The 72,089-nt window shown below is 41.5% G+C and overlaps 3 protein-coding genes across 3 annotated transcripts in view; 1 reads left to right on the top strand and 2 right to left on the bottom strand.

Moving 5' to 3' along the window:
- GNG5 (G protein subunit gamma 5) overlaps positions 1-2,238 on the bottom strand; it is a 3,389-nt gene extending 1,151 nt beyond the window's left edge. The window contains exon 1 of the mRNA XM_056845132.1: positions 2,129-2,238. Within this exon, the coding sequence (XP_056701110.1) occupies positions 2,129-2,209 (81 nt within the window). The 5' untranslated portion in view covers positions 2,210-2,238. The remainder of the gene's footprint in view (positions 1-2,128) is intronic.
- Positions 2,239-6,423: 4,185 nt separating this feature from the next.
- On the top strand, positions 6,424-31,447 carry SPATA1 (spermatogenesis associated 1; the record flags this gene model as incomplete). Its single annotated transcript, XM_056844750.1, has 13 exons — positions 6,424-6,434; positions 6,997-7,012; positions 9,103-9,209; positions 14,347-14,464; positions 16,069-16,122; positions 16,210-16,423; positions 19,344-19,455; positions 19,796-19,856; positions 21,422-21,545; positions 23,773-23,898; positions 25,463-25,626; positions 29,949-30,047; positions 31,343-31,447. Coding segments are annotated over 13 exons (1,311 nt in total), but the record flags the coding sequence as incomplete, so codon positions are not given.
- A 5,961-nt stretch (positions 31,448-37,408) lies between these two features.
- Positions 37,409-52,353, bottom strand: CTBS (chitobiase). Its single transcript, XM_056845179.1, has 7 exons — positions 52,216-52,353; positions 48,463-48,601; positions 47,382-47,590; positions 44,125-44,296; positions 43,491-43,588; positions 40,600-40,761; positions 37,409-37,635 (listed from the first exon to the last, which is right to left on the bottom strand). Exons 1-7 carry the CDS (start codon positions 52,351-52,353, stop codon positions 37,447-37,449), a joined length of 1,107 nt encoding a protein of 368 aa, XP_056701157.1. The 3' UTR covers positions 37,409-37,446.
- Between the last annotated feature and the right edge of the window lie 19,736 nt (positions 52,354-72,089).

The raw sequence follows: 72,089 nt of genomic DNA, 5'->3' as shown, positions 1-72,089 counted from the left end.
TTGATTGGACAGTAAAAGAGACCCAGTTGTGCCAAGGAAGCTTTCTGGGTGCCCTGAGGTTAGGTTGAAAAAGTGTGAGTGGCCCATCTCACAAGATTCTTGTGAGGATAACGTGGAGGTGAGGAGAATGATACAAGCTGCCTTGGGTCCCCCTTGGGGAGAATGGTGGAGTTCAATTATAAACAGAAACGGGAACCCCCCATGCGCTGAGAAACTACAACAATTTTATTTTTCAGAGGAACTATGTTCCTGTGAGAGAAACTTACAGTAAAATGCAACTTTGCTGTTCATCACATCATAAATGTACAGTTGAAGCTTCTTGAGTCACAACACCAATCTATGTAGGCTGAATGAGGCTGAATCTATGCAGTCTTGAATGAATCCCTGGACAACAGATTGTTGAACATTTTCGGAATACCTATTACAATCTGTAATACGGTTGCCACACTGGCAGACAGGAGGCACTTTTTGCCTTTGGCTACAACAGTAGCTTTACAGGTATTCCGCTTCTGCCACTTAGGGAAGGAAACCTTACATCAGGGGTCCCCAATGCGGTGCCCAATTTTGTTAGTTTTTAAGGTGTTACTGAACTCTTGCTCTTTCCTATTAGATTAAAATAAAGTTTTAGTTGTAGCTGCCACCACAGTACTGGTTTTATTCTGTCACTCTCCCAACATTTTTAAAATTACCCCTCTTCTCTGCGTTTGGGCTTCCTGTGGTAGCAATTTCATAGCTGTGCCCACCACTCTGTGAGAATTCCAAAGTTGCCAGCATGCTCAAAGAGCTTGAGGACCCCTGCCTTACATCCTTATCAGTGGCCATCAAGAGGTGGTATTGGGGACTGGGTCAGCACTGCACAGACGTCCTGCAGTAAAGGCATACATAATTTTAAAAGGTGTCTGGAATGCCGGTCCTAATTGGGGGGGGGGGGGAACCTACATCCACATATTTATGGGAGAGGGGTATGACTTACTTTTTCCAAAGTGCACATGGAAACAGCCCCATGCAGTGCCTGTAATTAATACAGTTGCCACACAAAAAAACCCCAACGTTTAAAAAGCACTTGCCCTTGGACCATACTTTTTCTGTAGTGTTACCTTTTGGGTTAAAGTGCTCTTTTAGCTGCCTAGGAATCCTCTCATTGAAGCTATAAAAAAAAAAAAAACGAAGGGCAAAAACACATGAGAGGTTTTGCCTTGGATTTGCCGCTCTCTAGATGCACATTGTCCCCATCTGAATTCTCAAAACTCTGCATGGGGGCTTACTGTTTTGATAATCTGGCTGGGGGAAACGTGCATTTAGAAAGTCGCAATTCCAAGTTGCAAAACTCCCCACGCGTTTTCGCCTTAAGTCACGCAAGGGGGTGGGGTACTGGTTTATCTGCTACGCGTGCTATCTGGCCCGAAGCTCTGCCAAACTACGCGGCTCGAGGCAGCCAGTTCTACCGCCCGTCTCTCTCTCTCGTGCAAGGATCACCAAAACGGGGACGTTTCAGAGCAAACGCTGCCTGCCACCGCGCTGTAACATCTGCAAGTCTTCCGCTTCAAAGCGGAGCACAAAGGCCCATGGAAGTCAGAGCCGCCTTTGTCGACCCTGCTGTCTTCCTTCCTCGAGACCGACACACTTCCCTATTTTGCGGCCGACCCGTATCCTCAACCCTTTCTTAAAGTAGTAGAAAAGGGCCAGAGTCCAGGAGCACCGTCAAGACTAACAAAAATATTTTCTGGCAGGGTAGGAGCTTGCGTGGGGTAGGAGCTTGCGTGAGCCACAGCGTGAGCTCACACAAGCTCCTACCCTGCCAGAAAATATTTTTGTTAGTCTTGACGGTGCTCCTGGACTCTGGCCCTTTTCTACTACTGCAGACAGACGAACACGGCGACCCACTGGGAAGGACCTTTCTTAAAGGAAAGCCTTTGGGTGGTCGCCCAACCGTTCCTCCCCTCCCCCCCCCCCGGGGCAACGGTTAACGGCCGCAGCGACTGAAAGGTACCGCGACGGTTGGAAATCCGCTGGGGCAAAGCAACGTCGGCCGGGGGAGGGGGGAGGGGAGGGAGCCGACTCCAGCGTTCCCCCGAGGCGGCGTCATGGCGGCCGAGCCTCCCGGGGGCCCCTTCCCGCTCCCTCTCACCTTGACGCGGCTGACGCCGGCCTCCAGGCGCAGCTGCTGCACCGCTTTCTTCATGGCCGCGACGCTGGAAGAGCCCGACATGGTCTTTGGGTAGGGAAAGGGCCGCTGCCGAGAGGAGGACGGCGACGGGAAAGCTCCCCCGTAAACTTTTCGCTAAGTTTCCGGCGCTTTGTCAAGTCTCCTGTCCGCGCCTGCGCAACGAGCCCCGCTCCCCCTCCCCCCCCGCCCGCCCGCCGTTAGAGCGAGGGGGAAATGGGAGCTCGGCTGGGTTCAGGGAGGAGAGCGACAACGCGTGGGAGGTTTGGCCGCTCTCTGAATGCACATTTTCCCCCAGCCAGATTCTCAGGACTCATATCAATGCAGTTATATATATTGGGGGCAAAAAATATACCGTATACACTGACTACATAAATAACAAACAGTACAACAAAAGACAAAAAATCACTTAGTAACGTCTAGTACTTACCTTTACTAAGTGAATTTTTGTCTTTTGATGTACTGTTTGTTATTTATGTAGTCACTGTATATATATTTTTGCACCCAATATATATAACTGCATTGATATATGTGCTGTTGCTGTTTCTTTCCCATATTATACAGCACAGAGCCTTTTTTCTTCCAAATTCTCAGGACTTAGCAATAAGCCCCCGTGCCGAGTTTTGAGGATTTGCATGGGGGAAAGGTGCATCTAAGAGCGGCAGACCCAAGGCAAAACCTCCCGTGCATAAGTGGCCTTCGAAGTCAAGGCAGCATTTTGACCTCTGTGCATTCCTTCAAACCCCCAAACCCCTTTTCTTCTTGAGTTCGTTTCTCTCTGGCCATTTCTGCACGGGAGGTTTTGCCTTGGGTTTGCCGCTCTCGAGGTGCACATTTCCCCCATCCGAATTCTCAAAACTCCAAAATAAGCCCCCAGGCAGAGTTTTGAGAATTCAGATGGGGGAAACGTGCATCTAAGAGAGCGGCAAATCCAAGGCAAAACCTCCCGTGCATTTTCGCCCTATGTGTTTTTGTTCTGTGTGTGTGGTGGGGGGGAGACGCTGTTAGCCTTTAGGGGAAAAAGTAGGGGTCCCATCTGTAGGGGGACGACTTTCCCCTCCCGTAAATCCCATATAAAGTTTGTGGCGGAGGGACCATTTAAAGAATACTATTTGATTTCATTCCATATCTACACTTTTTATTAATTTTGTATTAGGTATTGTTCTAATAATGTTACATAGGATAAGAACATATTAATTAAAATATACTTTGTATTGATCTTATATTAGGTATTGATTTAATAATGTTAGATAGGATAAGAACAGGTTAATTAAAATAATATTGGGATTAGTTCCGTTAGCAAAAGTTTATACAATTTATTTTTAGATGGAAGAGGAAGAGGGGGAAGTTATTTTATTGTTAAATTAGTGATATTACTCGGTTTTTTATTATTACTATTATTTTTAGTATTGGATATTGTTTATATGTTAAATGAAGAAAATAAACAATATATGTTTTTTAAAAAAATAAAAGTTTGTGGCAGAGAGGTGGTTGCTGTGGAAATGCTTCCCTTCTCCACCGCTTCTGAAAGATCCTCTCCCTTGGGTTTTTGGGTTTTTTTAGAGAGAGAGAACTAGATATGCAAATTTGTCCAGTTTGATTATTCAGGCTTCTGTGTCCCACCCCCCCCCCGCCCCCATGTTGGCCCACGAAGAAATGACCTGCTCTTTCATTTTGGGTCTCCTTTCTTTGTTGTACCAAATGTTCCAGCACCAGCGCTGGTTTTGAGGGGACAGGGTAAAAGCCGGAGTGGCCCCACTCAGCCTGGAACGGGCATTAAACAAATAATAGTACTGCAAAACAACAACAACAACCAGTGGCATGGCTTAAAGACACTCCAGAACAACATTTTACAAATCAAAACGTGGAATTGCGTGCATTTATTAACTCTTTCTAGGCCAAAATACCTCCGGAACACCATGGGACGACCCAGACCCAGTACCACAAAGCCTGTTCCAGGCCGTTCCATGGTGTTCCAGAGGCATTTTGGCCTGGAAAGGGTTAATAAATGCACCCTCTTTCCACGTTTTGATTTGTAAAATATTGTTCTGGAGTATCTTTAAGGCATGCCACTGTTTTTTATGGTACTATTATTTGTTTAATGCCCGTTCCATGGTGTTTCAGAGGCATTGTGGCCCAGAAAGGGTTAAGAAATGCACGCTCTTTTCGCATTTTGATTTGTAAAATGTTGTTCTGGAGTGTCTTTAAGCCATGCCAGTGTTTTGGGTTTTTTTGGTACTATTATTTGTTTAATGTCCGTTTAGGTCCATTCCGGCTTTTACCTGTCCCGGTTCTGTGGCTTAATTGAAAGTGGTAGCAAATAGTGTATGATAAGTGTAAAATGACATCTGTGCCTATACTGTTGTCACTACTGGTTTTATTTTGGTTTACTGCCATTTAGCTTAATCCTATGCATGTTTACCTGGAACTAAGTTCAACTTAGTTCAGTGAGACTTATTTTAAAGTAGCCACCACAATGTGTTAATCTTGCATTTTAAATACATATGAGCTTAGTCATCTTTGGCAGGTATTGCCTTCCTTATTTATTCTGTTCATATGCCTTGAATAGGAGCATGGTGTGTAGAATGTAGAGAAGTATTATCTGTTGAGTTCTGTGTGCTGCCCTGCTGTTTAAGGCACAGGAATACAAAAATACAATACAGTAATACAAAATAATGACAGTTCTATTTCTTGTAATTATTTATTTTATTTTTCTAATTTATAGCCCGCCCTCGTTCCCAGCGAGCCAGGCTCAGGGCGGGTAACAACGATTAAAAACATAAATATATCCAATCTATAAAATCATCAACATCATTAAAACCATAATCTTAATAAATCGTTTATACTCAGATGGCCATAAATATATCTAGGTGCCACAGCGTAATAAATATCAGCAGATCAGCCCCCCACAGATTTCAAGAGTGGGGGCGGGATGGGGCGGCCAGTAAAGATGGATCTTCTTGCGACTGTCCTCAGTTATAGGCCTGGCAGAATAGCTCCGTTTTACAGGCCTGCGGAACTCCTCCACAGGGCCCTGATGTCACCAGGAAGACTATTCCACCAGGCCAGGGCCAGGGCTGAAAAAGCCCTGGCCCTTGTTGAGGACAGCCGTTGTTGATATAGCTATAAATTGATATTGCTTTTATGCAATATAGCTATAAATCTGTCATGGTGAATCAACAAAATTGTACCAAATGATGCAGTGTACTGAGGGTGCAGCACATGAAACAGGATAGTAATGTAGCCAGCTTCAGAAATTAGTGAATGGTACAAATGCAATTGTGCAAGTTCTCCATTTTTATGTATTTATTTAAGGGGAAAAACTCTCCAATACTGAAGGGGCAGAGGCCAGGCAACAGCCTTGAGGGGCAGCATGATATGACTATGTGGATCAATTTATTTAAGATTTACAATGTATTTTTCAAACAGTATTTAATGTGGAAGGAAGAGATATAAAGTATTGCATGGAATAGAATAAAACAACAAAACTTCAAAAGGTAATAAAGCCTTTAGGGCTTGATGCCCATATTAATTGGTCCCCCTCAATAATGTTCTTTGTGAAGTGGGAACCTGTATTTGTCATGGGCACCATGAATGACATCTCGTGCTATGCCAGTGATATATGCCTTGGAGACCCTAAACTGGGAGGAAATGTAGTATAAAAATGTTTTTAATACATACAAAAAATAAAACAGAACACCCGATGCACATATTTTCCTTTCCTAAAAGCTATGAAAGCATTTCACACATTAGAAATATTTTGTGTTCACTTGCACATGAAACCACCTGGTTCACCCTGTTTTGTATATGAGGTATTATTGAATTGTAATGTGCAGTTTGTGCAGTGTGAATTGTGTTGGGGGGCTGAGGCTGGCTTCAATCCCCACCATGGCAAAAGAAGGTCTCAGGATGTTAAAACATTGACAATATGGTTCTTGTAGGTTATCCGGGCTATGTAACCGTGGTCTTGGTATTTTCTTTCCTGAAGTTTCGCCAGCAGCTGTGGCAGGCATCTTCAGAGGAGTAACACTGTCTTTCCTTCAGTGTTACTCCTCTGAAGATGCCTGCCACAGCTGCTGGAGAAATGTCAGGAAAGAAAATACCAAGACCACGGTTACACAGCCCGGATAACCTACAAGAACCAGTGAACTCTGACCGTGGAAGCCATTGACAATATGATCTGAAAACCATCTAAGTTAGTGTAAGTTACATCTGTGGGAATTATATGCTAGTCCTGTATCCATTTCCTTTAAAATTTAAATCCATCCCAGTAAAGTATCAGGATGCCCCCTCACAGAGGATTCCGGCAGAGGATTGTCTGCAGTAGGAGTAAAAATATTTGCAAGGAATCCTGGTCTATGTTGTCTCAGTTCAAATTGCGCTTCTCAGGTGACAGTTTTTATCCTACACAAAGATCTTTGCCCTGTAGAAAAAGTGGCATGTATAAAACAGTTCTTTGATTACTAAAGCAATTCTCAGTTACATTGCCGAGATTACACAATTCACTCGGTTACTTAGGTGATATTTACTTGAATAGAGGGAGTGTTCACATCAAAAGGTGGATCAACCAACATTTGGAGTCTTTCAGACTAGCTAGAAACAAAGTCTTGGGCTGTCCTAAAATTCTCTCTCTTTTTTTAAAAACACAAACAGCAAACCAGCATTTGAAGAACACAGAAGTATTACGAGATGGACAAAATACAGCTTCTGAATCAGGATGTATCCTTCATATGTTAAAAATGCTTGGCTATAAAAAAATACAGTAAAAAAAAAACCATCCAGAGTCCACCGCGAGTCAAAACTTCAAGGAATATGCCATCCCGTCAGACCAGACCTTCCACATCAGAGGTGAGAAATAATTGTAAGAAAAAATATGTCATTTTAAAATTGAATATACGCTATCATGTAATATTTTCTGCTGTTGACTGGTGAGTAATAGTACTTACATAAAGAAGAATCTTTAATTTTCTCCACATACCCATATATTTTATTGTATGCAGTAGGAGTCAAAATATTTGCAGGTTTCACTGTATGTTGGATAGACATAGATATGTTGCCAACTAGTCCCTCTCCACCAAAAACAGCAACAATAGAAGCTGTTCTTTGTCTTTTACAATTTTAACCATAGGCAGAGGGTTACAGCTCCCTACTCCGAGTCTGTTGAGTAGATATGTTTGCAAGAGCTGCTAGCTAGGCACATAAGTGCTTCCATTATTTGTATTACTAGTAGAATTACAATGCTGTTAGCAACAGAAGGGTTTTTTTTAATTTCATGAGAAAAGAAGGAATGGTTCAGGTTATATACAGACTGTAGTTTCTTTGGAGCAGTGGGAACAGCTTCTTTTTTTCTTGCCATGGCATTGATCCAGCATTGGGAATTTAACTGTATAAATATAATGTGAGGGGCTTTGATATGGAGGATAAAACTTATTTGCTCTTTTCCTAATTACACCTAGTTCCCTTGCAAGTGAAATGGATAAGACTAAAAGTTGTAGACAGTCTAGTCTAGAGGGAAGTGGGTATAGTTAGGAAACAGAACAAATAAGCTTTATCCTCCATAACAAAATTGCCCCTCCTGCCTCTTCCATCAGTGTTGAGGGAAGAGGAAAGAGTGGACGATTCCACACCCTTTCCTTTCCTCAGGGCAGCCTCCACCCACCCATGTGGCTGTTAGCCTACATAGGTCCCACAACCCTGGGAAAGGACTGTTGGGAGGAAAGGAACCAAAAAAGGATCTACAATTGTCTATGCCTTCTGCTGATGAATTACTGTATCCAACCAAATTTAAAACTTATCAGTAATTCAACATACGCAGTAGCAGAAATAAAACAATTCATTATCTCTAAAAAAAATTGAGAATCAAATGCTTGCCTAAACAGAAAGGTATTATCTGGCTGCCTGAATGGGCCAAGCTGCCAGAGCTGGCATATCTGATGGCAGGCAGTTCCAGAAATGGGACATTTGTTCATAGTCAATGTAAATCATATTTCCACTGAGGAGATGTGAGGAGGAACTCACAACAAGATTTTACCACTGAACCTCATTGAACATGAATTGGAAGAAGTCTTTGTCTCAGATAGTCCTGACCTACAAAGCCTAGGATTTTTAAGGAAAGAACCAACTACCTCAAATTTAGTCTGGAAATATACTGGCAACTAGTCAAGTTCTTTCAGAATTTGTGTTATATGCTCCTGTCAGCTGTTACCAGCAAGTAGTCTTGTTGCCATGCTCTGTACCAACCAAAGCTTCTGAATTATTTTCAAGGGTAAATCCTATGTACAAACACATTAAAGGAGTCTAAACAACATTAATGTCCATACTAAGGCATAACCAACAGCAATTTCTCCCAACATGGGTACAGCTAGTATCTCGGCGCAATTTGGTAAAACACAACAAAGAACAAAGGACAGGATGTCAGCTAAGTCCCTGTTTCGATGTATGAATCTTCATAAGTCATGAACAACTTTGCACTGGTTAATTTGGAAGCCTGTTATAAGCAGTTGTAGATAAGTAATAAAATACAACCCAAATAAAACAAGCCATTACATTTGAACACATTATATAGAATAAGAAACATATTTATATACCAGAAAATCAAGAGCAAATTCATAATATGCAGTGCAATGTAACTTCAAAAGACAGTCCTATAAGAAAAATTATAAACATAACATCAGTCCAATTAAATGAAAATGAAATGAAGCAGCCCTGTGGTGTGGGTGCTATTTGGCCTGTTGGGGAAACCCATGTATAATTGTTGCTCTAACCATGTTAGAACATCTGTCGCTGCAGAACAGAAAACACAGTGATTAAAATTCAGTAGTTTACGTTCTTGTTGCAAAAGGAAAGTTTTATTTATTTTAAACTTCAAAATATATTTTGGTGGACAATGTCAGCTGCTTGTAAGAGTTTTTTTACTAGTTTTCTTTCTACACGTTTAGCTTTTAGAACTACATGTTTTTTATGTTCCGGAAGAAGTGTGGAACTTCAAGCTGAATACAATCCCAGTGGATATTACTAGCAAATTCTATTCTGCTGGATTTATAAGGTGAGTTGTACTGAAGTTATAAACAGTAGGTTTTTAAACCTAGAATTTAGGTTCAAAATGACAGAGGAACAGTTTCTTAAATTTTACTCTTCCACTCACAAACATGTTGACTCAATTCAGATTATACTATATTTTCTGTGGGTAGCCGTGTTGTTCTGCAGTTATAGAGCAAGATTCGAGTTCAGTAGCACCATAAAGACTAACAAGATCTCCAGCGTATAAACTTTTGATACCTGGCATCAGATACCTGATACTTTCAGATGCCTGGCAAAGGGAGCTTTGACTCTTGAAAGCTTATACGCTGAAAATCATGATGGTCTTTAAGGTGCTATTGGACTCAAATCTTACTGTCCTATATTTTAGATATACACACTAGGTCAGCTGTAAGTTGGTAGCTGTGACTGTGTGTGTGCCCTCAAAAGTCACAGCTGACTTACGGCGATCCCATAGGGTTTTCAAGGCAAAAGAAGTTCAGAGGTGGTTTGCCACTGCCTGCCTTTGTGTGGGTGAGAGTTCTGAAAGAACTGTGAAGTGATGTCACTATCACTGTAGGTTTTGCAGTTCTCTATGGTTTTTACCATGCAGATTGGCAAAATCCTAGCACATCAGTTATGTCACTTCCTGGTTTTAGCTGAAAGTGGCATTCATACTGTCCTTTTTCATATGCCTTGCCCCCAAAGTCTCCCAGGAGTTCCAGGCATGCACCTGCAATCCTATGTAAGAGGCAGAAAAAAGCTATTTTGCATAGGATTGCCAACAGGCCTTGGAAAAATGCCCTGCCCCCATAATAGAGACTTAATATGTGGAAATGGGCAGATGAAGCTTTTTCTCGGCATGGAGGTAAATAATATAACGTGGTAAATGGCATCCCAGTAAACCTTAATTAAAGGGACAAGACATTTTTTTTGTTCAGGCAGTTGACAACCCAAACCCATCTCCCTCCACACTGCAGCCTCTGATTCACATGACTGCTACACTATGCAGGTCCTGCAACCTTGGGAATAAACTTCCCTAAGGTTGGAAAAGGTTGCTGCAGGGAGGGGACAGCTCAGAAGACTGTGCGATCCAACCCATGGGTTCCCCTAAAACTGGAGTCCCCGACCTTTTCAGGTTTTTGGGCACCCTTTATATTCTGATACAAGGTGGTGGTAGGGATGCCAGCCTCCAGGTGGAGCCTGGGGATCTCCCAGAATTACAGCTCATCTCCAGACTACAGAGATCAGTTCCCCTGGAGAAAATGGATGCTTTCGAGGGTGGACTCTATGGTATTGTACCCCACTGAGGTCACTGTCCTTCCTAGGCTCCATCTCCAAATCTCCAAGAGTTTCCCAACCTGGATCTGGAAACCCTATACCCCCATTCCCCGTTGGAGGCCACAAATTACCGGTAACTACTGCAGGAGGTGAAGCCAACCAAAAAATGGCTGTTTTTACCTCAGAAGAAATGAGACGCGAGAGACTTATTTCAAGTTAACAAACAAGGAACAGAGATTTATTAAACACTGTACAAGGGAAGGTTTTTGAGGGAAAGGTTTTTGAGGGAAAACTGTAGTTAGGAAGAGCATAGAACCTGAGCTAATTTTATGTTTCACTTCAGAGAGGGCATAGATCTTAGATGGCTTTGTTGGTACACAATTACAGTTCTTAACTTACGTTCACAGTTTCAGTTCAGTTCCCAGAACTTCTTATAGATGTTTCTATTCAGACTCTGCTGCCCAGCTATCAGAAGTTGGAGATTATACAATCTCTCTTCCCCAGAGAAACACAGAAGTATGGAGATTTCTCCTCAAATCTCTCTTCCAGTTCGCACTATGGATCTACCCCACTTCAGTGGCAATAATCCTTGAACAACGCCCTGTATTTGGAATATCTCCTTCCCAGAGCCTATTCCCCTTTTGTGTGTGTGTGTTAAGTGCCGTCAAGTCGCTTCCGACTCATGGCGACCCTATGAATGAAAGTCCTCCAAAATGTCCTATCTTTGACAGCCCTGCTCAGATCTTGCAAACTGAAGGCTGTGGCTTCCTTTATCGAGTCAATCCATCTCTTGTTGGGTCTTCCTCTTTTCCTGCTGCCCTCAACTTTTCCTAGCATGACTGTCTTTTCCAGTGACTCTTGTCGTCTCATGACGTGACCAAAATACGATAGCCTCAGTTTAGTCATTTTAGCTTCTAGGGTCAGTTCAGGCTTGACTTGATCTATAACCCACTGATTTGTTTTTTTTTTTTTGGCAGTCCACGGAATCCGTAACACTCTCGTAACATTCCGTAACACTCCCCTTTTAGTAACATTCCGCTTTTAGTGACCCCAGAAAGGGCCCTTTTCCTCCCAGTCGCTGTCTGTCACTCCACAGGATTTGTTTTACACCAGTTTAGGCAAATCTGAACCCTCCGGTTCGCAGAGTCAAACACAGCTACTAAACACGCAGGTTACCAATAACAGAATCAATTCCTTTCTTCAGGACAGAGAGAGCTCCTTAGCTCTGCCCACTCCCTTTCTCTGAGCTTCTATCAAAGATTAACTCTTTGTTTGTCACAGCTGTGAAGAAGAGGAGTAATTTTAAAAAACTGGGGAAGAGGAATGAAGGAGAAAAGATAAATTAGATTAACACTAAAGACTAACCCTGGTGGCAGCTGCCGCTAAAACAGCGTTATTGTACTCTGTACTGACAATTAGATCTCCAGTGGACCATCAGAAGCCTTTCTGGGCAAGAGCCCCACCTGACCCCACCCACTTTCTAAAAACACTTGGTGGGCACCAAGAAAGGTGTAAGCAGTCACCATGGTACCTGCCCTAAAGAATCCAGGGAATTAAAGTCTAATGAGGTGCTGAAATTCTGGGACCATGGAATGACTATTAAACTAGTTTGGATCTACTGCATAGATATGCTAACTGTTGTTGGATATAGAATGCACTCCTCCTGTAGAATGTTTTGATGAAACCACCTTTTACCTTGTAGAGAAGATTTATTATCACCTTCTAATGCAAATTATTTTCAGTTCTGTTTTCAATAGCCGTGCGTAGCATTTCCACGTAGAATGTACGTAGAATGCATTGAAAATAGTTAGCTCTACAGGTTTCAGTTAAACACATTACTATGTTAAGAAACTTACACTCATCTAGTTACTGCTTCAAGATCAAAGATAATTTTAGGAGTCAGTTATCTATAGATCACAGAAACCATTAATGCCATATTAGTATAATTCATAGCTGGTATGATTAATTATGATAAAAATATCTAACTTAAAATGAAAAAAATCCCTGTCTTAATTATCTTAGAAACTGCTCAGAACATCAGAAGTATTAGCAGTGTTCTTTCTTAAACATGAAATTATGGTAGTTGTTTCTGTTGAAGTGTTAATAGTACCTGAACAGGATGAGTCATATGAACTGGCATTATACACGTTTGTTCGATTTGTTAACATAAAATAAATGTGTAGCTGAATATGGGTTCTAAAAGTTAATATGCAGAGATTCTTATTTGGTTTTTTGAGAACATGATAGATTGTTGTTACAAGGGAAACATTAAATTCTAATTTGGAGTCGCTTAAAGGTAGTTTGTAAATATGGAGAGAGTAAATGAGAAGAAATTAAGTTTTGGCTTTGGTCATAGCAATTCATTGTGTGTATAACATTCAATTTATATCATGTCAACTTTACGAATTTTTGCTGTGAAAATTAATTCGTAGAGTGTGGTTGGCAGTTATTGGAAATGGGTGTTAACAGAGAATGTGCAACCAAAAGGGGGGATGTCTTTCCTCATGATACATTTTTTTCTTCATTGTATCTTATCACTGCATCAGTGAGAAATTGAAATGCCTGTATTGTTGTATCAATACCCAATGACAATAAAACAGCAGGAGGTTGAAGATTCAAAGCAGTTTGTTTATTGGCCAATACACAAACGGGTGAAAATTGCCCAAAGCGCCGGACAATTCACACACACATCAAAGGATTGCAAGCACGAATATAGTCTTTGGTAATGGGTGGTACAGAGACGTAATACATAACGTAAGGACCCAAATACCCAATACTAGGGACCCCCAGATTAGCATACCCTATTAGAGAATCGGAGGCGTTGCATAGAAAGTGGTAATCTAATGCTCACTAATGAGCAGAGAAGACCCACCATTGTCAGGTGCTTTTCTGTTTGATCTGAAGTTACTGCCATCCTTATCTTGGACCTGGGTTCCTGTCAAGGCTAACTAAGCAGGTTCCTAGCTGGTCCTTATGAGTGGGAAGCCAGCTTATGAGAGCATACTAAAACCATCTACAGATTCTTTAATTAGCTTCTAAGGAGCAAAACAGCCTCTTATTCTTGAGGCATGTAACATACACAAGTGCTTGGTGTGACTATAGTAATGGATGCCAACTCTTATATACTGAGTGTGGCATGTTTATAAGTTCAGATATACTTTATTGAGTACAAAGAATATAATTCAAATCAAAGAATACATTTCCCATAGCATATAATGATTTCAGACATTACAAAATGACTATTAGTAGATCCAATACTAGCATAGCAGTGTGAAAAGGATTGTGATCTTGCTTGCAATCATGCTATAGTTGAACATACAAAAATTCTGATTCGGTTCCAGCATGGCTGCATCCCATTCAACTACCTCTTGTCAATATTTATTTATTTAAAATATTGTTAAACTGCCTCACAACTGAAGTTCCTGTGGCAGGTCATAGCAAAGTTTACAAGTATTAAAAGAAAACCTCAGTAACAGTTCAGAAGAAGCCAACCGAAATGACAAGGCAGTAATAAATGTGTTAAAACATTAATGCTGAAAGCAGCAAGAAGATTTAACACCCTCCAAAATGTCAGTCAGCACTAGCTAAAAATAAAACTAATAGTTGCCCAAGAAAAACAAGTTTTCAGCTGAATCATAAAATTTGAGATGCCATGAATTTCTGTAAAAAGGGAGTTCCAAAAGTGAGGTGCCACTACAGTAAAGACTTTGTCTTTTATTGCTGTGTTTAGCATGCCATGTTCAAAACCTGATGCATCCACGGGGTGGGGGGGGGAGGTAGTTCGGAATTTCCTGCATTGTGCAGCAGGTTGGACTAGATGACCCTGGTGGTCCCTTCCAACTCTATAATTCTATGAAATGCAGTTATCTAATGTATTATTCTAGGGTGTCCCCTCATATGACCTTGAGAACACTGAGAGAGCAGCTTCAAGAGCACCTAGACGAAGATGCAGTTGTGAATAAGTATACTTTTCTGAAATGTATAGGAAAAAAGCTTGCAGTGGTAAGTTATTTTGTGTTTTCTGCTGAGTTCGATAAATGGCTTACAGAGAATAGGTGTATGTTGTTTATATACTTTCCAAGATGTGATTTTTTTTGAGGCTGTCATCATTTCAAAATGGCTAGTTATATGACCAAGCAATATAAACTGAAAAATAAATTTATTTTTGAATAATACTTTTTATTGCTGTAATCCAGCAGACCTTTTTACACAGGGACAAGAGTCTGTTTCTGCCTAACAGGGTTTTTGTTTAATCCTCTCAAGTGATAGCTTCCTCAAGCCCCATTCTTCATCACAAATTGCATTTCACTCCTGGTAGGCAGTTTTTAAAAGCAGCATGTAGGATATAGGTGGATATCTGCCTCATAACTATTTTGAATCACAGCATATCTATATAGCTATTTCATTTTTATCCTGCCTTCCTCTAAGGAGAAGAGGGCAGTGTAGAGAATTTGGGGGAGGAGTTGCTGCAGCTCCACACAGCTTGATTTATTAAGTTGCTCCTGCTTAACTATGCTGCCTCCTTATTCTGATGCCTAGCATTAAAGACATGACCACCAAATAGCGATGAATGAGTTTAATTTAGGATTGTTCCCATGAAGCAGGAGTGTCAACTCAGTTTTGTTTTGTGCTTGCTAAACTGAGTAAATTAAACACTATTATTCACTAGATTATATCACTGTCAAGGAGGCTTCCTTTGAATTTAGTTTTCTTATCTGAGACATTGACCATGAGTCCTTTTACAGAGTCAAATGTGATATGTGATAAAATAAATAAAAGTGCCATACTATAAAATGTCTCTTCATCTTTTTTTAAGGATGATATTATGTTTTGATTTAACCTCTAATAATAGAAATGAATGCAAGTATTAACCGGCATAACAAACTGGAAAACTGCAACAGCACAACTAATCTAATAAATAGCCTCTTAGAAATCAGAAATTGTGTTTATTTTATTTTATTGCTTGACAAGCTATATTAAACACCTTTTGGGGGGGAAACATCAAAGTGATATACAACAGTTCTGTAAAACAATCCTATTAAAGCATTTGCTAGATCCTCCAAACTGCAAGCATGAGGAATTTACAGAGTTAGATGTTCTCACCCTGGGAATCTACTATGATCCCTGGAAAAAAAAATGCTGATGGTCAAAAGACCCTTGTGGACAAAATACCATGCAGTACAGGTTGCAGTAAGGAAGGGAAATTGGATTGCCACATGGCATTTTGTTCACAAGTGTTCCCTGACCCTGAGCACCAGCTTTTCAGAGGTCAAAGTAGACTTATGGGGGGGAAAGCAATGTGGGAAATATCTGCTTCTCTAACCTTCTTGCATCTGCGTTTCATCGTATCCAACCTATAAAAAACAATTAATGAAATCAGCAGTGATTAATTAACAATACAAATAAAGCAGATTTGTTTTGTGCTTGCTAAATTGGATAGGATTATGAATTGCATGCTATTTTCTTTTTCTCTTTCTTTTTTTTGTATTGTTAATTTTAAAGTTTATTTATAAAAAGTAGAATGATACTGAACAGGATGGTGCAAATCCCATTTCAGTTTGTTGTTTTTCTTTTTTTACTAATTTTCCTTCTGCTTTTATTATAAGGTAAAAGCCAAGCAAGAGATGGAACTGAAGCTTAGATCATTTGCTCCTCCATATGTATGTATATTGCTACATCACTTTTAAGAGTATACTAAAAATGTCTAACTTTATAATCTCTTAAAATTAACATGCTGTATGTTTCAGGCATTTCATCCAGAGCTTTATTTGTTACCTGGAGTAAAAAGTATTTATTCGTCTTCATCATCGACTCCAGAGAGACCTCCCAATAATGCAAAATGTATGTTAGCATATACATCTCATCATAAACCACATATTTCAGCTGCTCCAGATAATGAAGTGGATCAAAATCCAGCAGTTTTGGAGAACTCCTTGAAAAATCATTTCAATCAGGAAAAAGGTAGTTTTTAGGATAGAATAAACTGAAAAGGAAAGTACTCTGGTTCTGCATATAAAACAGAGTCTGGAATGAGAAGATAATGAAATAATCTAAGAAAAATATAATTTACGAAGAAGGAAAAATGCGATATCTAACCTGTTTTAAGAAGAAAGACAATTAAGGCTGCTTCTGATATTCAAATTCAGATCAAATGACAATGAATGCCAAATCATTAATTTGCTCTGAATTTTGATTATTTTCCTTTGTTTCTCCTCTGGTAAGACCTGCACTGCCACCATGTCTTCTAATAGCTACTAAACGAATAGGTGATGGCCCATACTAGTGAATTGTCTTAAATTTTCTGTGGGCTAGAGGTTTTGATTATTATTGGTTATTATTCCTTTAGTTTTTCATTAGTGACTTGGATTCATCTATTATTTCTTTGAACTTTGTTTTTGCCTTGAATGTGGCAATAGAAATTAGGCTTTGTATTGAAAGGCTGTAAGAATATCACTTGTCACTTAAAAGCATACAATACATAATGAATCATCATAATCTATAGCATTCCAAAGTATACATGACATATTTCAGTATATTAGTATATAATATTGTCCCCCTTCTTTTTTTGGGGAGAAGAAATCCATTCTAACATAGACCAACAGGAACCCATTACAAGTCCCTATATACTACATGATTTAAATCCAGAAGAACAGAATTCTGTAAAAAGTTCATCATTGGTAAAAACTCCTCAAAGAAAGCCTCGAAGACAGCCTCCCCAAAAGCATAACTCTCCCAGAAAAAGTGAGAAATACAAAGGGACTGTTTGTCATGTAAATCAGAACAGTGATCAAGAGGAGACTGAAGTAAATTTCATCCAGCGTAAGACCAAAGGTACACTTTATTTTCCTCAGCATTATGTTCTGTATTTCTTTGCATTTGAATTTGAAGTTAGCATTGAACAAATATACAGCTCTGACTTCCACTATTTGTGTCTGTTCTAAAAAGCTGGCATACCTTTGATAAATGATAAAACCTAGTGTTGATTTTTCAGGTGCAGGGAAATGTCACCAAAACACTTGCATGCAAAGGCTTGTATTGATTGATATTAAATTCTTTGTACAAATCTTTTTGTGTCCCTGAAATTTGTCTGGAATCCTTATGAGGGCAGCTTTATTAGAAGATTTTTCCGTCATTGTGGATGACCTTAAGGAAGCGATGTTGTTTGGATCTTGACTGTGAGACAACTGACAGTATTCTTGCTCTCTTACCTACTTTGGAAATGTTTGAGTTTAGTTCATATACATTCAGAATTTGCAAATACTCATTGCAGTACATTAAAGTGAGCTATGGCAGAAGTTTTGCCTTGAGGAAAACTTTGATATTTTGTAGACTGTGGGAGTAAGTTTTACGTAATGCTTATCTTTCTGCATATCTACCAGGGTTCACAACACATCATAGGCAAATACTGGGAGATTTTGGGGTGGTGCCTGGGAAGGGTGGAGTTTGGAGGGGACATGATGTCACTTCTGGGTATGTTCTTGGTTGCCTCCTAGTCTCTATGGTATTTACCCTAGAAATTCCTAGAGAATCAGTATATAGAGACCATTTTTTTCTCCCACTCAATTTCTCATGGGCAGGAAATTGGGGCTGGGGGCTGGTAATTCTCCACTGAGGGCAGGTAAATGGGAGACCTGATATTTACAGAGTGTGACATTTTATTTAAGCGACATGGCTCAGTCTGCACACTCAGAATCATGGTTACGCACAAGCTCCTTTCTCCATTTCTGGATTGGTCTAACTACTACATGGCATCCAAATCAGGCCAATCATAATGTGCATAGATCCCTAAATCATTATTTGAACCCGCAGCTTGAAATGGGTTTGCAGCCATGGTTTGGAGCAGGGCTCCCCAATGTGGTGCCTGTGGGTGCTATGGTGACTGCTGACACCTTTTCTGGTGACCACCAAGTGTTTTTAGAAAGTAGACAGGGCAGGTGGTGCTTTTACCTAGCAATGCTTCTGATTGGCTGTGTAGATTTTTTTAAAAGTTGCTTTGGCAGCAGCTGCCACCACAGCACAAGGAACAGGCTTCCTCGGGAGGTGGTAAGCGCTATTTCCCTGGAGGTTTTTAAGAAGAGGTTAGATGGCATCTGCCAGCAATGCTGATCCTGTGACCTTAGGCAGATGATGAGAGGGAGGGCATCTTGGCCATCTTCTGGTCACTAGGTGTGGAGGGGAGGTAGTTGTGAATTTCTTGCATTGTGCAGGGGGTTGGACTTGATGACCCTGGTGGTCCCTTCCAACTCTATGAATCTATGATTCTAAGGACTGTATGACTGAAGTTAAGCTGTGGCAATCCTTTTGTGGCTAGCTCCATTTCCTACAGCAGCCATTTTATGAGAGCCATTTTGTGGCTATGCCCTCCACGCGGTGTCAGAATTCCAAAGGTGCCCACAGGTACCAAAAGGTTGGGGGGCCCTGGTTTGGAGGCTGGCAGGCTATGTTTGGTTTGAACTTTGTAGCAAATTTTGATTTGCAGTAACCACCATATCATTATTTGAAATGATGATTTGAAGTAGGTTTACAAATTATGGTTTGCAGGTTAGATATAATTGTAGTTGCTCAGTTTAGAATCACATCAAACTAAGGCTAGAGCTACCTGAAACTGGAGGATGGAATTGAAACAAAATAGTGTGCACAAACCCTACGGCACATTCCCAGCTCTCCAAATCATATTTTGGAGGGTAATTTTGAGCCAGATTGCGTGGCCCTAATAAAATACTTTTAATTTTGTTTCCACATATATATATATATATAATTTGTCTTGAGCTCCCACTTCTCCCAATTTTTTGTTCTTGCTTAATGATTTGGCCTTAATTTGTTGGATTGCTATATATATATTGAACTTACTTTGATGTAGAAGAAACCTCTTTAATGTTAGATGCAAATACAGAAAATGAAGACAATGCAAAAGGAAGACGTACCACAGGAGATTCTGGGATCCCAGAATCCTTGGAAGATAGAGATCTGGAATGTTTACACAGCAAGAAAAGGTAATGAAATGTACTTTCCTGACAGAATTAACTTTCCTTTACAATCATGCTGAGGACTCTTAACATGGAAAAAGTAAACATGTAAATTAGTCTTCAGGCAAATATAATTATACCTGTACATGTGAATTTGTTCTCATAACCTCACTTCCTGTATGTGAGACCAGTGCTTCCTCAGATTACTGTGCCTTGCCCAATTTGTCATTAGCTAACTTCCCCACCCGGAAACAAAGAAACCTGCCATCCCAGTATTGTTTGCTAGGCCCACTAGCCTTTTCAACAATTTAATTAGGATTGTTAGTTTAAATGTAGTTGTTACAGTATACTTTGATTTCATCTTTAGCCAACGGCATCCTGATATTACAAAGTGTGCTGCTGACGCCGGAGGCCTGCAGGATAACCAGGTATGTTTTTCAGGGATCCGGTGAAAAACATGAGGTGGCTAAAACCGGTTATTATAATAACTTCAGTAACTTGAGATTTCTTTCCGATTAAAAACTGGGACAGTAACATGGAACTATGGCTATATCTATTTATTAATTTATAAGATTTGTATCCCACCTTTCAGCCCAGTCAGGGCCACCAAGGTTTCCAACAACTAAAAACAGAAAGACAGAGATAAATCGAATTAAAAATATAGGACAGGGAGGAAGAGGGCGCTCCAGATGAAGCAAAAAAGTCTTCCCCAACTGGCTGAAGATAGCGATAGAAGTGGACAGATAAATATCCCTGGGGAGGGAATTCCAGTCTTGGTGCCACGATGAAAAATGCCCTTTCTCAGTATGCCGCCCACCTAATCTCAGAAGGTGGGGGAACCCAAAGCAGGGCCTCAGAAGGTGACTGTAGCGGTCAGATAGATTCATACGGAAATAGTTGGTTTCAAATGAACATGATTATTCCCCTAATTGTGACCAAACAGAGCATGAAATCAATGTCTCTAACATGCAACTGAAATAGTACATGATCCAGTGACACTGTATATTCACAAGACCAAATAAATTTGTGGGAGAGTGGGGGAGAAGTGCTGAGTTTCGCATTTTATTCCTTTGCAATAACATCAACTTCAGTGGCTGATGACAACTATGAGGAGTAAATGTCAGGGTTAGTGACAACAGCAGGACTGACTTTTGGTCAGAAGCACTACTTTTGTAAAATCTTATTGTTGGCAAAGAAACTATTTGCTACTTTTACTTCTATGCTACTGTACATGGAAAGAGATTTTTCTACAAGGTGCTTTTGTCCCCTTCCCACTCTACACTGAAGCCTCCCAACCTGCACTGCTCTTAGATCATGTGCATCCCATCACTTTGCGAATAACCTTTCCCTGGTATGGAAAGGATCTGGGAGGGGAACATGGGAAAGATCCATAACCGCCGGCATCTGCTCACATCATGGGATCCAACTCATTATTTTGTATGGATATTTATTTTTTCTATATATGCACAATGGGGAAGGGCTTATAAGATTGGAAAGTCTCCACATTTAACCCAAATTGGTAAGTGTTAACTCAGTGAATATTAAACCTACTAGTTAATACACATAACAGTGATTTTGAAATTGCGTTCTGGAGGTTCCTTGGAATCTTACTGAGAGTTCTATGATGAAAGCATCAATAATGGAAAAAATGTGGCTCTCTTTCCTACAAATACTGGTGGTCACTCTTAATGTGCAGCCATGGGGGGCATTTATGTGTTCTACCCTCAGCCCCAGAGAGCAATGGGTGAAGTCCAGCTTGCCTAGACAGAAGCCCACAAGAACTGAGTGTGTGCCCTAAACTATGCCACAAAATACTCTGCAGAGTTTCTGTGGTAGATATGCAGGGATCCTTTTAAAAGGATTTTCAATAGGTGGGATGTTTCAACATTAGATGAAGAGTAGGCCAGTGTTAACCTTTCATTTGGATTCAGCTAGTGTCTCCTATTTCATGAATTATAGAAATAACATGATATAACTTTTCATTTGGTCCTAGTCTGATGAGAATAACATAAATAACTTTACACATCCAAGCCAGTATCTTTTACCTCCTACTCCACCTCTGCTGGCTCTGTGCATAAATAGACCTCCAGCTCCCAACTGGCTATTTTCAACAGAGGGTAAGTAAATCCTTCCAAGAAATCATATGAAAATGAATTTTTATTTTAAGTAAAAATACGTTGTCAACTTTGTATTAACACCATGGCTTAAATGGTTTGACAATAAAATGACATAAGCTTACAGCAATGGGGGTACAGGGCTTTTGCTACTTCACTTATCCATTAAATTTGCTTAAAAGCAATGAACCAATCTATGCATTGCTTCAACATGTCTTCTGAGAAATACTCATGATCAGGGAGCCTCTAATTCACCATTTCTAACTGACAGTTTTGACAGATATTAATCCCGATAACAGTAATGGTCTGCCCTTTTTTTTTTTTTTTTTTTGGCTAACTGTCCCCTGAATAAGTAAGTGAGCGAAAATAGGGACAATTGCTTTTTTGCAGCAACAAAGTTAATCTGTTCAGCTACATCACTAACTATGCATTGTGTTAATAGCCAATAAACAATCCAGAATCTTCTCTTGCCCTGCCCAGCTCCCAGTCAGGTTTGGTTGGCTGGGGTTGTTCCCAATGGATTTTTTCTTGACTTTAGACATCATTCGAAAATGACTCATCATATCTATAATTCTGAACTGGGCACTAGAGTTTGAATTAATAGGTCTGCAAAATGGAGCAAGAGACAGATTTCCATACAAACCTGAAGGAACTACCAAGTTTGCAGAAAAATCTGAAATCTTAAAAAAAAAAATACAAGTGGGAGATCAAAACTCCCCCAAATAATGGAAACAATGTCTGTAGCTTTAAGAAAATAGTGCTCACTGAATTGCTGAGCCTTGTAAGCCTGGGTTTCTGTAAAGCAAAGCCATAGGAGGAGAGCAGGAGAGATGCCCTCCGCAAGTCCTTCGGTCTCCTCCTTGTTCCATTTCGAACAATATTAGCAACAAAGACTTCAGATGGCATGGCTGCATTAAAGTATTTCACATTCCCAGCAGAGGGGCTTTAATTCAGATTGGAATGATGGATGAAATACCAGAAAAGATCTGCTATGATGTGTGATTTTGTGTGTCAACACCACTTCTTCCCTACAGTTCCCAGCATTTTCTGTGTGAATAGTCAGGGTATCCTTGTAGAACAGTGATGGCGAACCTTTTAGAGACCGAGTGTCCAAACTGCAACCCAAAACCCACTTATTTATCGTGAAGTGCCAACACAGCTAGAAGTCCACATGGGGCTATGGGTTGCCAGGTCCCTCTTTGCCACCTGCGGGAGGTTTTTTGGGGCGGAGCCTGAGGATGGTGGGGTTTGGGGAGGGACTTCAATGCCATAGAGTCCAATTGCCAAAGCGGCCATTTTCTCCACGTGAACTGAAATAGCAGTTCTCCTGCTACTACCTGGAGGTTGGCAACCCTGCATGGGCGGCCGAGCAGGGGAAGGAAAGCAGCTGGAGCATAGCCCCCACCCCTTCAGTTTGGTTCTTTTCCCAACTGTTATCTTCATACGAATCAAAAAAGACTGTTAAGCGGGGGGGGGGGGCTGATGGTGGGGACAGCCGCTCAGAGGCACCTTTGGTTGCATGAACGAACAGAGTGGAAACCCGAGCTAAGGGAAGGGCTTGGCTCCAGCACAAACGCCAGGCGGGCCCCCGTTCGGCCCTCACTGCCAACCCCCTGCCCTGCAGTCACCAACCAGACGGCCACCCAGACGTCCCACTCCCGGTCCAGCCCTGTCCCGGCTCCGCCTCTTCCAGTCCTTGGCAGAAGGCTCGTCATTGTCTTCACTTCCGGAGCGCGCAGCCAGCAACTGCGGAGAAGGCACTGGGAAGGAGCCCGGCGCTTCCCAGAGGAGCCGGGAAGGCACCGCTGGTCCCCAGCCTCCTCAGCCGGGGGAACAAACTCAGGCAAACTCTGTGCTGGGGCGACGGCTTGCGTGCCCACAGAGAGGGCTCTGAGTGCCACCTCTGGCACGCGTGCCATAGGTTCGCCACCACTGTTGTAGAATGTGTGCCTGAATGCCACATGGTGTGCAGGGATAAAATAGTCCAAACCAGATCACTCTCTAATGCCCCCTGCCCTTCTTTAAACATGTGGATATTCCTTAATGCAATATTTTAAATTTATTTGGGTGGGAACTTCTTTGTTCTAAATTCCCCAGGGACTGACCAATAGCAATTCTATAGATTTCCCTCCCTTTCTTAAAAGCACTGCAAACTCAGAATTGCTTATGGTAGACTGTTCTCACCTTTAATTTTCACACATTTGCTACATGTTGGATTTATTTGCATCAGGTAATGAGCTAAATAGACAGTTGCAACGTATCAAGGCAGAAAGAAGGCATCTGGAGAAGACAAGAGAGGAGCTGGTTAAAAAAGTGAAAGGCTTACTGGAGCAGAACAGATTTAGGAGATATCATGGTATGCTGATAATGATTAACTGATAGTGATTTTAATTGTTATTTATGAATCTATGAATAAACTACAAAATAACTATAGAAAAAGCTAGAAATAGAGGGGAAAAGACTTACAATATACTATCAATAAAGTTGCTAGACCCTGATAAATATAAAGGCATGGATCCCACAAAACAGTTTATAGATATCTAAAGGATGCTTAAAGAAGAGATAAAGGAGCAATATCACCCCTTTCCCCCTCCCCACTATAGCTGACTATTACTACACACACGTCCCTCAACCCCAGGGAATAAACTTTCCCGGGACTGGGAATTGCTCCAATGGAGAGATGAGGGCGGGGAATATCTTGCAATCCTTGCATCTGTGAATCACCCTGCTCTGAGCTCCACTTCCTGATGCTTTCCAGAATCTCCTGTATTTTTTTTTTTATCAAGCAGTTACACTTTGTCAAGATATCCCTCCTCTTTGGTGGAAGGGAAGAACAGGAAGGGGGAAGTGGGGAGTAGTTTTGTTTATGCTAGGAAGAGAAAGCCATAGGCTTGGGAGGATGGAGGCTAACCTTTAACTAATGTTGGGGGTTATGGTAGGTATCCCTTTAGTGTGCCTACTTTAGAGTCCACCTGGGTTTCATCACAGCTGGCCTAGTTTACAAGTCTGCTTGGTGTGTCCCTTAGGTTTTTCCCCTCTCACTTTGCTCTGGCTTGCATTTGAACTTTTGGGGGGAATCTTACACCTGCCAGAAATCATATCCTCGAGCTTGCATATGCTAGATATCAGTTAATATATTTAATTGTGAAAGCCTTGATAGTGGCTGCATAGTCATTGATATTTATACATGGAATCTAATACTTCAGACATGTAAAATACAGAGAAATATTTGTTATTACTTTTACTCTTAGGCCGTTTATGCAGGGGTATTTGGCTCGCAATCCCTGCGGGTCTGCTTCGAGGCTTCCTTTGCATTATTCATTATATTACCAACCTTCAGCAGTGACTTTGCTGTGGCCTCGTTCTTTTCCGCAGTTCTAGGATCCTGTTTTAGAACTAATTTGCTTCAAGGCAAGAGCAATGCAAATCCCCACCATTTCCATGCATAGCTCTAACTTAGGATTTCTCTCCCCGCGGCCATTTTGGTTCTCCCTCCCATGTGTCTGTCCCTCCCATCCAACCCCTTCCCTCAAAGCAAAGCACAAAGGAGTGAAACATTCATGAAATGTCCAGGAAGAGACTGAAGAGAGACTGCAAAGGTTGTAAGGCAGCTCCCAGCAGGGAGCTGTTGAAGAAAGGTGGGGAAGAATACCCAGCAAAAGCACACACAGTCCCTTTAAGAGCTGACCCATCTTTTTCTCCCCAAGTAAACTGCAACAAGGCTGCGATTTCATGGGGAGGGACTCAGAAACTCCATGATTTATTTGGGATGCCTAATTAATCACAAGGTACTCCTGGAATTTGGGGGGGGACCCTCATGCAGATGTTTGAGAATTCGGAACAGAAAACTGTGCAGCAAACCAAACGCAAACTTCCCTTGCATAAATGACCTTAGTGCATTAATTTGGATTGTTTCACAGCTCGTGATATATGGAAGAAAAAATATTTTGAAACTAAGAAAGTCACAGCTTCCTTGGAGGAAGATTTAAACAAACTGCGGGAAAATTTGGAGCTTCACTACCAGAAAGTATTGATGAGGCTACAAGCTAGGCATGTCCGGAAAAGAGGGAATGCTTTAACAAAGGTAATATTGCCTGTTCAATTTTAATTTCTTTGCCTATGGAATCTTCATATGGTATAACCAGATAAGTATGTTTTACATTTTAAAGTACAAGCATAAAAGAGAGCCTCCATATGTATTCAAAATCTCCTCCATCATTGCAGTTCCTCTTGTTTTTATTGAGCTGGTATATATAATGGTTACATTTAAAAGGTTCAGGTCCCTGAATGAGGGCATTAATCTGGAAAAATCACAACAGACAGTTGCTCTTCTGCATTCTCTTTATGTATGCCAAAATGTCCATGCATATAACGTTCAGCTTGGAGGTTTAAATTTACTCTTAGGTGGAAGTAGCTTCCTTTATTGGTATGGTGTTCAGCAAAAAGCCTGAATGAGAAGAGAATGACAATTAGCTGTGAGACAAATGCTAAAATGACAATGAATGTAACAGGAAGAAATATAACAAGGAGAAATATAAATGAAGATAAATTGTGATAAAAATGTACTGCACTTGTTGATCTGACCTTGAAATACAGCTGTTCTCATTACTAGACAAACGATCCTGAATATTTATCTTACTAGATATCTGCACAGTGTCTCTGCTGCCTTTCTTTCAGTGGCAATGTACTAGTGCAGCTAATGGAAAATTATTCTTTACTACAATAAGGTATACTGAAAAATAGAAATCAACATAAGGTCACACATCTGGTCGTATACTACAATGGAATAAAGTTCCTATATTGTCAATCAAATATAATTAGATAGGCAGATTTTTTTAGGAGTGATATCTGTCATTTTTGGCAATTGCTTTGTTATTTCTTAGTTTTACTAAAGACATGGAACTTTTCTAGAATTAGTGGTTTCTGGATTGCAGCCTTAAAAATCTCACAATTATCATATAGAAAGGGCATTCAAAATAATGGTGGGGGAAAGAATGAAACAAAGTCTGGGGCTTCAGTCCTATGGACACTTATTTATATCTAAGAACTGGAGGAACAATCCTAATGAGGTCTACTTAGAAGTAAGTCCCATTTTATTCAATACGGCTTATTCCCAGAAAATTGTTCTTAGGCTTGCTAAATGGGTAGGAAATGTTTATGTCTTTGTTCCTCTTGTGCCATAAGCCACCACTGATATCAGGAAGAACTGAGAGCTGCAAACTGTCCAGCTGGCTGGATGAGAAGCCTGCCCCTAAATAGAAAATCCTGCTACATGGCTTTGATTGCTGGGGAGGGGGCTATTTCCCAGGTAACCATCATGAAAATTAAAAAAAAACACACACGGTTTGAGCACCAGCAACAGTAACATCTAAAGAACAAACTAGACATGGCAGCATCTTCATAGCCACCGTGATGCTTCCATCAGTCACCACCATGACCTGTTATTTTTTAAAAATCTTATGTTTTATCAAGTCTTAGTTTTTTTCTTATAGCCAGCCATTTTAGAGGCCTGTTGTCAGGCTGAAACAGGCATATCACCAAATTAAATACATAAATAAATATCTAGGAATAAGCTGTACTCAAAATCATTGGAATTTAATCTAAAATAAATATGCATAGTATTAGCCTGTGCAAATATATTTTAGATGTCTATAATATGTGGCATCAAGTTGTAACTGATTTATAGTGACTCCAGCAGGGGGCTTTCAAGGAGTGAGAAGAGGTAGTTTGCCATCGTCTTCCTCTTCAGAGTCTTCCTTTGGAGTCCCCCATTTAAGTCCCGACTCAACGTGGTGTAGTGGTTAAGAGTGGTGGTTTGGAGAGGTGGACTCTAATCTGGAGAACCTTGTTCGATTCCCTGCTCCTCCGCATGAGCGGTGGATGCTAATCTGGTGAACCGGCTTGTTTCCCCACTCCTACACATGAAGACAGCTGGGTGACCTTGGGCTAGTCACAGCTCTCTTAGAGCTCTCTCAATCCCACCTACCTCACACAGTGTCTGTTGTGGGGAGGAGAAGGGAAGGTGATTGTAAGCCGATTTGATTCTTCCTTAAGTGGTAGAGAAAGTTGGCATATAAAAACCGACTACTACTCTTCTTCTTCCTCTTCTTCCTGACAAGATTGGGCCATACCATTCCACATTACATATACTCCTATCACAATATTATTGTCGTAATTGTGGTTTCACATTAAGAGAATAAAGAAGCATTGTTATGTGTATATGAAAGTGAAACACTGCCAAAACAAAGCAGCTTTGCAAACAAAAATGATGGAAACTCCTTGCAGGCCCTTTTCTCTCATTTTGAGTTGGCAGGTTGCCAGCCTGGTCCAACTCTGATTCACATTTATATTACTTTAACTACCCAAGATCCTTTTCTCTTGCCTCAAGAATTAGACTGAGAAATACAGTTTTAAATTAATTAAAGCCTTCCAATGTGAATCATGCCCTCCAGATATTTAGGTAGTCTTGCCAAATTAGTCTGAGAACCAAAAGAAATCTGTTTTGTGTCTCAGCCTTTTCTCATCTAGCCAACATTTTCCTATTCATATTTTCCATGTTATTGTGCTATTGAACCACAATTTCATATATTCCGGCTATAAGCCATTGATGGTCAGATTTGATGCCAGTGTCCTCTTCACTCTTTATGGAGTCACAGGTTGCATCTGTGGTCCACACTCTCTGCCAAAGAGCACAATTACATATGAGTAGCAGGTTGCAGACTCAGTGTCTAGGGTGGGCCAGGGGACAGCAAAGCCCAGCTTTCCCCAAAAAAACACCTTTTCCCCCCAGCATGCAAGAAAGACAGATGACATGTTGCCGGAATGAAACAGGTCACAACTTTTTATTGGTTACAGCTGACAGAACCTTGGCACAACATAGGGGCAATGGATCCGGGCATCGGCCAACTAGGGTTGCCAACCTCCAGGTAATAGCAGAAGATCTGCTGCTATTACAACTGAAATAAAGACATGCTCTGTGCATGAGAGGAGGGGGAAATGGAAAAGATAATATGAGTACAACCACAAGCCATGTTCATACCCTTCAGGGACAAACAGGTTTCTTGTAATGTCTGAATGCAGCCACTGAGCTTTCTTCTGATTGCTACATTTTTATACCTTGTATCAGACAGTTAATTGTGCCATTCCTTTGCTAGTATAGACTGAGAAATAGAATTTGGTTGACATTTGGTCTTGTGCCAATGATGGTAAGTCTGGAACCATTCTAAGCATCAGCAGAACTCAAGATATGTATGTGTATATTGTTTATTGATTTAGAACACTTATATGCTGCCTCTCCAGAGATCTGCTTGGGGTAGTTCTTAAAGTAAAAACAAAATAATAAAAATATCATCCCTAAAATAATTAGTATTAAAACAAGCCATAAAAATAATCCAAGAACCCCCTATGGTCATAAAATGCCACATTCTTTGTCTTGAGCCTGATACCTGAAGCTGCATAGAAAACAGTAAACCAAAGACTGTACAGTTTTGTAATACATTTGCTGGTGCAAATGCTAATGGGTCTGAATGTGATTTTGCTTAGTTAAAAAAATGCACATGCACAGTAACCCATGAGGATCAGAAAACAGATTAATAGCAAAGAGACAACAACTGGTACATATTTGAATCTATCCCCAACATGGTGTAGGTAAAAGTGCTGCTGTAATAATCCTTTCCATTGCCTGTTCTGTAATATCTGTGCTATATAAGGGATTTATACAGTCCTAGCAAGGGAGGCTGTGAAGCCAGTCCCTTATGTAACATCCAAGAAAACATTTAGAGATGCTCAAGCCAGTAGCCCATAATTTTGTCAGTGGGAGATGTCCATGTAAGGTAGCAAAAACATCCATACAACTGACCAAGCATGGTTAAATATTTTATTAAATAATTTCAATAAAATAATGTTATTAATATAAAAATAGGGACCAAGTGTTTGTTAGTCATCCTGTTGCTCTTACTGCCAGATTTATTATTGAGCAATTGGACACAAAAATACCTGCACTTTTCCTCTCAAATTTCTGTGCATCAAAGGGATAGAAGAGGAAAGCTCCATGTTCAGGGAAGGGACCTAGAATTTTGCCCATGTAATACACTTCCCTCTGAAATTTTGGGAATGTTAGGGCGTTTGCATTCTTACTATATTTGCTCTAGGAAAAGTGGCCTCCATTTTAAATCTGTGATACACATCAAACCACATTATACCATGGAAAGGTATGCTTAAGAATACCTTTCCCAGACATGTTACACCAAACTGTTCTTGGCTTCTGAAGGAAGATGGCAGAGTAGTCTATCTGGGAGATAAAAGAAATAACCCCACTCTAAATAAAGGATTCTGCTTATACAGACAGTAATTGTAGTATGTATGGTAATTTTGATCTGAATGAAACTTTTCTTCTTTGTTTCCTAGAATAATACAGTTATCCAGATTACAACTCTGCAGCATGATATTGAGCAGCTAAGAAGAAAGCGAGACAATGCCAAAATGAAACTCGTTATTGAAATTAAGGTATGATTCTAACTTCCTGGATTTGTATTCCGGGACCCAACACAGGTTCTCTGCAGCTGCCCAGCAGTTGTGAGGAATGGCTTTTAGAAAATAAAGGTGATCCCAAAGAGGCTCAGAACACTGCCATGAGGGGAGGAAGTTATTTTCCCGTGCACAGGTGTTATTTCTCTGTTTTTGCTGTTCCATGTGCACAACATATTCCATGTGGAGCAGCAAAAACAGGGAAATAACCCCCCCCCCTCGCGCGCTGTTTCTGCACAGGAAAATGGCTTTGCAGGGAAGGCAGGAACCCTTGCTTCCCCCATGGTGGTGTTTTGAGACTGGCTGGTCTCTCCTTTGTTTTTTAAAAACCATTCCCAGCAGCTTCTGAATGGCTGCAGGGAACCTGAGTAGGATGCGAGGATCCCAGACCCAAGTCAATAAAAACCTGAACTTGCAGTTTGGCCTTAAAGACACTTCTGTGGAAGTAAGTCCCATTGAATAACACAGGACTTCTGAACAGACGTGTTTGGGATTGCTCCCTGAGAAATATATACTCCTGTTCAGTAAACTACTCTCCAGTGCTCTGGGCTTCTTAAGCACATGCCCTCATTGGCATTTGGTTCACCAAAGCATTGGACTGAATGTGCACATGTGCGTATTTTGAATTACATGAGTGCTTTCTCTTTCCCCCTGTTGAAATTCCTCCACAAAATCTTTTCTCCCCTTGAACTTTACAGCTTATTCCCAGCTCCAACACAGACGTATCATGTGTGACCTAATTTGTGCACTTTACTCAGAACTGTCCTCATTAGTTTTGTCTCTCTCATCCTTTCCCTCTGCTGTTTCCCCACTGTTGAAATTTGGACAAACTTTTTCTGTCTTTTGCTTGTGTAACTGTAGAAAGTGCCTTATATATAAATAATAAATGCTGATGATAATGAGAATAATAAGAAAAAGTGGGCTGTATGTGTGCCTAGCAAAATCACAGAAGTTCCAGAATCACAGCACTTTCAGATCTGCAGTACTTTTTGTCCTGTTTCTTCAGCCCATCTTCCTCTGCTTTTAGTGGACATATGTTTTCTTTAATATGTATATCAGGGTTTGCCATTACTAGTAAATATGGCATTTATTTACTTTATTTATAGTCCACCTTTCTCACTCAAGGCAGATTACACAGACATGCAACGCACCCCCCCGGGAAAAAAACTGCCTGGGTGTGAAAGATGAAAATGCCAGGACATAAAAGTTATATCTCATCTATAAAATAGAGTTCCATTTCATTCTTCCTCACACAGTCTCTGGTTCTTTTGCAGATGAGAAAGCAGGCCACGTCTGATTTGCAAGCATTGAAAGCAGAACTGGCACACAAGAAGGTTCAGTCTTCATTGAAACTCCTGTCTGAAAAACCAGTGCCCTAGCTCGTCACTGTATATTTGTACTCACATAAACTATTTCTTTCAGATATATATTTTAAATATAGTAGAGGTTTTTAATGTATTGAAACATGATAGTATTTTATCATTAAGCACATCTTTAACAATTTGTCTGTGGACATCAAATGGCAATATCATTCCAGTTCAGTTCAGTAACACCAGTCCATTTGGAGGGAGAAAATTCAGTTGTGAGGGAGTAACCTGTACCAAGCAGGTGTACATATTCTCTGAATTGTGTTCTTAATTAAATCCTATGGGAAAAGGCCATTTAGGCTTTATCAGAAATTCACTGAGATAAAGTATTCAAGTCAATCATTGTTGGGGGTTGCACATACTTTTGGATAGTTTGCAAATTATCCTTGTGAAGTTAATTATGTTGCACAAATACTGGTTCTATTTGAAAGATAGTTTTCTGTACCATTCTCTGAATCAGATTACATGTCATAGAATCAATACAGTTGGAAGGGACCACCAGGACCATCTAGTCCAACCCCCTGCACAATGCAGGAAATTCACAACTCTCTCCCCCCCACACCCCCAGTGACCCCCTACTCCATGCCCAGAAGATGGCCAAGATGCCTGGATGCTCCTTTTTCCCCTTCTTGAAGATGGGGACAACATTTGCCCGCCTCCAGTCTTCTGGCACCTCACCTGTTCTCCAAGACTTTTCAAAAATAATGGACAGAGGCTCAGAGATTACATCTGCAATCCCCAAAGTGGTATGATTCATTTATGAAAAAGCTACCACCAATCAGAATATTTTAATGAGAATCCTTTGGAAGAATACCTTCTCTTGTGTAATAATACTGTAGTAAAAGGAGGAAGACAATATAAATTTCAGATACATTTCAAGGAGTTCTTTTGTGTATTTAGCTATTATTGTATGTCTGCAAATTAGCCACCCATTTACAGAATTCTGAACCAGAAGGGACTCAATTCACACTTTCAGGAAGTCACTTTAGTTTCACATTGCTTCTGCTTGGTGTTGTGCCAGTCTGTAGAATAGTCAAGGGAATCCCCATTCCACATACCAATAGCCCTTAAACCTTGTTTTTTCACATAGGCTGCTTTCAGAGAAATGCTTCTGGGTCATACCATGATGAATATCACCTTCTTGGTCCTAAATAATGGTGAAACAAAGTGAGCACATTAAAATGTTTTAAGGTCTTAGGTAAAAATCAACTTCATAGCTTTTAATTTTGGTGTTTACAAATAAAATCTTTGAAACTCCATGGACGAAGAGTTTCCAAAATATGAAATTAAGGAGCCATGTGTTCAAGTCTGTCACAAAACATTTTCTTTCTGTTTTAGAAACTATGTTATCCAGTAGAATAAGATTTACACTTGGATCTAGAATAAGTGAATTTAAGACCCAGTTCTTTCATGGACTTTCTTGTGCATTCTTGGTTAAGTAATTATATACAAAATGTATTCATTATGTATTTGGAAAATTTCTATGCTGCCTCTCCAGGGAACCTGCCCTCAGATTGGAGTTGAACCACCGTAACATGGTGCCCCCCCCCGTCCCAGTGCCAAGAAGTGGCTTAGTAGGATACCATGATCGATAGCATTGAAGGCCTCGGTGAGATCAGGCAGAACTAGCAGGCTCACATTCTCCTAGTCTAGTTCTTGATAGAGATCAACAACCAAGCTGACCAAAGCAGTCTCTGTTCCAAACCCTGGCATGAAGCCAGATTGAAGTGGGTCCAGAAAATCAATCTCTTCCAAGAGCCCTAGAGCCAAGAAGCAACCACCCACTCTAGCACCTTGCCCATGAAGGGAAAATTGGAGATTGGCCAGACATTCTCCAGTATAGTGTGGCTTAGGGATGGGCTTTTTCACAACAGGCCTGAACACTGCCTCCTTGAGCACGGGCGGTACAATCCTCACTCTCTAAGCATTTGCTACTCCCCTTACCCACTCAGCCAGCCACTTCCTGGCAGCTTTTAGCAGCCAAGGGCAAAGGTCAAGAACACAGGTGATAGGTTTCACCTCTCCAAGGATCTTGTCTACATCCTCGGACTCTACAAGCTGAAAAGTATCCATATAAATCAGTCAAGCAGGTGCCAAAGGTACATCATCTGAATATGCATGCATGCCAGCATCTAACCCAGAGCAGATCTGGGTGATTTTATCTGCCATGTAAGTAGCAACTTAATCACAACAGGCTGCCATGTGATCAGACTCCAATTCCCTAGGGCTATGATGTAAAAGCCCCCAGATCACACAAAATAGCTCAGCAGGACAATTAAATGCAGAGGCAATGGTGGTGGAGAGATATTGCCTTTTCACCACCATCACTGCCACGGAACAGGCTCTAATATAGGTTCTACACCAAGTTTGATCAGTCTCACTCTATTCCACCAGCAGTACTCTAGCTGTCATCCTTCCCATTTTATCACCATCCATTTCCCAATAAACCAGGGAGACTGCTTGGCTCTGACTGGGAGGGATGGCACTTAGGGGCAATTGTATCAACAGCCTGGCCCATCTCCATATTCCAGAGAGTGGTCAGGGCCTCGACAGAATCATCAGCAGAAAATTCCCACATGCAAATAGAAAACCATCAGGATTAATCAGGTGCCTGAGGCGGACCATCTTAATGGGCCTACCACCCTGCAGAGGAAGGAAGAAGCAGTAAGCCCAAACTCTATCAGGTAATGATCTGTCCATGACAAGGGAGTAAGCTTTAACTTTCTCACCTCCAGATGTCCCTCCCCCTCAGTATAAAGGCCAGATCCAGTATCTGTCCTGCTAAATGTGTACAGCCAGTAATTACTTGGGACAGAGCCACAATCATCAGGAAGCCCTGAGCCACTCCTGACAGCTTGACCTTGGCATGGATGTTAAAGTCACCCAGGATCACCAATCTTGGGCTCTCCACCAACAGTTGATACCAGCTCAGCTAACTCAGGAAGCGAGATAGGTGGGCAGTGGGATGGATGGTACACCAGCAGACTCCCTACCCTGTCCTAATTATCCACCTTCCAGAACACACTCAAAACCAACAGACTGTTGTAGGAGGCACCTTGATAGATGGATGGAATCACACTAGACCACTGCAACTCCACCTCCCTATCCCACTGGCCTAGCCTGTTACTGCACAGAGAAACCTGGAGGACACCACTGGATCAGATTTACACCCCAGCCTCCTCCAACCAGGTCTCCATAATACATGCCTGTCTATCCAGGATTAAATCCTGAATGGATGTAATTTTTCCATTTACTGAACTGGCATTCAGCAACAGGATCTTAAGGCCAAGGGGCCCAGCCTTGGTACAGACTCAGTTGATTGGGAGGTAGACTTGAAGGAAGTGTGGCCAACCAGCGGCTAGGCCTCCTTCTCCCACCACCAATTTCTACTGACAGAATAACAGGCCCTTGTGTTCCCACCCCCCGCCAAGTGGTGACTCTGCCCATGGCGATCCCCACCAATCCACACTTTATCCCAGAAGTCTAGGGAGAGATGATGATGCAGACTTGGGCAAGAACTGCTGACTCAGGGATTTGCTCCAGCAAAGAGGCACAGGACTCCCTCTCTTGGCTGGGGTGTTGAGCAGACTGTGGCGCTCCAGCAGGAATCCAGGCTTTGTCCCATGACAGTAATACTTTTGGCACTCTTATCATCCAACCTTACCAAAAAAGAAGTTCCACAGATCTCAAACAAATATGTTTAGGGTTGCTTCTTCGTAAGGACAGTTCTCCATTCTGCAAAGGACTTGCTTGCATGAGAGTATTTTCTACAGCATCACTTCACACCGTCTGGGAAAATACACAGCAGAGCCAGGGAAAAAGTGTACAATAACACATTTATGTTGTACAGAAGTGCCCAGAAGATCTGCTGCAGTTTTGGGGGGTCACGGAGCAAAACATCTATGTGGAAGCAATCTAGGACAGCAGACTAAATGTGGCTTTGAAAATAATTGAAGAAGGACATCCAGTCACTTAGCAGGTGGTATTTGTATCATTTGAAATAAATTTTCTGTATGCTTTTTATGACAGTTGTAGATATGGATGCAGCATGAACAATTTCCCCTTTCAACATTACAAATCAGCCCAATATAAAAGTGACTGAGTATAGGTGGTAGCCTTTTTTCACTAACAGTCAAAGCCACCCTAAGGACAGAACTGCTCTTTTAGCAGTAGACACAGTATTGCCAGCCTTGTGTTTACTGCTGAAAATCCAATATGTGTGTGTGCACACACACATACACATGGACAGGCACATGAGGAGGCTTTTTGGAAGAAATGGCAAAGAGCCTCCTATTTGTCATATCTCCAAAATAAATTCACCCCCCTCAGCATCAGCACACATACTCCTCTCTTTTCCTCCCACTACACTGGGAATTTACACTTCAAAGATTTATAATTTACACCATTCCTTTCTGTCTCAACTCCCCCCATTATTATTCTCCATGAGCACTTTTAGTATAATTTTCCTTCTACGCATCCGAAGAAGTAAGCTGTGACTCATGAACTCTCACAATGAAATAAATATTAGTTTTTAAGGTGCCACTACTCTTGTTTTATTTTGCTACAATAGACTTACATAGCTATCCCTTTGCATTCAACTGAACCATCACTGCAGTCCTTTAACTCCCACAAAACATTCTGGAATCCTACTTGATCTATGAGCCCTTGAGAGCAGAGTCTCCTGACTGGTCTACCATTCTTGCACAAATGGGCAGTCAAATCCAACCTAGTTCAACATACCTTAGTGATCTAACAAAGACCCAATCAACACTTCAGAGACATGTTTTCAATTGTCTGCTTCCAACCAGACTATGGAAACTAAGTGGTTCACTAACGTAGTCCCCTCCCCCCCAACTCTCTTTGTACAGTAATAGATTTTGTAGTTCTTGAGATTGTAGGTATATGGAAAATTGTGTGTGTATTCTGTGAAGTTCAGTGTTGTAGTTTATTTATCTATATTGAGGAACAGATCTTTGTCCTTGACTTTCTTGGGATACATCTTTTAAATCAAAGGATGAGCGCCAACTGCAGCCAATTGTAATGTTATTTATTAAAAGCGTGTATACTCTACTTTTCCAGAGATTACAGTTCAGAGCAGCTCACATCATTTAAAATAACATCAAAATCAACCAATTGATACACAATACAAACCAAGTTAATAACAACAGATAAGCTTACTAGCATGAACATACATACATAACCATCATCAACCCAAAACCAAGAAACAAAATCTGGCTCTTTACAAATATGCTTGGCTGAGATTATCTCATTTCTCTTTATAATATGTTAACTTAGTTAAAAGGATTTCCATACCGTCGCAATACACATAACAGCAGTAGTTAGGAAAGCTGTAACCGAATCTATGTCTTCTGGTCCAACATAGGCCTTAAACAAGCCAAACAGAACAACCTTGAGGTTCATTGGCAACTCATGTCCTGTGATTTCTTTATTCACCATCCATATTTGCTCTCAGAAGGATACAGTTAACGGTCATCTCTAAAATGTATGCATTATATCTTTATTCATAGCTTGACATTGCCAAAAATCTGCATTCACCAAATTATAAATATTTTTAAATCACACGTGCCATTTGCCATATGCACTGGATTTTTAAAAAATTTCATTCGTTCATTCAATTTATAACCCACCCCTTCCCGACAATGTCGGGCTCGGGGCAGCTCACAACAGTTAAAACACAGCAATATACAGTTAAAATTCTCAGCCTCTATTAGAATCTAATGGCACCCTTAATCAAAAATAACATATATATTAATTCCATTTTGTGTAGGAGAACTTTTTACATAGGATTCGATATTGTAAGGGCTATATTGAAGAAAAGAGGGGGCATGGAAAATTAAATAGGGATGAGAAATTATGTTGCTTGAAACTAATTTTGTTGTTAATTATGTACCAAAATTAATCATCTTTAATTAAAAAAGAAATTACATAATGTGTGTATGTAAGGTTAAAGAATTTTAACCTTAGATGGCTCTGTTTACACTATTATAAAATCATTTTGGTTTCAAGGCCTCCCACATTGCTTCTGTCTGCTGTTGTGCCACAGAGCCTCCAGAGTAGTCAAGACAATCCCCGTTCCACATACCGATACCCCTCAAACCCCGTTCTTTCACATAAGCCGCTTTCAAAGAAATGCTCCTGGGATCATCATACCACACTTGATGTATAGTGCCATGTGGGTCCTACAAAAGAATGGGAAAAAGAACGTGTTGAAATGCTGCTTTTGTTCTATTTAACCGCTAGAGTTTTTCATGTTCATAAGTAAAATTCACAGAATTCCATGGGTTAGGCCTGCAGCACTGCATACTGGCAAATAAGCCTCCAGTGCAGAGGGAGGTGCATAGCCCGACACAGTCGAGAGCAGCCTCATCCAACAAGGCCGGCAGCAAGGCTGAGGCTGGTGGTGCAGGCCGCAGTTTGGCAGGGGCGGGGCTGATACCCCAGGGGCATGGTCCAACAAAGTACTGTCCAGCCAGGAGGCCAAGCTTGATGGAGGTAACGTGAGGGTGGGCTTGCTGCAAGGTAGTAAGAGCCCACAGACTGGTAGCCCTCCCTGCTACCTGATTTCAAGGAGGAGACAGGAGAAGGATGGGGCAAGGGCCAGGTGTGGTCAAGGGGAAGAGATAATGAAGGTCACTGGCCTCTAGGCCAGGGATTGCCCAAGGCCCTGCCTGGGGTAAAACCCAGCCCAGGACTGCATGCCGGTGAGGGACAGGTAGAGACAACAGAGGTTAAAAGGGCACTCCCAATGTTGGCCAGGGAGGAAAAGCAGGCTCAGCTCAAGCCTGCAAGAGCTGCTGCCTGTCAAGGGGACAAAAAAGGGGAAGGAATCCTTACTGCCCAGGGTAACAAGCCACCACCAGTACCTCAGACTAACCCTCAGCTGAGACACCAAGGCACCGTCTCCAGCCCAACCAAGGGTTAATCAAAAAGTCAGCCCTGCAGGTAGGATAGTTGCAGGTTGAGTTCCAAAAACAATTAGTTTGGTAGTTTTGCTAATGTAAGCCAAGGTACAGGGTTTAGACTGAAGCCCCCAAATCCAAATGACCCCACAGAAGTATGATTAATAAGGTTTATTAAAGAAATGTGCAAAAGTGTACCAATATAAGAGCAGTGCAAAGCAACGAAGGAAATAAAAAGGTTTATCAGCTAACCTAAGATACTTATACAGACTTTTTGGTCCTCTGACCCAGACGTTACCTGTCTAGATTGAGACACCAAATCCAGGTAACGTTTCAGAGTCCAAAATCCAAGAGGCATCCAGTCAAAGGAAGGTTCAATCTAGAATGAATGGTCTTGCTTTATGTCAGACTGCCCGCAGCTGGCCTAATAGTGCTTGGCCAATCAGGTGTGTTACCAAGACATGTTACCACACATTTCGGCAGCCAGTATGTGCTCAAAGTCAGGCAACTCACCCCTGCCCAGGCCTCCTTGCACCAGTGACATGGAATGTGAGTGCCAAACTTCATCTTGGTCTCAGCCTTGAAGCTCCCGTGATCTCATCTGCACCTGTGTGCATCTCAACTCTTATCTCTCTATCTCTGAATTAGCAAGTTATCATGACATTTGTTCCCAGAGAGGGGCCTTCTGAAATACTAAGCCCAAAAGCCTGAACCAAAGTTTTGAAAAGCCAAGAAATGGCTAGAGAGAGGCCAGTTTCTTATCACTTCCCAGGAAGGGACGAACAAGGTGAAGCAACCCCATCTGCTTCCAATTCTGAGGCCTGAAGGATAAAATATTGTCGAAGGCTTTCACAGTCAGAGTTCATCAGTTCTTGTAGGTTATACGGGCTGTGTGACCGTGGTATTTTGTAACAAACAGCTACAGCTGCTGGCGAAACGTCAGGAAAGAAAATACCAAGACCACGGTCACACAGCCCGGATAACCTACAAGAACCTGAAGGATAAATCTGAAAGTTTAATCTTCTACTGTAGTATTGTTAATAGACAAATAGAGTACATTGTATTTAGTCTTAGTGAATCCCTTTTAACCTAGAAAGAAGAAGCCTTTCTACCCTGATAGATTCCAGCTTCTTCTTATCTCCTTTTGGAGACTGACAGTCTGCACTTCAGTAGTTTATGACCTCCTCCTATATCCAGCCTTTTGTCTCTGTCCTCCCTTGAATACATGCCAAACATGATCCTCCCCATAGCTCCCCCCCTTACTTACACATAGAGATATTCCCAAAGTCTAATTAGTAAAGAAATGTACAGATATAGAAGGTACAGGTTACCACCGTTCCAGAGTCGGTCGAGAGACTAGAGCAGCGGGAAAACCAGGACCGTTGACTAGATGCTGATGGACCATACTGATATGTGGGGAAGGGTCTACTGGTTGTATGTTAATACAATGCTGATGTCAGAGGTCCTATGACCTGAGCTGTGTTTGGAGTGTTGCCAGTGACCTCTACAGTGGACAAGTACTTGGCTTGATCGATCAAATCTAAGAATAGAGAGCTTGCTTCTACTACTAAAATGTGATCCAGTCTTTTGGGGACCCCTTGGGACGAACCTCCAATTTTCCCCTTCAGGCCTCAGGAGGCCTACTACATAGGGAGGCAACTGAAATTGTATGTGATTTTTTTGTGTGTGAATATGATTTTAGACCCTGCTGGCTCTATAGCACTTCCTGTTGCTCAGACATTCTGGGTTGGCTGGGCTTTCTTAATAGCCCCCGGAAAACAATCAATCTTCTTTTAATAGAAACTTGATTAGAGTAGCTGGTGCACCTGGCTACAAGGAAATGAATAGTTTAAATAAAAGATTAACAAGATCAGGCAAGGATTTATGATCCCTCTTGAGTGTTTTGGTGAAAAAAATATCCGTTTTCAGTTCCTTGCTCTTAATCTGTCTTTCCATTCCCCTCGTTTTTAAAAAAATATTATTAGTTTGTTGATTTATTCTTTCATTAGTTCTCTTTCAGCATACACACACATACACAAATGTGAAAGACCACGATGAAGACACCTGAGTTTTGAGTTGTGTAGCTGTGCATATATAACAGTGGGTTATGGAAGCACAGGAAGAACTAACATATGTTACAAAATTTTGGATACGATGATCCACCACTGTAACTATTTTCACATATAGAATAATAATTGTTTAAAAATTTTAAAAGACAGAAAAGTAAATTAGATAACGTCTTACCTGGTATTCAAAATATGGAGCTTTCTGTTCCTCATCCCACAGAATACCAGACATAGAACTGTTTGCCCAATTCATTATTATTCTATAGGGCAACTGCTGTCCTGCTGCATCGCTGCAAGGGGCTCCCCTGAAAGAGACTTCTTTAATGGCACATACATGAGCCTGAAGAAATGAAGGATGCGTTACATATACACTGAATCTTCAAGAAGATATATTTTAGAAAGATATCTGAAGACAGATAGTAAATGGGAGGCAAGTAATACGTTTGGCTCTCCAGTCCTCTCCAACTTTACATGAAAGAGGCTTCACTGATCCAACAACGGCTGCTTTGCTGGGAATTGCCATCATTTGTACATGTGGTTATTTCGGAGAATCCAAATGACACTGTTCCCAAACCCTTGCAAAGGAGAGTTTTGTTTGTTGTTCTCTTTTTTCCCCCGGACTGTTTGTGGAACTGGAGTACCAGCCAGTATGTGTGGACTGACAAAAGACAACTGCATAGACCTTATTTCTTGGTTGTATTAACGTTTTAAAATGTCTTGCAATGTTGTCCCTTCTGTGATTATTTTTAAATAGTCCAGGACTGTAATAAAGAAATTAGATAAGGAACTGTTTAATTAAGGGGTTGGTTACTGTAAGGGTGGAGGGAGGGAGAGGGGGATGACGCACGGTCTATTCAGGGTGCTGCCACCACTTGGGAGTTTCCTTTTCTTTACCCAATGGTACTGTCAAGTATACCTGGAAGCTATTAATCTAGCAGGTAACTATTATAATTGAGTGCTGGATGTAGGGACTGATTAAAAATAATAATTCCAGAGTGGTTAATTGTGTGAGTCTGTTGCAGACAGAAGTGGCAGGGTACAGATATGGCTTTATTAAGATTTAAGTAACAAAAAATTTCAACTTGGTACAAGTATACTCAGCCAAGAAAAACAATATAAGGAAGAACAGAACACTATCTTTCAGCTACTGTCCCTGTGTGTACCCTGTGTTGAATCAGTAACCTTTCTGTGTCTTAAATTGGCATCACCACATAAACTTATCTTGAATTCTCTTTCAGCCAACCTCTCCATGAGCTATTTTCTTAAAAGTGTTTTCCTCACTGTCAGCTCACCCGTTGCCTAACTATTCCCAGACTTACCATCCTTGAACTTTGAGTAAGCTAAAGATATGGTGTTTAACCTTTTGCCTCTCTTCTCAGACAGGATTCTTGGGCAAATACAAGGGCTTCCAGCGGATAGCAGCAGGTAACTCCTGGCTGCTGCTTCTCCTTTGGGCTTGGGAGGATCACTCCTTTGGGCCTGGGAGGATCACAGTGCCTAGATCCAGAGGAGTGGCTTCAGCAGTTAATGATGAAACGCTGCCACTCAGTCTCGCTCACAGTCATTGCTGCGTTAGGCTGAGTAGCCACACTTGAAAGAAAAGTCAGCAAAGCTGTATCTGCATCTCCAGCCTATACAAACTGCCTGCAAGAGTTCCCCTTAAAATGTTACAAGTATCATCTGCTGATAGCTGAACTGAATAGTGGCATTGCTTCAGTAGTAGATATGACACAGCAGACCTGGGATCACAATACAGGGGGGAAGTGACAAACTGGTCAAAGAAGCAGTACTGAGGGCAGCAGGGTTAATGCTTTCACCCGGCACCATTTGTCCAATCTAATCTATCCCCCTACCCACCCCTGCTCTAAGTTTCTATTTGCTCTGTCAATGAAAAAAATACAGGCGCTACACCATGCTTGGAATTTTAAATAATCTGGATGACAGATCTCCGACATTGATCTTAAGCACTTTTTGGTCCTTTCCACACGAGGTTTTTTAGCACTGCTGTTGCATTGCTTTTCTGCTATTTGGTAGAAGAAGAATTGTAAGTATGGTTCTCTCTGGCAATATAGAACTATATTCCCACCAATCCTGCAGCACTTTACAGCTAACACAAGCACTTTCTCAAATATGTCAGCAGAAAGCCAGATGAGGAAACTCATCTTCGTACCTGCTTGCCTACTTTCCCTGCTGTTCTCCCTGCTCTCTACAGCAGATTAATACAGGAGGCTTGCCCCATATTGAGCAAATATGGAAAACCTTTGGCGAAAGCTATAAAAAAATAGCTCTTTCCCTTTCTCTTCAAATGTGAAAAGTTAAACAAGTCAATTTTAGACAACTGCAAGGAGCTCTTTATTATATGGGAAGGCAGTGCAGTATAGCCTGACCTCGTCAGATCTCGCATGTTAAGCAGGGTTGCTATTTGGATGGGTGACCACCAAGGAAGACTTTGTGAACAAAGGCAATGGCAAACCACCTCTGCTTAATCACCTGCCTTGAAAGCCCCTTGCTGCGGTCATCATAAGTTGGTTGTGACTTGATGGCACATACACAGGTATGTAGCAGACATATGGTTGGGAAACCCACGTTTGCAGCCAAACATCCAGATCTGTTGTAAAGCTAAAAAGTCCAAATGTGCTAAGCTGTGAATATGTCCCACCAGCGCTGCTTCTTTCGAAGTACACAATAGAACCAAAATATAAAATACTTTAGATGTGAATTGTTTTTGAACTATCCAAATAAAGAAGACTACTTAGCAAGCCCACTGGTAGAAAGAAGACAGGGTCCAGGTAGATGGCCTTGCTGTATCAGCCTTTTGGCCAATCAGAAAGACGAGTGCAAGTCAACATATCTGTTTTAGCTGGGTAACATGCATCTTCTGGCAGAAGCCATAGCTGGGCAATTCTATCCTATTTGCTAAGGTCAGGGTCCTGCTTTAACTATTGCAGCCATTGGGGGGCAGATTTATAGGATCGGGGGCAGTAAACCAGATAAATACAGCAAAATACTACAGGTACAGACTATTCAGAATCAGTGCATAACAAAAATATATTTAGACAGCAGGCTTACCTTAGATAACGACAGACAGGGATAATCATAGCCATACCACGGAACACCCATCACAAGCTTCTTTGGATTAATGCCCAAGTGAATGTAATCATCATATCCTAATTTAATAGGAAATGACAAGTTACCTGCATTTTTTTATTCCATGCCTGCAGCTACATTTGTAATGTCAGCAAATCAAAGGCCACTCAGGCAGACATTCAGGATGCAACTAGGTCTACAAGTCTCTTCCAAATGCAAGAGAATCTTGGAGAGAAGATTTATGTTGTTTAGTTTCCCATGTGACTTATCCAGTAATTTACCCAAGAGGACAACACCCTATGTGGGAATAGATGTTAACAGATGCTAAAGCAGCTACATGGCTTTCAAGCCAAAACAAGAAACACAGGTGAGATGATGTCTACTTTTGCAGTTAATCAAAATGAATACTACAGCTCTACCAAATGTGGCTTTTAAGGCATGGCATCTGCATACAAACAAAATCAAAGAAAGCAAATACATGCAAAAGCTTATCTCAGTTATGGAGTGTGGGACTGTTGGCCACAAAAGTGGATAACTGTGAACACAGAATATCAAACCTAACACTAATAACACAAGGAATGGCATTTCACAGTACATAGCTGGGGCTGGTTCTTACCAGTTAATGTCTGGTTGTATGGAGCATTGGCTCTTGCTATGCAGTCTGTCCATACTTGACTCTGCTCATCATAAGACATGACAAACACAAAATCACAGGAATTGGCGATCCCAGTATAGTTATAACACCTTTTGTCTATGCATTCTGGAGACCAAGCTACATCAAAGGTCACCTGTAGGAGGGGGGGGGAATCACTCAAATTCAGAATAGGCAATAGGTTTCCACAGAATACAAGATATTGTTGTAATGCTGCTAGCATAATTTTTCCAAGAGAGTTCACAACTAGGGATTTTGGCTTAAGAATCATAATGAAGCTATGGGTAAAGTGATAGGGGAGGGTTAATCTAAGAATTAAGATGTAGTCTTCTGAAAGTATTCCTAAGGAGTTTGATTCATTTTACCTTAAAGAATTTAGCAGTAACATTTTGCCTTCCATTCCAATCATGCCTGTCTCTGATATATAACCACTACCCTGCTAATTCCTTCAAAACTGATTTAATGTGTGTGTAGTCTGGAAATACTACCACAGTAAAATAATTTTAGAAATTGTGCAGTGTTATATTTGACAACAAAGGAAATATGTGGCTAAGACAGGCTTGTCCAGCTTGCAATATACCGTTTTAATGCCAGACTAGATTGCAAAACTGGGGGGGGGGGTCTGCCAAGCACCTGGTGGACCACAATATATGATTTGTGAACTGTTTTATACCTAATGGATCACCAGTTGCACAGGCTGCCCCTCAAAATCTTCTTGAAAACTCCAGCTGGACCAGAATGCTGCAGCTTGACTACTAGTGGGAGGTAGATGGAACGTGGATATTACTCACATTATGCAGACCCTCCATGGATTGCCCCTTTGTTACTGGGCAGAGTTACTGGCTATCAGATATAAAGCCCTTCATAGTCTTGGTCCCTCTTAATCACAGGACCACCTCTCTCCCTATGCTCTGCCACGACAACTCCACTCATGTCTGCAGGCATTTCTGCAGGTGCCAACCTGCAAATGGACAAAATCAACAACTGCCCATACACAAGCTTCCTTTGTTGTGGCTCCCGCCTTGTGGAATGGTTTGCCCGAGGAGGTCAGGACAACTTCCATCCTCCTGGCCTTCCCCAAACTATGCAAAACTGATCTATTCAAGAGGACTTTTCTGCGCAGGTAATAAGGCTGCACAGTACAAAATGGTTTCACAAACTTTGATAAATTATTAGGGACTTGTGGTCTTTACTGCTGTATATAGTGTTTCGTAAGTAGAATCCTACTGTATAATTTCTGTACTGCTTAATGAGTCATGTTAATACTTATGCTATGCTTCGGTTTCTTTCTGGTGGTTCCAGACTTCTAATACAGGTTGAGTATCCCTTATTAGGAATTCCGTTATCCAAAATACTCCGAAATCCAAAACATTTTGAGCACCCACAAAGGGTAATAAAATGGCACATGTGCAGGCTGGTTGCGCCAATGGCAGGTTCCCCAGATGCCCCACATGCACAAAATTATTTAAAATATTGTATACAATTACCTTCAGACTATGTGTATCAGGTGTATATAAAACATAAAGGAATTTCGTGTTTAGACTTTGGACCCATCCCCAAGATATCTCAGTTATGTATATGCAAATATTCCAAAACACAGAAAGATCCAAAATACGGATAAGAGATACTCAACCTGCATTAGTTTTTAAATACCACATTTTGTTGATATTACTGACTCGCTATGTGTAATCTGCCTTGAGTCTCTGTGAGAAAGGTAGACTATAAATAACGTACATAAAAATAAAGAGCTGAGTTTACTAGAATGAACATTTGTGATCTGATCAGGTTATACTTTAATTGTGTTAACTGCTGTTTGTTATTACTGATTTGAACTTTTGTAAAAAAAAACGATAATGGATTAAAGGGGAGCTTTTTATCAAAGTTGGTTATTTCATACACTGAACATTCTACACTGTGTTTTTTAGCTAATGTGTATTTTCTATGGCTTTGCTAAGGTTTCCAGGTTTTGCTACACTGCTGAACACCTTAGGAATTCCATATACTCTCCCAAAAAGGATCCGACATTCCTTAGCCATTAGAAGTATTAGCAAAACTAAGGAAACTGCATTATCACACTGATTATTCCTATTATGAATGCTTTCTGTGCTTTTCTTCTCTATATTTGGATTTTATGTAGGTGTTCTTCACATAGGAACAGGCTTGAGCGCCAACACAGAGCAGTAGCAATAGACTCCTCATGGCAAGTTTCTACGCATTTTCTGAGCCTGGTCTGCCAGCAGCCATTCCCTCCACCTCAGCCCCAAGGCTTTTCCAGGTTTTTTTTAATTGGCTGTTGAATATTGTTATAATATTGTAGCAATTTGTGTAACAGGTTCTCTGAATTCTTGGTTTCATTTAAATCGAAAGTCTCTGACCCATTTCATTGAGGATATATAAGGGAAAAGACATCTCTGCAACAAAAGTGGCTAGAGACTTACTTTAAAATAAAAGAAACCTATGAGTTCAGATAACCTGATACACAGATTATTATAATGTTTTAGTAAGATCAGAAAAAGCTGGAGAAACCCTGCAAGGTGCATGAATGCACCAAAATGCTGTAGGTAAGCAGAGGGGAAAATCCCTGCTTCCCAAGAGCATCAAGCCTGGGGCAAATAACTTGGGTGGACAAGATAGGGTTGCCAGGCTGAGCCCAGCAACTGGCAGCAAGGCTGGGGGCAGGACATGGGGGGGTGCAACATCACCAATTCCACTATATCACTTCCAGGTACAACCCAGAAGGGACAAAGGGTAGCTCTCGGAATTGGCAGAAATGCTAGTTTTACCATAGAGTTTGAGGAGATTCCTAGAGCTACCCTTTGTCATTTCTGGGTTATACTAGAAGTGATGTGGTGACACTAGCAAAGCTGCTGTTGTTTTTTTCCTCCCACCGCTGCTCAGAGAAGTGGTAGACAATGGGAGGTCTCCCGCTACAGTGGGAGGTCTGCCAAGCCTACAAAAAAGTCATTATTTCATTTCACTTTGCATTTCCTGCATTTTATGGGCCTCTGAATCTGCTGTTTGCAGCTTTATGGAGAAGCTACCATTTTAACCATTTTTATTGTCCCCCCATAAAAGTCATTTTATCACTGGCCTCACCCCCTGCGGCAGCCATTCTGTGCCAGCACATACTACCCTTTCTCAAAAATTCTCAAAAAGTATCCACACGCTCAACAACGTTCATGATCTCCTTTTTGTAAAGCAGTAGTCTGTTATATTTGCACCTGTGATCCTGGAATTTCTTTATGAAAAGCTTCTGTTGTTTCTTTAACCAAAGCTGTTAATGCATAGTATTCTGCTGAAGACTTAGTAACCATTTGTTCAATATCTATGTTGATTCCATCCATATACTGCTTTTTGGCAAGCTCCACCTTCTGGTCTATCCAAGCTGCTCTGAAGGCAGGATCAACAATTTCTTTCACAGATACATCTCCTAAAGAATAAGTGGGGATCAGAAATGACAGTTTATTGCATTGTATTAAGGGAAAAAATATGGAGACCCTCCCCTCCATTCCATTCCAAAACATCTTTACTCAGAGGTAAATCCCACCAAGCTCAAGGGGACTTGCTTCCTGATAAGTATGCTTAGAATTGCATACCAACACATCATCATCTATATACTAACAGCAAAGTTGGCCAAATCCAGCTGGAGACTTTTAATAGGAAGGGAGTGGGGTGCCAGCTTTCTCCAGTAACAACCTACCGAAATCATGGTGGCAGGGACACTTGAAGAACAATCTGTAACATAGATCTTCACTAACAGACAGGTTCATATGTAAGCAGGCGGTTAAGTTAGCCTGGCGCCAGACTGCTTATGGCTTTATAGGTCACTTTCAATTATTTGTATTATGTCCAAAATCAAACTAGAAGCCAGCACACTTATGTTTGGAAGGAGCTGTGGCTCAGTGGTAGAACATCTGCTTGGCATGCAAAAAGTCCCAGGTTCAATCTCCGGTGTCTCCAGTTAAAGGGACTAGGCAAGTAGATGATGTGAAAGACCTCTGCCTGAGACCCTGGAGAGTCGCTGCTGGTCTGAGTAGCCAATACTGACTTTGATGGACCAAGGGTATATTCAGTATAAGGCAGCTTCATATGTCAGTGGAGGGGAAATATAGACCCAGTTAACAAACAGGTTTGTGTATTCTAGACCTACTGCAGCTTCTGTAAAAAGGTAGCCCCGTGTACACAGCAATACAGCAGAGGTAGGCTACAGGCCTACCTAATTATGAGTCTTACTTCCAAGTAAACATATGTAGAATACATAGGTTGCGCACAAACATCCATGTTACCCTGATTAGAATGTACCTTTTAAAACAACCCTGGATCCTCTCGAATGAGCATAACACATGAGCTCAGGGTCATATTTTCCAAAAGTTGCCACAGTTGTAATTTGTGACCAATCATAGAACTTCCAGGCCTTCCCACCAACCTGAAACACAAAAACCTGCAGAGGCATAGCAAGAAAAATGTCTTTATTAACAGCCTGAATTTCTATCTCTCCCAACCTCACACAGATGACAGGAAAGCCTGTCAGTTACCCAGTTTTACCTCTTTCCCAGCATTGTATAGATTATAGGAAAGCCCACGCTACACAGTCATGGCAGAATACAAAACCAAAGAGTGTCCCTAAAACATAACCAATAGACTGCTTATCACATAATGCATCTAAACCCTAAACAGCTTCAACTTTAGGTAGATTAAGGGGATCCACATTAAATATTTCTGTACTATAGCACCTATCAGTTCAAATAAACCAATGCTATCTTGAAGAACTTAAACTGAAACTCACAGGTAATTTATAGCACAATGATGGGTATTATTAATGTAAATCTTTTCTTTAAGACTAGCATTTTCAAGACTTTTTGGTCATTTATGCATGGTTGCTTTAACCTCCTTTATTCCCCGTTTCAGTCAGGATCAAAGTAACCCGGGTTGGGGGAAACGGTCTGCATTGGCTGGAATGATCAGGGATGAAACTGTGTGCTAATGGAGGCATGAATACAAAAAAGCAGACTCCCTAGTTCAAATCAAGTCCCGCCCCTTTAAATGCTGCTCTATAATTGGCCGACTTCGCAAGACTTCCTTCACCCCCAGAACCAACTGCCGCATAAAAAAGCATTTTAAGAACAAAAACAGAGCAATCTGAAAGAAGGGGGGGGGAGGCTAGTCTTGTTTTTAAAAAGCCTTTCTTTTGCTCAGAAAGAGCTCAGAGGTAGCAGGAAGCACTTGAATCCCTGCCTCTTTACACACTGCTTCATGACTGGCTGTGAGAGAAGCCAATCTTCTGTGCTTCCCCTGTTTGGCTGCCTTGAAGAAGGGTTTGGAAAAGGGTAAGGTGAAGCTCAACCCGAGAAAGGTGTACGCTCGCTCTGTGGCTCTGGAATGAGCCAGGAAGAACGGTTTGACTCAGTCCAGAAGAGGAATGGGAAAAGTTGGGTCCGTTTTGCGTTGAAGCAGCGTTGAGCTTCCAAGGAATGAGGTAACGTGTATTCCTGAAAATTTGATCCTGGCTGAAACAGGGAATAAAGGAGGGTTAAGCGACCATGCATAAAAGACCATTGACATATTAGAGCTCAACCTATTATTTCCAGGAAAGAGATAGCAACAATTTGAAGTGAATTTTTATTTATTTAGAGCATTTATTTAACCCCATTTTTGCTGAGCATCTCAGCACCCAAGGCACTTTGGGATTTACATCTCTCTCCCCCCCCCCATCCAATTTAAAATACAGATTGTGGTTAACCAGCACTAATCACTACACAATTTAGATACAGAAGCACCCTTGTTTGAAGCTAAATTCCAGTGAAATAGACATACATCTGACAAATTACATTTTGAATGAAATATGTTTTCCCCAGTTTTGGGAGAAAATTATTTTGAGCAGAGTAATTTCAGGAGAGGGGGCACAATATGTCCCACCTAGGGTTGCCAGCTCCGGGTTGGAGATTTTGGGGGTGGAGCCTGAGGAGGGTGGGGTTTGGGTAGGGAAGGGGTTTTAATGGGATATGATACCATCGAGTCCACCTTCCAAAGTGGTAATTTTCTCCAGGTGAACGGGAGATCAGCTGTAATAGTGGGAGATCTCCAGCCACCACTTGGAGGTTAGCAATCCTAGTCCCACCCCAATTTATCTGCTCCAGATCCATACTGCTTTCCTTTCCACTGAATTCCAGATACTTGCCTCTAACAAGTTTCTATACTAGGAAAATCTGCAGGGAGACAAGATCCCTCTGCAGACATTATGCTGTATTCCATCTACATGGCATAGGATGACAATTTGCACAATGTCTATATTGTATGAATTGGCCTGTGAATTTTGCATTTCCCAGAATGGAAGCTGCATCCATATGGAAAATCCATACTTCCTAAAATTGTCTCCATTATCTAAACTTCCCATCATTCAAAACTGCTCATTCCCAAAGCTGCTTTTCTAAAAAGAAATGGTAAAATTCTGTTTTATTCATTTGCGCTTAACATGTTCCAACATGTTTAGCCCTCTGCAGAGGTTTCATTGCATTCTGGCCACCATCTGTGCATGTTGGGAGTACAATCCACATGAGTACTGTATCATATGAATAGGGCAATGTGCGGTTTTTCCGTGCCAATGCAGTTTCTGTTGTGGAAAACAGAACAGTTATAGCCCAATTCAGACAACGTGGCAATCACACAAATTTCGTTCCCCAAAATAAAAATGAATGTAGTAAAACCATAAATCGTTTTTTCTTTTTAGAATAACACTTGACTCCCAAAAGCGTTATTTTAAAAATAAAAAAAACAATTTGGGGTTTTACTACATTCATTTTTATTTGTTCAAATAATCTTAAACAACAAGGGGGAGATTTTAAAAAATGGAGACAATTTTTAAAACTTCTAAAAGTTGTAAAGAGGGTTAAGCAACTCCATTTTTTTTCTCCATTCAAAATTGCTCACCCATACATATACATACACACACACATAAAGCATTGAAGTGTTAGGTTTATTCACATCGACAGAATGATGTGCCTGAGATACAACCCAAAACAGATATAACTTTTTTATTATATAGATGCTTGTTAAGCAAAACTCAAACAAATCCCATTCAGCCTTTCAAACTTGTGCATATTCCTTACAACTGTCTTTCATAATATACACAATTTAAGGGTTTTTTGTTTTGTGTTCAAGAATTGGACATGCAATCACAAACATGGTTTTAGTATTGAAACAGCACCGGCTCATGAGTACACTTGAACTGCTAATCTCATGCCAGAATTAATTATTAACAATGGCCATATCTGGAATTTCGCAAAGACTGAAGGTACAGCCAAAGGGCTCTTTAACTCCTTCTTTCCCAGCATTAATAGCAACAAAGGCTTAACCTGAGCCCTCTATTATACACTTCAAACTTTGCTTAATTTTTGCAAATGAGAACTTAGATGCACAATAAGCAATAGACTCCGTCTAAGCTTTTTATTGATATGATTGTTGCTTTTTAAAAATTATATTCTAAAATACTTGTGCTGTTGGGGGTAGAAAGGATGAATAGAACATTTCAAATACATAAATACACCTCTATTGCTCTGAATACTGGAGCTAAGAGAGTTTTTTTTCACATTTATGAATTTTGCTTTTGCAAGCACACAAAGCAACAGAAAACCCTCCGTCCCTCTGCTTGCTTGCGAGCAAGGAATCTTGTTTGGGAGAAAGCTGAAGAGCAGAGTGACTGAGCCTCGTCATGGGGAGCCACGCTTCCGTGTTTTTAACAGCAGGCAGATCTTTGACGGGTAAAGCTTTCTTCCGGTATGGGCATGGAAAGGCGGAGAAAGTCGAATTTCTTCCTAGCCTAGCGCATCACAGAAGCTCTGACGGGACTGCCAGAGGCCCAAAGTGCAACACTAGCCCACGTGCAAAACCACCGACTGGAAAAGAAAAGGCTTAACGTTCCATTCCACCAGCACAACCCACACCGCCACCGCGGATTGGCCAGCCGGAGGAGCCTGAGCTCCCCCCGCCAATCCCGTTCCTCCCTAGCCTCTCTTCTCCACGCTCGCGACAACCTGGGCCCACCCACCGCATGCGCACCTCGAAATCTCTGGCGGCCGAGATGGGCTCGCAGAGCGAGGGGTCTTGGCAGGGGCACGTGCCGGAAGCCAACCGCAGGTGCACGAGGAGCGCCGTTAAGAGGCGCGCGCCGCCTCGGCTGCCTAGCAACCGTTTCATGACGAGGCCTTCCTTTCGAGGGAGCTCCTTCAGCCAGGGGCGCGTGGCGGGTTCTGCGCCTGCGCCTCTGTTCTGCGCTTGCGGGGAAACGCGGGGCAACCCAATGGCTTGGCCTCTGGCTCAGAGCGCTCGTTTGCTTCCCGCTTGTCTGACGTGAAGGAGTGGGCGTGGCCCTGGCCAGAGCGGAAGGGAGCCCTCTGGAACAACTGAGTGTGGAAGCTCGTGGGCCTGTGGAGTGTCTCTTGCAGTCTCTCGTCAGGCACATCCTTATTTGTGTTTGCAAATCGGAGAAACTGAGACAGAAGGAAGTGGGAGCTGTTTTTTTGAAAAGTGGAACTCTGGCACAAATGCACTAAAAGGAGGGCGGACTGGCAAACAAAAAAACAAAAAAACAACCCCCATGGGAGAAAATACATGCTCGCTTTATCCTCCTTTAATTCCTGTTTCTTTTTTATACATATATTTTTATACATACATACATACATACATATATATATATATATATATTTGATTTAAAATGTCAACATATAATACACTTATCCAATGTTAAAAAATGCTAATAATACTAAAAAGTCAAATAATATTACTAAATTAACCACAAATTGACTTCCCCCTCCCTCTTCCATCTAAAAATAAATTGTATAAACTTTTTCTAACGGAACTAATTCCAGTACTATTTTAATTAATATATTCTTGTCCTATCTAACATTATTAAAGCAATACCTAATATAAAATTGATAAAAAGTGTAGATAAGGGATTAGATCTTTAATTCCTGTTTCAGCCTGGATCGAACGCATGTGTGTTTCGCCTAATGTGCGTTCGATCCTGGCTAAAACGGATTAAAGGAGGATAAAGCGACCCTGCGTTTTCGCCCTAATGTCATCACGAAGGGAACTGGGAGCATATCGCTCAAGACATGGAGACAAACACATTTCTTAAAATATATCAGAAACAAACTAGCCCGGACGTTCATGTGCTGTTGCACCATAAAGGTCAAAAAGTGTTGCTAAAAGGGCTCGGAAAGAGGTTCCAGAGAGGCTTCATGAGTTCTTTGCATCAGGCTTCATTACAAAAGACCTCACCACAACAACCACTTTGAGGGAGAATGCCTGAGGAACAGAGCCAAACTCTTGAATTGTTTTAATTGATGTAAAGGTCCTCAGAAATATTTTATTGAGAGTGCAGGATAGCAATATTTTAAATGTTTAAGTGAAATGGTGGTGGGCTTCTTTAGAAACAGTGGACACATTGAAAATAACAAGGCACAGGGTCCAGGTGGTGTATGCCAGGAGCTCATGTAAAATTAATAAACTCCAAACAAAGATGTATGCATTAAAAATATGTGATTTAAAAACACCAAACATAAATATGCAACATAAATCTATAATTGGCTTCCTCAACTTATTAGAAAGTATTTATTTATTGAAATAACTTATATTTTTCCCTTCTAATGAGCAGCCCAAAAGGCAGTTAATCTATAGGAAATAATTCCAATTATCTAAAATACAAAACCAAAGTATCAACAGAAAACAGCATAAATAATCAGTCAAACTCAAATATGGCAAACCCATAAATAACCAATACAATTAGACATCCCAAATGCACTCTCAAAACATTCAGTTTTGACCTGGTGCTTGAATGTCATTAAAGAAGGGGTACGGCTATTCTTCCTATGGAGAGACTTACACAGTCCAGGCACTAAAGGTAAAGGTAGTCCCCAGTGCAAGCACCAGGCCATCCCTGACCCATGGGGTAACGTCTCATGACATTTACTAGGCAGGCTATGTTTACGGGGTGGTTTGCCATTGCCTTCCCCAGTCGTCTGCACTTTACACCCAACAAACGGTACTCATTTTACCAACCCCAGAAGGATGGAAGGCTGAGTCAACCTTGAGCCGGCTACCTAACCCGACTTCTGTCAGGATTGAACTCAGAGCAGAGCTTGGACTTCAGTACTGCAGCATACCACTCTGCGTCACAGGGCTCATCCGTCCTGGCACTAGCCATCCACTGATCACCAGAGGGGATGAACATATGAAGAAGGGCCTTGAGGACGATATCATGTGTGTAGGGTTATACCAGAGTGAGTGGTCTCTTAAGTATCCAGGGCCCAGGCTATTGAAGGCTTTAAAGATTAAAATCAGCCATTTGTATTGTGCCTGGAAACTGGCTGACAAAAAATTGACATAATATGATCCTGTGGCTAGCCCAACATGGCTGCTGTATTCTGTAATTTCTAGAGGTAGCCCCACAGCCTGAATTACTGGCCATTTATGCATGGGAGGTTTTGCCTTGGGTTTGCCGCTCTCTAGTAGATGCACATTTTCCCCATGCAAATTCTCAAAACTCTGCATGGGGGCTTATTGTTGAGTTTTGAGAATTTGCATGGGGGAAATGTGCATCTAGAGAGCAGCAAATCCAAGGCAAAACCTCCCATGCATAAATGGCCACTGTGAATAAGTCATTCTTTTCCAGGAGAAAGCATGCTGGCAAACCAGTCTAAGCTGGTAAGCAGTCACCGTCACTGCTGCTGCCTGCACATCCTCATGTTGCAAGCTTATCTAACACAGACTAGTCACTTATCCCTAGATCGGATATGTTCCCCAACAATACCTCTGTCTTGTCTGTTTTAAACTTCCATTGTTAACTTCCATCTAGTCCATCACTCATGTCAGACACTGATGGAGAACTTTCACTGATGGGAAGGCAAGATAAAACTGGGTCACCAAATCTGAACAGATGCATATAGGAGGCAAGTTGCATAGGAGACATTACAGCACTCCTGTAAGTCAAAGACCATGGCATAGAACTGAAATTTCCCTGTATTACCTGGAGCCAAACATCAGAAGGTACTAGAACAACTTCAATACAACCCACGTCTTCTGAATCTCATCTCAACAGAACAATCAGAAGAATACCATGGCCAATGGCTACAAAAGCTGTTAAGGTATCTAGGGGGGGGGGGAATCAAGGGCACACTTTCCCCATCCATCTCCCATTGCAAGTCAAGGCCACCAACACAGGCAGATTGAAAGCAAAACTAAAAAGGATTTATCAGGGTTTCAACACAGAAGTTCTGTCTCAGCAACCTTTATGAGTTCTTTTGAGAGTGTTATCCTCATGTGTGCCTGGTGGATGTTATAAGCTTTTGATAAAGTCTGTTATTAACGGCTCATAAGTAGTATTTGCAGTCAGTGAATATGAAGGACAAGTCCTGTTGTGGACTGAGGCTACATGGTATAGCTCAATCTTGTCAGAAGCTAAGCAAGGTCGGTACTTGGAAGGGAGAACACCAAGGAAGACTCTGCGGAGGAAGGCAATGGCAAACCACCCCTGGTTCTCACTTGCCTCAAAAGCCCCCTGCTGGGTTGCCATAAATTGGCTGCAACTTGATGACACTTTACACACACACACAGTTAAGGGTGACCAGTTGAGTGGCCAGGTTTGCAGGAGATTTGTAGCTGCTGATACTGGGGCCATTAATGGATGGCTGTTTCCTTGCAGTCACCCCACCGGTTATTTCGGGGCTTTGTTTTAATTATACTTGCATTTTCTGACCGTCAAAGGTCGTCTGACAAGCTATTTCAAGCATACTTTTAACCCTCTTGGGAGGGAAGCCTGTACTCCCTCTTACAGGCTCATCAAATACCGTACATAAGCTGAGGCCCAGGCAAACTATTTCTAAAGGCAGCACGTCCAGGGAACCATGAAGGATGTTGACTTTCTCCATGGAATAAAGATGCAAATATTGCTTTGTACATGTAACTTGGCAAGATATTATCTTCATTTGCAAGTATTTGGTTTTATAGTTATGCATGTTTGCATTTGGACATATACGCTGATCCCATTGTGGAAATATATGCACTTAAACCCATTCTAAAGTATACCATAGACTATTGTCAGGAGCATCAAATGTTAATTGTTAAAGCTTCTAATGCTACACAGCAAAATGGAAATAAATTGTGAAGATACAGTTTGCTTTGTCTATTTTTTTTTGTTTCTGAATACACATGACATATTGGGGAGAGGAATATATGTAGGTGAAATAAATAGTGATTAAAAACAGTCTTTGATGAAGTCTGGGTTCTACAGAGTGAAGTTGCCTAATTACTTGAACCCCTCAGAGCTCCCTCTGCTGGCCACTTTCAATTTTGCTAGCTCTTTTCTCAATTTTAAAGGCTGAGAATGTACAAAATTCTACAGCAAAACTGAGAAGCTCTTCACGTCATGTTGTTTTCAGCCTATACTATATGCTGAAATCCTGCAGAATGGAGACAAATATGTGTTTTGGAAATGTACATTGAGGTAAAAGATATGAATATGTCCTTTAGAGACTGGATAGGGATTTCTGGTGCAGATTTGATTGGCATTATTGAGTGGGTTTGATTGGCAGGCATCTTTTAAAGGGGGAGGAGGAGGGATTTGGGGTTTGCTATTTTATCTTTGGTTTTAGCTGGGGATGTTTTAATAATTATTGTCAGCCACCTTAAATCAAGAGAAAAGGCAAGATATAAATGTTTTATTTAATAAAAATAATAAATACATATTTTTAATTTTTCCTCCTCCACAGACCACTACTCAGAGAATAGCTCCCTGGTTTAGAACTATACGCTCAGTGAATCTAGAGCCACATGCTAGTATTTAGACTGCAGATCTTATGATGGCTTTCTGCATGTCTCTCAATGAATCTACTATTTTCTGGGTTAATTCTAAGCTTTTGTGTTTTAAGCCTCCAGATATACTTTGAAGCTTTCCTAGTTCATATCTGTGCTTTTCAAATGGATGGTGCTGGCAGATAAATATTCCTTGTTCATTAAAACCAGTAGTAACATATGTTCCTTGGGATACTTTTCCATCCCAAAGTGCTAAGGAAATTAAGATGAGTTTTAAAAAATCTGTTGAGTTCATTAATAGCATAAAAGATATTGTAATGGGTTTTAAAAACTTTAGTTCATAAGGTGTGTTATTTTTGTTTTAATTTTAGAAGGATTCAGAAAAATACAGGGTTGGGTCCAGCCAGCTTTTTCACTCCATCTCACCCAATTCCCTTCCTTCATAGTCCCTCTGTTGCACGTCTTTTATCCTTGCAGGTCCCATGATCCCTCGCACAGCCTTTTTTGGTGGTCAAAGGGGATCTGATCCTTCCTTTTTCACCAGCAGAAAATCTGGTTAGTTCCAACCCATGTTTTAGTGCTCATTTTGAAATCTCCAAGCAAATCAATCATATTGTCTAGGGAGAGGTGTGGGCTGGGGAAGCAGGCATCAATGTTGATTTTCTTAATGGCAAGAGGAATGAATGAAGAACAGAACACATGACACAGTTACACCCTGAGGGAGACTAGATAACTTTGTGTAGGGGGGTTTGGGTGCTGACTTTATTCCCACTGAGTTAGCTCCCATGAATTCTGTTATTTCTTCTTTGTTGCAGATGTTACTCTTTTGCAGATGTTTCATCTGTTGCAGATGAAAGGAAAAGTCCTTCATGCTATATTTCTTGATGAGGTCTGAAAGTATCCAATTACACATACACAACAGTTCACCTTTATGAATATATAATGAAATAAAAAGCCAACAATGTATTTTTTCTTTTTGAATGCCAGTGTTTATTAGGAAATCACATATTTCATTAATAGTTAACCTTGTTTCTACAAGGATATGGTTTGACTTTCTTTACAAGGTCAGTTGTCTTCAGCAATATTTAGTAAGACTTTTAAAATACTTAAAGTAACATTAGTGTAGCTGCCTGGAATAGGCATGCTGACTGCAAACAACACTATAAGTTTCTAATTTGCTGGGCCAGAAACTCATGCACATCGTTGATCATCACAAGAGCACGACCTGTGAACTTCAATCAAATGCTCCAGATCTTCAGACTTCAGGTCAAATCTCGTCTGTGTGTCAAGTAAGTTTGTTGTGGAACCTGGAGGCAAAAGGAATGAAGACGTTAAAAGAATGGAAAACTTGAAAGCTGAAAGAGTGCTTTTTATATCTTCATCTGAAATGTATTACACAGGGTAATTTCACTTAGAATCAGCAGGACACATGTCCAATTCAAGCTGGAACCCTAAACATAATGGGACTTCTGAGTAAGCATACTTATAACTGGATTAGCAGTGTGCTTAGAACTAATATTAATACATTAATGTTCATAGGGTGACTGCTTATGGTGGTGATGCACTAGAAAACCTTCTGTTGCACTGTGGTTAAAAACAATAAAATGGGATTTGTAGTGCCTTAGGAGGAGGTATAAGATTGCTTTGAGGTTCTGGGTGAAGTTTGGATGCAGAAACTTGGTTTCCAGTTTGATTTGGGAAATCCATTGATCACTGCCTGATCTGCCTGCTGCACAGAGCCAACCCCGCTTCTAGCAGTTTTTTAAAAAGCTTAATGGTTATGTACCTTTCGGATCACAGTCATCATACTAAACTCCATTTTAACAAATTATTAATCCAGATGTTGCACACACACACCCGTCACTTAACGATTCTGATCAATGTAACAAATCTTCAAACTTGGAAAGTGTTCTCACGAGCTGGAGAGTTCAGGACAAATGAAGCACTTGTTTGTCAGGGAAGCTAGTCGGTGCTCAAACATGCTAAGGAAGCAATATGATCAGCCTCTCAGAGCAAATCCTCTCCACCTGAAAAAACTTCCAAAAGCTGGGAACTAGCAAAACACTGTTGCAGGGGAAGACTTCCTTAGTCATCTAACCAAATGTAAGGCTCGTATTACGGCCCATGTTCAAGATTACTAGAATAAATTATTGTAGGTAACCCAAGCAAGTAGATATTACATTAACTTACCAGCTGGCAGACAATGCAGAGCGACAGAAGTGGGAGTGGTAGCAGTTGCTGCGCAGTTTTTACGACACCGCAGCACAGGCTGAACAGTGTAACACTCTGATTGTTGACCCAGGTATTCAATTGTATTTTCAAGTTTCACGAATGAGTGCTGCAGGTTACAGTCTGCAACAAGATAAACAGAGATCTTTCAGTACCTGTTGAAGGACCTGGAGGTTCTCATATAGTACTGCTCCCTGTCTACAATATAACATGAATTGAGGTTCATCCCCAATTATTAACTAACATTTATAGAATGACTATCTTGATGTTGGTTAACTTAGCAGGGAAATAGACTCAAAAACAAGTTATCAGAACCTGCTTACCTCTGTCACAGGGTCCCTTAGTGTGCACCCAGGACTGAACAAAGCTCAATGGATTTTTAGTGATGTATCCACTTGGTGTTTGGAAGTCCTGTTCACCATCAAATCGCCCACATATCCCCTGCAGTTTTCCTGCCATTATGGGTTCAGCTTCAATCTTCATGAAAACAAAAAACAAACTAATTGGTATTTAGCTTACTGTAACAATGGAAAATAGCTTATAGGACGATGAGCTCATTATGCCAAACCAGGGGTAGACAATTCAAATAAGGATTTTTGACTGGAGCTAAGTGGGCTGCCTTCTGATGGCATCTGGCTCCATTATGGTCCACATAATTGTTGGAGGTGTGTGTCAGAACGCCACCTTTTAGATGTTCTCTGAGCTAAAATGTGGCATTCTGGCCCCAACCACACACACACACAATCTTGCCATTGCATTGCAAAGCCTTGCCCAGAAAAAAACTAAAAGTTTGTAACACCCTAGGAGAAATTTCCTAACTGCATGCCAGGTGTTTGCAAGCTCTTAGAATCCAAAGCAGAAATTTCTTACATTTGCAGAATACCAGAGAGGTGGCATTCTGCAGCCCTACACTCCCCCACCCCCCCCCCCGGCAAGGTCTTGCTGCATCCCTGGAATTCAGCAGGAAGTTTGGGGAAGGGGGGGTCAGACCACCTCTTGCAGCTCTGGTCTGCCCTGAAACTCTTTGCTGGATCCCACTAGCAAAAAGTTAGAGAGGAGTCTGCAATATGATCCCTCCCCCTACTTGGGAGCCTCTTCCTGGATTGCAGCATGGTTGTGGTGAGTGGTTTCTTGGGGGGGGGAGGCTGATCCCTTCCACCTCCACAGAAGCCTCTCCCCAAGTCCCAGTAGAGATGCAGCAAGAGGCTTCGTGGGGGGTGGGGTGAGGGAGAGATCAGTACAACCACAACCAACTGGGATTCTGTGCTCTGATCTCCCCAAAGGGCCAGGATGCACGACTTGGATCTGTCCATATGCTGCGCGCTCAGCGCCAAACCAAACACTGGAGCCCTCAGTAAAAGGGAGAGATTTTCATCTTCAAGGTGTGGTTTTGGCGTTTATAAAGAGACTCATGAAAGCAGATGCTACACAATGCTGACTGAAAATTTATAGCAATATGCTTCAGCCTAGCAAAGAACAGTATCTGAATTCCAGATAAGTTCTGTTGATTTTAATGAATGAAGGATTTGAGTGAATTTTCCCATCATTTATCATTATCAGCTAGAGCTGGTGATTTTCCTGATAGGCATGCACAGATTTGCTCTCTGATTTGCAAATCACGGGGAAATGTTGAAAACATTCATTGCAGTGAGAAATATACCGTGATATTCTGTCCATCATAATAACACTTTAATTGATTATCAACACTGAGTACAAGTTGACCTTTTTTCTCTGCGATGGTAATGGGGAAATCTGTAAAAGGAACAGAAGTCAAAATGAAAATCTCACTGCAAAGAGGAAGTAACAGACAACTCAAGCTAAGATTCCTTAGATTAGTCCCTGTTGTATTGAAAATTCCTGTGTATAAAACCCCACTGAGGTCTCTTTTTAGTGAGTGAGGAGGCATAAATAACCTGTTCAGATCCATGAAAACATTTTAGGTATCATTTTCTAGCCCTCGGTTGGCGGATGACTAAACAGTGTCATGTTTTAAATGCAAGCTCTCTTCTATTCCGAGGTTGATTTTTTTTTTTGGTCTCCCAATGATCCTGCTCAAACCTTGGCATTAACAGTTCAATCCATGGCTGATTCCACATAGGGATTTTTCACCCATGTAGGCAGCAGGATGCCCCTTCTGTTTTGGGGAGTGTCTGCACAACAGGCCCTCAGGGGTTTTCTTTGAACCAGACAAAGGGGAAACATCCTTTGATCCAGCTCAAGGGAAGAGTATGGGGTTGCTGCAAGTAGACTGTCCGTGTGGATGCTTGACCTGCGGTCGCTTCAGGGTGGGAAGCCAAGCTGAGCTCAGCCTTCAAAATCCCACCCCACCCCCTTTTAGCGCAACTCTGCACCGTGGCTCAGCTTGGAAGGGGGAAATGGGCAGTTGTCGGGCAGTTAGGGGCCCCAGAACAATTGTCATTATATCAGTGCTTCTGTGCCACTGTTACAAAAGGAAAGGAGGGGGGAGCATCTGCAGCAAGCGGCACGGGGTCAGGGCACACAGACACCATTCCTGCCTGCTCCCACACAGTTACTTCCACAGCACAGGCATATTTTGATGCCCCCCTGTGGAAGAAGCCTCTGAATTAAAAGGTAACAGCCATGTCCTTTTACATACCGTGTTTGAGGTGGACTGGAAGAGACACTGGAACGCGATCAATTTCTACTTGAAATTGTTCATCTTGAACTATCAACTTAATTTCTCTGATAAAGGTAAAGCAAAAAGGAGTTAGCTTGTTGTGATCACAAGTTATGATTTCTGAATAAGAATTCCAATAAATTCTGCTACAATAGTGGCCCACGACTATTATCACATTATCTTATCCCAGTATTATTCTGCTTGCCAGAAAGAGACAAAACCACCAGTCTGTTGTTGAATGCCGCTGAGAGCGGGCTGGGTCCGGTAAGGAATCTTCCATTAGAGGAAAGACTCTGGTGCATTTCTACTCTGGTTGGGTTCAGTTAACATTTGGATCCTAAGCCTCGCCTGTGCAGCACTGTGGTGACATTCCTCCACGGCACTGTGCATTCCTCCAGCACTCGGGCTGTCGATTTATGCAAGATCAACATCTCTCAAGGAGCTGAAAAGCAGCTAGCATCAAAGGAAAGCACTTTGCAGCAGAGGACTGTCTCACGACAGATGAAGAAGAGCAAAAGCAAGGCTTAAGATGCACACCTAAGGCATTATTTGGTGTACTGTGCTTCCATGGATTACTCAGTGAGATTCCTCAGTTAGACAGACCCGAGGATGTAACTCAGGTCAAATCACTCTCCTGCACAGTCCAGTGGTGTGTGTGTTTTTTTAAAAAAAAAAATCTTGGTGGGGGGGAGTTCCAGAAAGCCAGATAAATGTTTGATTATGTTAAGAAACACACTAAAATGAAGAAACATCAACAATCAAAGAGAGTAACAAATATATCATAATAGATGGCTTGCCCTGAGTGGATGTCCATGAGACAAGAGAATACTGTTACTGCTCAAATCAGTTGGTATGGTCAATTTTTGTGGCTTTTCTTATTTATGTATTTGTTGTCTGCTGTTCTCATTGAGATGTAAGGCAGATTAGAGTTATAAAAGACAATGCAATGAACACAGTATGGTGCACACCACAAACAGTGCAATAAAACTTCATTACACACATTAAAGAACAATGAAATAGAAACAGTATAATACATCACATACACCCTAACCTTAATTTTCCAATTAGAAGATGCTGGACTGCAGAGAGTAAACAGAAGGGGAGGAAGGGGAGGAAAAGAAGGATGCCTAACAATTTCACAGGCAATTAAAATTAAAACTTTATTACCTCTACAGAAATTGTCCTTCTACAGAAATCTGTTTTATACATCCCTATTCACTCTTTGCAAATACCCTCCTCATTACTTCTTACACACTGCAAAATGCTAGAAATATAGGAACCTTTCCTACATCTTACACCTTTTGCTTTAAGAGACTGAAACTTTTCTTCACACTCTTTTCACTGAACTGGATGTATGAAAATTAACTCTACTTACTGTCCATTACTTTCAAATATGAGAACTTTTGTGATATCATTGCTGGATCGCTGTGTCATCATCACAGAGAACTGCTTATGCTGATAACGACTCATAGCCAAGATCAGAGGACAGTTTGGAACCTGTGGGGTTTGGATTTCAGCTCTGGCAAAGGTTGTAAGATTGTTACGATATACCGAACAAATACCTAATAACAGGAAAAGAAATGTGAGTGTGTGTATTTGTGAAAGAGTTTCATGGTTTGATTGGCCTTAAAACAACTAATGAACAGCCTATTTACTTCAAGGAATATAATTTAATATTCATGGACTCAGAGCAAAGTGTGCATATTTTTATAGTCAATTTTTGTAAGAGGACCATTTTATGGTCATTTTAGCAATTCCTATTCATTCCTCCAGGCAGATAATGTTAACTGGTGGGCTTTATGTCTGGCAGTAAACTAGATTTTAAAATACACTTCTGAAATAAGTCTTAATATATTAGTGCTAAGGCATCATAAGATTTCAAGGAACACTTTGGACATTATTATTCCAGCTAAGAAAAATAAACCCTTAATTTTTTTTTGTTTAGACTCATAGTAACATGACATCGCGAAAAACACTGGTATGCTTGAAGAAATACATTTCCTAGATTATTTATACATGCGCATACATGTATGCATGTATGTATTAATTATATAAATGAAAAGAGAGCGAGAGAATATCTTTTTAAAAGGTTAAATCATATGAGGCTGGTAAACCACTGACCTTTGTGATTATTAAGGATCAAATCTAGCAAGCTTAGTTTTTGTGTGGCTGGGTCAGGCAACAAAAATGGCAATGGGACATCTGGAATAGTAGTGGCTGTCTGTAAAAGAATACGAAAACGTTAAAAATTAATTTCAGCCAACGTTCCTTCAGCACTATTTTTCTGTCTGCATATTAAACAGACGTAAGGATGCAACTCAAGCCAAACCCACACTTTGCACAAGAACCCTCCAGCCTCCTCATTATGCACAGTTTTCTACTTCATCTCTATTCTACCTTCTTGGACTATTGGTCAAATAAATAATATTGGCCGAGTTGTACTGTGTTCTATGTCACAAGTTAACAGCAAAAACACCCTCAAAACAAACCCTTAAACAACCTCAAAACAAACTGATACATTAATGCACACCAGCGTGGGCATGCACGGCTCCATCCTTTCACATTTCTGGGAAAGCAAACAGAGGGGTGCAAAAAAAAGTTAGGGAAGCAGAACTGTGATATTCATTTTAATTTGTACTTTCAAATCTGTCACTATGGAAGTAATACCAAAATAACTCACATGTGGTGTTTTGAGAATTACACTGTAAGTTTCTGGAGAATTGGCAACGGTAATCATTTCGATCTGGCGAGAGGGGTTTCTCTTGACTTTTGGTGAGAGGTCAAGACTGGAAACCATTCTCCAGAAAATGGAAGAAGCAACGCTGGAAAAAAAAATAATGCAAAAGGTTGGCCATAGTTACCAAGAAGTGTAGTAAAGCCATTCTGCATGAGCTTATAACAAACTCGTGTCTCAAATTAGTTCTCAAGAACGAGGTAAAATAATTTGTTTTTGACCCTTAACGCAAGGCTGGGATGTCATTGGTTTGTCCCTGGTATGTCTCAGGCTGTTCCATCCCACGTTCAAAAAATTGAACGCATGGGAGAGAGCCTGCCGAGAGGGCAGCACAAAGCTGCCTGCCCCTCTTGCCTGCAAGAGCAGCAGCACCAGCTACCCAAAACTGCACAACACCGATTCACTCATCAGTCAGGACACAGGGAAGCACCCATTCATGCGTGAAGAAGGGGCGCCAGTAGGAGTCGTCACCAGTCTGCCTCCGTCGCCCACCGCCACCCTGGCTGCCATGGCCGCCTTCCACCACCCTGGCCATGATGGTGAGGTTCCTTGTGCTCCTCCACCTTGCCGACCCCCGGCTTGGAAGGGTCCTGGAGGCGGGTAGAGGTGGCAGCTGGAAGTGTGCGGTGGTAAGGAGAGAGCCTGCGGAGGGGGCAGCGAAAAGGAGCGCAGGAAGGAAGGGGGAGTCTATCCACTTGCTGAAACGCATCAGCAAACACTTCAAATTACAGCGATTCTTTCTTTTAAATTAGTAAAAACCTAGGATTGGAAAACCAGGTAATGTTTCGCAACGGGAGTGGGTTGGTCCCGGAGGAGGGGTATGTCCATGCATCTGGACAGCAGAGATTCACTACATTTGTGGGAGAATTGCAAGATAAAACAGCCATGCATTTTCACCCTGTATCTCCAGCCTACCCATCTGCAGAGGAAGGAGAGGATGAATTAACTTCTTGTTCCCAATCCCTCCTGGTTATCTAATTGCTCTCAGAGGCTTGTTGGAATGCTGGCAGCGGGAACGGGAAGAAACAACAGCCAGACAAAACTAAGACTGAACATAGAGTTTCCAGTCATAGTCAAGTATGATCTTTTATGCTTTTTTTCTCACACACACTACCAACTATATCATAAATAAATGATTTAAATGTATACATTTACTCACCGGTATGCAGTCTTTTTCATTTTTGAAGGAATTTGGGGATAGTTTAACTTCACCTGCAAAGCTGGATAATAGCCAAACCAGCCAGTCTCAATGGCTGCTTTAACCTCATATTTCTTGCAGTTCTCGCCAAATTTTAGAACGGCCTGCGGGACAGAGCAAGATATTGACAAGTTGGGTTAAGTGTCTCACTCGCTTTTGAACATGCTTTTGGACTGAATGTTCTCTGACAGCATATGGGATTTGAAGAGACTCACCACTGCTTTGTGACGGCTCAGAAATGCAGCATCCATGCAGGCTTTTGGTACGCTTGGCTTTGAGATGTTTGAGACAACTACTTGTATCTTTGGCCTAGGAGAGTTGAAGTCTGAATACCCCATAAGCAGGATGCCTTCTTGAGAACCATTGGAATAGCTGACACGGTAAACGAGCATTTTTGAGATTTCTTGCTTTTCCAATGAACTGGGCTAAAATTAACCAGGAAAACATTATTTTAGATTGCCACTCTGGTTAAAGTAACTACACAATTGAACTAGTTTCAGTTTAAAAAGAGGTGTCTGTGGCTTTAAAACTTTTCAATAAAGGATTTTTCAGTGAAAGCTTGCCTTTTTCAGACTTACAGAAGGCCATTCCTTTCAGTCCTTAACACACAACTTCCAACAGTCAAGGGACTCAACTTACAGCTTAGAAGATGCTGATATTTAATTAAAGTAAATAAATAAAAGTTTAAAAACAAAGGAAATCTGGCATGGATGTCTTCTTTCCAGATGATCCATATAAGTGAAAAAGTATCTGTTCTTAAATACGGTACATGAGGTTGGATGCAGTGATCCACTGGTGGAAAGCACTCATGGTCATAAAGTGTTGTGGCTTTCTCCTCCCTAAAGCAGTAATTCCTGACCCAGGAAAGTGATTCTCAAAATGCAGCACCTACAGGGACTCATCAGCTTTGTGGGTCAGTGGACCATTGTAAGGTTTTGGAAGGACGCAATTTCGCCTTCCCTACCTCTTTCATCAGCAGAGCTCCACCTCTTTCCCCTTTCCTCCTCCTCTCTATACTCCACCCTTCAAAGAAGCCAATTATTCCAGGGTAACTAGAGTTGCCAACCTCCAGATCACCCAGAATTACAACTGCTCTCCAGATGACAGAGATCCCCTGGAGAAAATGGCTCCTTTGTAGGGTAGAATCTATGGCATTATAGCCTGCTGAAGGTGCTTCCCTTGCCAAACCTCACCCTCCCAAGGCTTCACCCTCAAATCTCCACAAATTTCCCAACCTGGAGCTGGCTACCCTAAGGGAACTGATCTCTGTAGTTGAAAGATCTGTTGTGATTCTGGAAGAGCTGCTGCCAGTGAGCTTCATGGCTGAGGCCCTATCCTGATACTCCTGGCTCTCCACATGAATCTCTCATTTAGATCATGACATGAAGCCCTTCTCCATATCCCTTTGCCATCCAAGGGGAGAACAACGGATAAGAGCTTTCTTTGTCCAACAACCATTGTGGAGAATGTGCTCACTAGGTACTGAAACCTTTAGAAGGGCAATTGAAACTATTTAATTGAACAGAACATTAGAGATTTGCCTATTTATTCTTTCTGCTTTTATATTTTAATATCAGTAATCATTGCTAATTATTTTGCAATTTTTAAAATGGAATGTAAGCATCTTATCTACGGCCTGGATGATCTTATTGGGTCCAAAGATAAATAAGTAAATAAAAACATGGACAGATCAAATCTAATTAGAAATTCTAGTACTGTTTCCTGTTTATTCTAACTATGGCAGATCTGCAAAATACCATCAATGTTGGCATTTGACAAATGAAACATTTTTGAGACTCACCTGCGAATTGCTCTTAGAACTAGAACTGAAGGAAGCAAATCTGACGCCACTACTGCTGCTGCTGCTGCTGCTGCTTCTGCTGCCACTGCTGCTGCCACGGCTGCTGCCGCTGCTGCTGCCACTGCTGCTGCCGCTGCCACTGCTGCTGCTGCGGCTCCGGCTGCTGCTGCTGTGGCTGCTGCCGCTGCTGCTGCTGCTGTGGCTGCTGCCGCTGCTATGGCGATTGCTGCGGTTGCCGGCTGTTTCATGTTGCTCTTCTTTCTGCAAAAATGAAAAAGTGCATCCTCAATATTTAAAATAATTTGCAGAATTATAAAGAGCAGGGCAAGCACAGTCACATACTATGAACAATGCTACACATTTCAATGTGTAGCACACAGCCACACAACCTACAGCAGCTACTTTTAAAAATATTTGTAATTGTTCATTAGAAATACAATTAATACATCCAAAATGTCAAACATAAAATTTTTTAACACATAGGCCATTTTTGCATGGTAATTAGCAGAGCGTTCCAGGCTGAATTGCCCCACATATTTTTTTGAACTTTTCATGCTGAACCGTCATTCTGGAAGTGACTGCGAAGCTGGCGCAGACCTGCTTCGCATTACCAAAGAGCCCATTTAATGCGACCTTTGGTGTTTGCCATGAAGAATCCCATGCAAAATAACAGCGGCGGGTTAGCTATGCACATGCTAATTGCTATGCAAACAGGAACAAAGGAGCAGGAAAGTGGGGGGTAGAATTTCTCCTTTTGCGTCAGGAATACGCATTTTTAAAGTCGCATTTTAAAAAAAGAGCTTTGAGCGAGCATCAAAATTGACCCTGCATAAATGCCTATATAGAAAAGTAGTTTCTATGAACTCGAAACCGTTCACACTTTAGCTGGCACCATCATTTACCTCTTGCCCTGATCATATCCCATTTTTCACAACGTATATTCCTTTTCATACTCTTAAGGCTATTCTAAAATTTGATAGCACTTTTTTGAATATCAACTGTTATTTGTTTGAACTGTATTTCTTTCCTCTGCTATTTTGAATGCAACTTATCTTGCTTCAAATCAAACTCTTTCACTGATAACATTGTAGCATGAGTATTCTTTTGAGCTTTAATGACTAGTTTATAAGAAGACATACTCTGATTTTTTTCTACGAGATTTTCAGCCTCTTCCTCTGGAATCTTTCCTAGCCTCCACCAAAGAAGTTCCAGTCTGATAGTGATATATATAATTCATGAAGTATCATGAAGAAAGCAAAATTTCCTTCTGATTAACCCAGACTATAACTACCTATATTTAGAATTCGAATTAAGAGCAACAAATCTGTGGAAAGACATCTTTCCAGTTTGCTTTTGGTTAACATTTTAATATATTTCTACTTAGAATCTTTGAATAATTTTCTGCCAATTTGGTATAGGATGAAATTGAAAAAGGAAGATATCGCTGACATTTTAATCAGTGAACTCTTCCCCAACCACGACAGTCAGTGCTGCCCAAAGTGGAGTTACTTCAGGGGACTTACAAAGGTGTGACTCTGCTTAGGATGGCACTGTTAAAATTTTCCCATTCTTTAATATTCTTTTAATTTTCAGTAATTAGATTAAAATTAATATCAACTGAGTTGCAGTCGATGCGAAAAAGCAGAAATATTTACTAGGACACCTCATTCTTATTACCAATATCTGGTTGAATCTGTTTTAATTTCCTCTCATGCTACATTCAGATTACATTTGGTTCTTTGTATTCCTCATTTATTCTTGTAAAGGGAATATTCTGCACTCACTTTGATTCACACTGTACACTATTGAAGAAATACATTCTTATACAAATCTTCAACCCCCTGTATTATGCCTACTCTTTATACCGTTTGGGATATAATTACCTCTGCTTGCACCAATAGAAAGTTTGTTCCATCCCATTTTTTCTGCCAGTGGAAGGAAGAAGGTGGAGTGGTTTTACCTTATTCCCTCCTCTTATTACATCCCCTTGTGCCTTTTGACTTTCTCTCCACATGGATCCCTAATTCCCAGCATTGGCTTTTGGGGAATCTTAGCAGGCTGCTGGGGGAAGGGAAAGATAGGGAAAGATCCGCCTCCATGAGCACTTTGCGCTTGTCATTTGAAGGACCTTTAAAATGTATTAACTGCTTTTATCTACTATTTGTTACTTTAGGTAAACCAACTGAAATTCACTCTCCTTTATCACACTGAAATGGATGAAGAAATGATTCAAAGTAAACGATAATGTTGTTTTAATAGAATCATAGAGTTGGAAGGGACCACCAGGGCCATCAAGTCCAACCCCCTGCACAATGCAGGAAATTCACAACTACCTCCCCCCCACACCCCTAGTGACCAGAAGATGGCCAAGATGCCCTCCCTCTCATCATCTGTCTAAGGCCACAGAATCAGCATTGCTGACAGATGGCCATCTAACCTCTTTGACAAGTTCAATTTTTTTGCTGTGTCCACTCAGTCTTCTAGCTCCTGACAAACTGGCTGAAACATCTTACCTTCAATTGAAGTGGGGTGAAGCCGTCTTTTGTAGACTCTTTTGATCGTAGCTTGGAAAACAAGAAAAGCAGAAAGTTAAACAGCCTTCTAAAGAAGAAAAAAAACATAAATTTTTGCAATGGAATTCAGTGGCCAAGCTAAAAAATAAGGTGAAAAATTGACACCATGATAAATGAATGATATTAATTGGGAAGTAGCATGAAGTACCAGTGCTCCTGAATATCAGTCTCTTGAATGTACTGTCAGAGAATTTGGGAATTGAGAGTCAACGTTTAAATGTTTTTGTTAGATAATCGGCTAGAAAAAGCAGCTGCCTTATCTAAGCCTAAAATAAAATACATTTCACCAAGGTTTTCCAGAAACGTATGTTGGAAAGTGGAGGACAAAGAATAGCTTCAGACTGTTTGCTTCAGAGTAATAATATATCCATTGCAGCCTTTCAAGGTAACTGATTAGTGGCCCTAGGGATTCTTCCTGACAGCGTATCAGGTGGCAAGTGTACTGATTCAGCACATACCACATTTAGCACATTTCAAATCACAAGAATACCTACTGGTTCAAATAGCAGACTAGAGGATTAGTGGGCTCAGCATAGGTGTTCACAGTTCAAAAGAAGGAATAGGGTGGCTACAACATCCCATGTAATCTTGCACTTATTGGTATGCAGCTGCTCCTGCTCTTCTGATTTCATGCTACCTAGCACAACCAGAATCTACTATGTAGACTCAACCTTCCTCCAGAGCAGTTCCATAAACTGTTCATGCTGGCATTAGTGATTTAAGGACTGCAGCCTGGCATCCGAATCCTAAGAACTGAGGCTAGGATTTTCTTTTGTGGCTCAATAAGCCACAATTCACAGTCCAGCTGAAACAGCCAATAGATGCTCCGTGCGCCATGGTCCAGGCTTATCTGACCAATGGATGGAATGGCTGTCAAGCAGATCAGCTGATGGACTGCTGCGGGTTCCAGAAGACCCCTGCTATGCTCAGTTACCCTGAAAGGAACACAACTGTATGTTCTTGCATGGCTCTCATCCTGACCTGCTCCAGGTGAGGAGATCTGCTTTTCACCTCTATCATCTGGAACCCGTTTGCTGAGCTCTGGGTAGGAATCCCTTTCCCTGCTCCCCATCCCAAACAATATCAGTGGAAGTCATGACAATGACAGCACTGTTACCCGTCTGGGGGACTTTTGGCTCTTCTCGCTGCTGCCACTTTCATTGCTACTGGAGCGACTACTGTCACTGCTCTTGCGGCTGCTGCGGTCACTGCTGCTGCGGTCACTGCTGCTGCTGCGGCTGCTGCGGGTGCGGTCGCTGCTGCTGCTGGTGCGGTCGCTGCTGCTGGTGCGGTCGCTGCTGCTGGTGCGGTCGCTGCTGCTGGTGCGGTCGCTGCTGCTGGTGCGGTCACTGCTGCTGCCACTCTGGTCACGGCTGCTGCTGCTGCTACTCTGGTCGCTGCTGCTGCTCTGGCCGCTGCTGCGTGTGGAAGAACTGTCCCTGCCCTGGGCAGCATGTTTTAATCCATGCTGTCTTGCAGGCTGCTTCCTGTTGCTGCTGGTGCCACTGCTGCTGCTACTCCTACTTTTACTCAGGTCACTGCTGCTAGTCTTGTCGCTGCTGCTGCTGCTGCTGCTGCTGCCGCTACTCCTGGAACGTCTGTCTTTGACCGCGTGCTGGCCCTTTCTCTTGCTGCTGGAGGCGCTCTCGCTGCTATCAGTCTTGCTGCTGCTGCTGCTGCTACTTTCTTCTCTCCTTTTGTTTTTCTTCTCATTATGAGAGGTGGAGGGAGAAGAGGAAGATGAGGAGGAGGAGGAGGAAGAAGAGGGGGAGGAGGAGGCAGAGCTGGAGGCTGAAGAGGAGGAAGAGTCAGAGGACGATGAGGAGGCAGAAGGTGAGAACACTTTAGAATGGGCCTTTTGTTTCTCGGCAGATGGTGCCTTCTTCTGAGTTTCTCTTGGAAGCTGTTGTGTTATTAAGAGTAAAGCACAGGGTGATATAAGTCCATTG

The sequence above is a fragment of the Euleptes europaea genome, chromosome 2 (assembly GCF_029931775.1).
Source record: "Euleptes europaea isolate rEulEur1 chromosome 2, rEulEur1.hap1, whole genome shotgun sequence".
Classification (NCBI taxonomy): domain Eukaryota; kingdom Metazoa; phylum Chordata; class Lepidosauria; order Squamata; family Sphaerodactylidae; genus Euleptes; species Euleptes europaea.
This window is presented reverse-complemented; position numbering and strand designations above follow the sequence as displayed.

Excerpts from the sequence above, each read along its gene's own strand:
- CTBS (XM_056845179.1), bottom strand. The coding sequence starts at position 52,353 with ATGAAACGGTTGCTAGGCAGCCGAGGCGGCGCGCGCCTCTTAACGGCG. Across the intron at positions 44,297-47,381 it reads AAGAAATTCCAGGATCACAG|GTGACCTTTGATGTAGCTTG; the intron begins GTGCAAATATAA and ends CCCCTCCTACAG. Across the intron at positions 43,589-44,124 it reads ATACAACCAGACATTAACTG|GATATGATGATTACATTCAC; the intron begins GTAAGAACCAGC and ends CTATTAAATTAG.